This window comes from Ambystoma mexicanum, chromosome 7p (assembly GCF_040938575.1).
Source record: "Ambystoma mexicanum isolate Mex_15411 chromosome 7p, UKY_AmexF1_1, whole genome shotgun sequence".
Classification (NCBI taxonomy): Eukaryota; Metazoa; Chordata; class Amphibia; order Caudata; family Ambystomatidae; genus Ambystoma; species Ambystoma mexicanum.
In genome coordinates, this window is record NC_090939.1 from 824,216,176 (window position 1) to 824,288,264 (window position 72,089).

Sequence of the window (72,089 nt, forward strand, 5' to 3'; positions counted from 1 at the left end):
TGCAATTCCCAGCACCTCAGAATGTAATCTTCTCAAGCTCCAGTCCATCCAGAACAATGCCATCCATGCTGCATCAGGTCTCTATACACAGAACAGGAACACACTGGCTTCCTATCAAAGATAAGATTAACTTCAAAATCTTGTCCATCGTGCACCACTGCCTCTCCAACACGGCACCTACGTACCTCTCGCAAATGATTTCCAAGACAAGGTCCTCCAGACCCACAAGAGTGCCCTACTGCAATCTACTGTCTACCCCGCGCTTCAAGCAAAGTAGAGCTGGAGGCTCCAGCTTCCCAGTCACAGCAGCCCCCCTCTGGAATAACCTTCTCACCCATCTGTGGTCTGAGCCGTGCTACTGGCCCTTCTGGAAACAGCTGAAACCCACTCTGTTTAACTGACTTTGATTTGACCCTTTACCATTCAACTTCTCTCACCCCATCCATTGGGTGCTCTTCATGAACTTTGTCAGTAAAACTCCTCCTTCCCTCTCCCTTCAGCATTGTCTTTGCTCCCTCACCCCCACCCCCCGCTCCCAAGTTTAGCGCCGGGATACCTGTTTTGGTTGTGTGCGCTGTATAAATGTAAAAACAAATACATTAGATGACACTGTGGAGAAAAATTGAAGCTTTCCAAAGGAGGGCGAGGGAGTAGGCATCCATTAGGGATCCCAGAACCTCTGAGTGACATTGGGCTCCATAACTGCTTGGAGAGACAGTTACTGAACCTGTAAATGGGTGCCAAAATGGAGCAAATAGATAGGACATTGTGCCCAAAACAAACCCTCACCTTTGCTTGGTAATAGCATCTCAGAATCTTACATCTTTATTTTGTTGAACAGTAGGGCTATGAGTGCACCAGGATTGAGGACCACAAGCGTCAATTTGTATTGATTTTCATTTTATTGATTTTATTGTGATCGTATTTTGCACGTAGGACAACATTGCACAGATACAGAGTATGTCAGTGGGGGGGGGGAGATTCTTCACATACTCATTTTCAAGATGAGGTGGTCACACAAAGACAAATGTGGTGGGCGGGCTGGACGGCGGCTGGGGGCTGGAGTGGGCTGGTGGTGCCCACCTAACGCCTGATCATACTGGTTTCCCAGTAGGGCAGCAGGCCAGCTTCGCGGGCTCAGGCCCGGTGGGGAAGAGCGCAGTGGTGCGAAAGGCCCCCATAAAGCGTAGGCAAAAGAGCAAGGGGGCACAGTTCTTTGCCTCACCCTGGGGATTTCATGCTGCTGTGCTCATGCCATATGGACCCACACTGACTCGACTGCTGGCATCGGTGTGCTTTTTGTGACTTCCCAAAGTTCGTTGCCTGCCGCCTTGCTGCTGCTGTCCCTGGAGCCTGCAATCCGAAGAAGAGAAATAAGTATGCCTGTTTTGGTTCGCCGGCTTCCGGGGAGGTACACTGCGAGGTAAGATGCATGGGGTTGGAGGGGAGGTCACGGCGGCCGAGGGGAGTGTGGGTCTAGGCTGGGGAAGTACTTCAGGTACTGGGTGTGGAGAGAGTGGGAGGTTGTTGGGCAGGAACATTGCTGTAACGTTTCATAGAGCCATAATGTTTCATTGCGTGCCTTGTGTGGGTGTTGACGCAGTGTTGTTTTTCCATTGACGCAAAGTGTGTTGAAAGGGGGGGAACAGTCGTGGAGTAGCCTTGATAAAGGAGGCTGTTCACTTTGTTCTGGGTGATTCACTTGCAAACAAGTGCATTTCCTAGTCAACAGAGTGTGCCAGACTTATCGCAGCATTTGTTAACGTTAGAAGGAACCTGAGAGCTGTAATTTGAATGGGCTAATTTTAGTGCACAGAGTGTGTCGAGGTTATCGCAGCACTGGTGAACATTAGAAGGAAGTTGAGATTTGTAATCTGAATGGCATAGTTTTACTGTGGTGATAACTATGGTGCATTTGTATTAAGGACGAAAGTTATATATAAAAACAGGACTCCAAGGACTCGGGGAAGCTTGCAGCTATAATTGCTAGGGTACAAGGGAAAGGATTTAGATTCCACTAGCCGTTCCCGGCATCACATACCCTGCTCTATCTGATTTTAAAGGTCAATATAGGTCGGTAATTCATAGGGTCATGTCTAACCCCCTTCTTAAATATCAGAATTACCACTGATCTTTTCAAGGAAGGGGGCGTAGGTCCCTAGGACTTATTAATGGTCATTGAACAGGTTAAGCATACAGGTAACTGTCTTCTTTTGAATTTGAAAGGCATATTTGTATCAGATGGAATGTGAGGTATGCACGGTATAAGAACAGTATCTAAGTTCCACCGATTACACAGGCCTCTCTGATGTGTCTTTGTAGATGCGCAATTGTCAACCTTGTTCTATTGCAGCGTCCCCGTGATGGCATAAGATTGCAGAGTAGCATAATTACAGGACCTACTTTCAGTTTTAGCTCATGAGGAAGCAGTCTTCCTACAGCTTTTCACTCTTTAGAGACTGCAACGTTGAGCCGGTAATTAACTGTTCATTGACACTGGAACCACTGTGCTCCATGTGAAGAGGAGTGGCGGTGGAAAGAAGTAACTTGAGATTATTCCGATTGTTTGCGTAGAAGAGGACCGCATAGAACTGTGCTTTCTGTTTGTTAAAATGATAGCTGGTGCACTTTGCCATTTGGACAGCAGAGGGCAACCTAACACTAGCATCAGCTGAGTACGGAAACATACCTAAGCGTTTTTATATATATATATATATATATATATATATATATATATATATATATATATATATATATACATATACATATATATATACACATATATATATATATATATTCACAAGAAAAACTTTATAAACGGGACGTTATGCTTCAAAGTAAAACCGAAAAACCCCTGAAATGCGCCAGTTATGGTAGGCTAAGCAACCATAACTCGCCCCACCACTGTGCACTGCTAACACTAACACCCAGGCCATCAAAGATGACATCACAAATGTCATTGATGACATCACTGTCCTAAGGACACTGTACCTGGCCATACAGTCAGCCAAACATCTACGCACATGCGCACCACACCACTTGTGTCAAACTTTTGATTAGTTTCAGGACCCAAACACTGTCCGTAGAACACCCGCGGGCATGCACGACCGTTCCTGTGCATGTGGTGTCCTGCGGGCACCCATTTCCTTCGCAGATGGATTCATGATGTCATCATGTGACCGCACCCACACTGAGCGTATGTCCTAATTTGCACAATGCCAAATTTTTTTACAATGCAAAATCACCATTTCACATGTCGCATACAATGGCCCTAGCTTTCAACATATTGTTTGGAACTTTTTCAACACCTTTGAGTGTTTGATATGGTCACGAGGCGCACCCTTCCACCCCTACAAAAGGCCACACCCCCAAGCTCATCTTCATTGTACTTCTGACGATTGTAGATTGAGTTTTGCTGCCTTTAGTGCTGTAGCAGAGATTATCTCACGATCCCTAATGGCATCCATGGCTGCTGTTGCTACATCAGCCTCAGCACCACCTCCAAACCCTCCACCGCCACCACCTCCCCAAGGGCCTGCAGAGGGAAATACGCAGAGGATGTAGAGAGCGAGGAAGAAGAGGATGAAGAGAATGAGGTGGAGAAACTCTCTACTACCAGCACTCGCTGGGAGTCGTGGGTGTGGAGGTTGTTAACCGTTTTTTGGTAACGTACCAAAAGCACGTGCAAACCTGGTCACCTGTAAACAGTGCAACTTGGTGCTGAGTCGTGGGAGACCTGGTGCGTACAGCTTTGGTACGACAACCATGAAGCGACACCTAACATCGTTCCACGGTGTGGACATTTGCAAGGTGGTACCATGTAAAGAACGTAGTAGGTTGATTTCCTCCGCAGCATCCTCTCTGTCCGATCCTCTCACCACAAGAGATACTCCTGTGGGAGAGCGCATCCCTCCAGTTGTCTCACAGGCCATTCACGATGCTGTTGACCCTTACCTTTCGAGGGTCACAATATTGTGTATGTACTGCGATGCAGTACTCTGTAGGGAGGAGAGTCTTCGAAGTGCTTTCGAGACTACGGTCACGGAGCACCAGAAGAACTGCTATCTACCTAAATAATGCCCACCCTACATCTTTCTCTCTCCACCTGCACTTTCTTATTCCCGTGGTTGGTTTCCCTTCCTTACCCTCCTTTCCCCTCCTCTCCTAGTGTGTTGTGTGTAAAAAATCAAAACAATATAAAACAACAAAAACCACAAAAAAATGGCTCTTTTCAGAGCCGCCATCCACAGTTCAAAAATAGAAGTGTCAAACAGTGCAGGGCCCTTCAGATTTTTAAAAAGTATGTCGACAGTCCTAGGACAGATACAAATTTGGGGTGCAGCCCTAGCAAAACCAATTCACTTTTCTCTGGGAGTAAGTGGTGGCTCTGAAAAGAGCCTTTGGTGATGTTTTGTGTGTTTGGAAAACTTGGATTCGTCAAAATGTAATGCAAAATAGGTGACTATGAATCCAAAAAAGCTCGCAATGCATTTTGTACATTTCTAAGAAAAATCTGATTGGCAGCATATGAAAGATGGACTCCATCTCTGCAAAAAATGAATGTGCTATGAAACAAAATATTGTCATTGTGGAAAGAGGACATGCCAACATCTCTTAGAAAAGCACAAACAGCCTTATTGACATTGCGCCTCGATTTCTCCATTTGTGGACCAAATAAAGCAGAACGCAGCCACATTTGTCTTTGTGCAATACGAGAAAAAATTACTTGGCAATTTGTAAACATGTCCATGACCTTCTCAAGTCCTTCCTTCATTGCAAATTGCAATGAAAATCCAGAGACATGGCCTAAACTGTTTCCTCCACAATGAATGATAATTATATCAGGATGACGCTCTGTCTGTAAAGTAGCACAGAGAGGTACCAAGTCCAGCCACTTCATTCCACACACTCCATGCCAGTGCACTTCCAGATGAGGGAATCCAAGATCTGCAGATATACCGCAACATTCTGCATGCACCTTCAACCAATGTATCCATGAGTCTCCCAAAATCCAGATAATCTGTTTTCGAGCACACACAGCCATATCTGTCTGTTCTACTCCCAGCAAAAAGACGTTCTCACTAAATCTCTCCATTCAGAACACACCCACTGAACTTTACTGACCAATCCCTAGCTTCGCTCATTCTCATTTGCATGCCTCTCCCCCCAGAATCCCTGTATGCAATACGTGCCGCTTGCAGACTACCGCCATTTCCGCATATATGTAGAGGATCTGAGCGTGACAACTGTACATTTAAATAGTATTCCCCTTTTCCCCTTTAAGGTGGGCTCTGAAAAGAGCCTTTTTCTTTGTTTTTTTGCAGATGCCTGACAGACACCTGTTATTTTGTATTTTTTTCTTTTTTTTTCTTCTTAGTTTACTTCTACAATCATCACATAACCTTCTCCAAAGCAAGCCTTACATTCCAAATGAACATGGCATTTCCCAAAAAAGATAAAGAAATACCATTGGCATCAAAATAAGCCGCATTACTGGAAACAATGTTCTCGTGGCTGCAGAAAAACGTACAAGCTCTTAACATGAAAGCACGCATGCCGCGATTGATGGCACACCTACCAATACTTTGATCAGGACAAAAAACAGAACTGTTGTCCCATTTTGCTCTAGGGAGTAAGCCAGAAAAAAATACTTTTGCAGTTGGAAAGATGTTAATGACTGCTTGAACCAACTGTTCCAAATCTCCCAACAACATAGGTGAACTCACGTAGCCCAAATGGGAAGCACCATAGTGCAAAACTACCACATGGGGACTGGTCATCCTACGCATATCTCTGCAAACTTGGGGAATTGCCGCTACATTGCAATCAGTCGCAGCGCTCCACACCACCTCCACTCCTCTGACATCAAAATTGTTTGCCACATGCCTACATTACATGAATAGTGCTGTAAACCAAATATCTCTGAGCACCAACACCCTGACTGTCTCCACCTCTGCCATCTTCACTACACACACTCTCTTTCTACACAAATCAACAATGTCAACATCTAATTGGCTGATGCCTACAGTACCCTTTCCATGCAGGATTTGCTGTAAAATCCTGTATGTGGCACATCCTACCCGCAGACAAGCGCGGTGTCCGTGCGGCACGTAACTCTTAGCCAGTCCTTCTACCCTTTCCACATCACTCACAAATCCATTCCCTCATTGGACACAGCTAAGCAGTCACACAACCATCCACCAATCACATCCAAGACCTCTACATCTAAATCCGTCATGAGAGTTCCGCACTTCAAATGTACTGTTGATCACTCTGGATACAATTCTCATATCATTGCAAAGCACCTACTACAAAAACTACTGTGCAAGTGTCGCAGATTTCTACTTACAGCTCCATGCATACCCACATGCATGATTACAAAGTACAGGTATGCATATTTTATTCAAACTACATGTGTAACTCTTATTATTCCATTTAAACAAATTAATGCCACTAAATCTGCATAGCCAATACAAACATACCAACGCTCCGATTCTTACTATCTCCTGCATAAACTATACATACGTAGCAACCCTCCCGCTTTACGTGCGAAACTCTATTTTCCATGAAAAAATGTCACAATTTTTTACTGTCTTCTGCCTAAATTAATGCTACTTCCAATGCAATCGTATGAGAAAAATAAACGTTCCTGATTGCTGTGGTAACATCTCCTTCTCAGGTGCTCCCGATTTTTTCGCATTCCTACTTATAATATGAAAGTATTCAAATTTTTCCCCATCTTCTATAACGACCTATCACTTCCAAACCTCTCTGCTATGTACAACGCAGCTGAAAAAAACAAGGGAATTTCATGATCTGAAAATTGTACTAATTTGCGAAGCGGGTTCAACTAACATACTGCAAGTAACATATAAAGGCTGCACATAGTGAAATGAAATGCACGCATACACTGTGTTGAGATATCAAACGAGAATACTCCCACGAAAGCTGAAAAATGAACGTGTACATTAACATCACGGCTTTAAACACACAAAATTACTAACTTCTTCCTTTTACAATTGCAGTGAAGACCACTCTCCTGAAAATCAACAGCATCTACACTGCAAACAACATATCCGAAGAAATCTGGTCATTCCACAAAAAAAGTAAGTACAGTACTACCTTTATATTCTTACTGTTCCTCAAAGAGACTGTGTGTGTTATTTATGTAATTTGCAAACCAAAAAAAACATTGATTTCTGAACCATTCTGCCCACAAATCCCCATTTATTAAAAAAAGATTAACAGGCAGAATGGCACACAAATCCCTGTGTTTTTGGAACACAAATAACATACACAAGCCTTAGAATGTTAGTACCACAAAACAAATAGCTGTTTTAATTTTATACCATTACATTTACTATTAATGCTTCTCACCACTAGCTCACTTTCTACTCTCATCTGAAGCACAGTGTAGTAATATACAAACAGAAAAATAGCCTTCCCAACTCATTGTAACTACCCAATGCACATTCACACACCACCACAAACATCTTTCCCATCAAACTCATACACCCATGCACACAGCACACATGCATTGTAAAACAGACCAACCCATACCTTTTTTTTTACAACAGACCCCAAAGAATGCCTGCCAAAAATCAAGTCCGTAGAAAGGAACGCAGAAATAGAGCAAATGAAAATAAAAGTTTCCAAAGTAAGCATCCATCTCTATCAGAGTTTGCACAAACATTGAAAGAAAACAGCTAATACAGTCATTTAGCGAAACAAAGGAAGCTTCAACAACAGAAACTTTGCCTCCTCTATCAAAATGTGGCATGAAACAGAAAATGCTTTACAAGAATTCGGCTACCACTACTGCTAACAATGCTCCTATAAATCCTGATATAGTAGCAAGAAGCCACAGTAAAAAAAAGTATTGTTCCGCCTTCAGAATCTAATAAGAAGAGGACCGAAATCATCCTCAACCCTTAAAAACTACCGTAGAAAATTAATCCTACAAGCTCTCATAGACAGTGCAATCCTTCTCAAAAGGAAGTTATTTATTTTAGTGTTAAATAGGATGAAACCACTAACAAAACTATGTACTAAACTACAAAAGAAACTTCTAAATAAACGGAATGTCAACAAAAATAACTTCTTAAATATTTGTGGAGGTGAATGGAGTCACACAACGACCACAGAACCATATTTTAATGAAGAAGCATACAAACAAAATCAAACAAACACAATTGCCATCCATAGCAGTGGACGAGGATATGAAAAAATCAATAATACCATCATGGAACAAGAAACACTGCTTACAAAAGTATCCCCAGAAAACTCAGAATTACCGCTCCATTCGACTGATCCAGACGTCCAGTATACAAATGGCCATGCACATCAATGTGTAACATTCCTAACAAATCTTTCAAATCTTTACGCCAGTTCCTCAATCAGTATGTGAAAGGTAAAGACAAAATGAAAATGAAAGTGCTGCAAAATATGGATACCTGTCCAGTGCGCAAATACACAGGACTACAAGGACATTCATTAGCCTACATTACAGGACCTATTTGCAAAAGCACCTTCCATGTTATCAACATGATATCAACACATCATTCAAATTTAAGAAATCTAGTGTATAAACTGTACTATGCTAAAAGTCCAGCTTTAGAACTAGCCAATTTAAATAGCACTCTTCTGCATGGTACACCCAAATACCTACAAGAAGAAATCGACTGTATCCAGAGAAAATATTTTGGAAGTGAAAGCCACTTACAAAATGCAATAGTTTTAGAACAGGCTAGCAACAATTCTGCACATCGCAACCTTCTATTACACACATACAAAAAAGAAATACTAAAATTTAAAAGTGCACCCGCTGAAGTACCAAACCATGTGTGTGTGTGTGTGTTGCTGCAGAACTTTTTACAAAAGTAACACAAAAAGTACAGATGTAACATACAAAATAGAAGACAATGAAGATTCCAAATGGTTTGAATTAGCTCTCTACCTTTTGACAGAAAACAAATAAGTGAACCCCTAATATGCTGCAGTTACTGCACTACAAAACTTGACAACACCGAACTCCTTCACATGCCATCACAAATAATTTGAAATTATTCCCACTACCAAAACCCCTGCAACAACTCAATTTGTATGAGAGCATATTATTCAAACAGTACACCCATTTCAAGAAATACTACGCCTTTAACCAAAAACAGCAAAATTGCCTCCCTCTGAATTGGTGAAAGGCATTTGTGGCAAAGTAGTCTATTTGCCATTAGATCTCACAGAAAATGTGCACACTCTAGGAGTGCAACGTCCAATAGAGCATTCTTTAATTGTCTTAGTAAATGGTGTACCAACAAAAGACAGAAAAAATTGGCAACAACTCGTGGACTTACATAAAGCTAGACAAGCCTTGCAATATCTGAAAGACAATAATGAATACTACAAAGAAATAAATATTGAAGAAAGCTTAAGGGAAACAACTGAAATAATTCAAGAGTCATCGGAAACTGGTCAATTTGAACTTCTCGATCCTGCTGCAGTATCCACTCTTTTGGACCATTATACAATTCATCCATTGCACTCTAATGAGGGCATAGATGATGCATTAGAAACTTAGCAAATGCGACAAACCAAAGGGTCACCAATGAGCATATGGGAAAAAAGTATAGAAGCACGTGCTTTTCCACTGCTATTTCCTAATGGCAAAGGAGATACGATGATAGACCCACTCAGATAACAGCATCAGAATACCTCTCATTTGAAAGTGAACTAGCAACCCTACGTTACGGAGTTGCACACATATTGAAATCTGGAACCCACTTTCAAAATATGTCAGTTACGCAATTGATACAAAAACTGCAAGAAAAAGATGAGGTTTTACAATCAAGCATAACAAATCTGTTTGCAAACATGCGTGGTACGAAAGAATGCTGGCTCTGATGGCATGGAGATGTACGTTTATGATCAGAAACCTTGGACCACCCACTTGGATTGTTACATTAAGTTGTGCAGAATATGCATGGGAAGATTTACATGATTTCCTACGCATATCAAACAACAACAAAATCAACATAGATTACTATCACCTGGAGAACATTGCTCTCTAGATCCTGTTAATGTTTCAAGATATTTCCACCCTTGTTTCATTGCTATGCTACACTTTATTTGTAATAAAACTGTTCCTCTCCTCGGGGAAGTGAAAACTTCTTTTGGAGAAAAGAATACCAAGCCAGAGGAGCACCATATATCCACATGCTTTTATGGATTAAAGGTGCACCTAACTTTGGTCAGGACAGTGATGCCACTGTTTTGCAGTTCATCCAAAAATATGTCACTTGTGAATTCCCTTCACAAAGGACACATAGTAACCTTCATGGACAGATTGTACAATTTCAAAGACACAAATGTGGCAAATATTGTCATCGCAAATACAAAAGCAAAGGGAAATACTACACCAAATGCCGCTTTGGATTCCCTAGACCAGTTACAAAAACAGGTGAAGTGAACAACTTCATGTCTTCAGTTCGACATAGTGTTAAGATAAATCACCTAAGAACACATATTACATAAAAAGAACAGAAGAATCAAAATATATCAATGATTAGAATGCCATCATTGCCCTCTTATGGAATGCAAACATAGATGTGCAGCACATTGCAGACAACTTCACTGCAGTTGCATGATATGTTACAGCCTACTTAACAAAAGCAGAAAAAAGAGAGCTTCAAGACCTCTGGAATGACCCATCATCAGACAAAACACTATCTCAGAAATTGTATAGCCTAGGCATAAAAATGCTCTCTCATAGAGAATGTGGCACCTATGAAGCTGCAGATCGTTTAACCGGTACTGCTTTGTATGGGAAATCTGAAAATATAGTATGGCTAAGTCTTGGTCCTGCTAAATCTAGAAAAAGAGTTCTGAAATCATATGAGGACATAGAAACAATTGCCAACAAGGATCCCAACAGCCAAGACATATTAAAAAACAATTTACTAGACACATACTACCCGAACAGGAGTACCACTTTGGAAACCATGTGTCTATACCACATAGCCCAAAACTTTGCATACAAAAATAACATAAAACCCGATGAAAGCAAAGGTAGATATAGAGTGACAGATTGTGAAGGCAGCTTAGTGAAACTTACCAAATGAAGCTTAATTAATCATGTCAAATTGTCATTAAAAACTCCTCAACAGAAAGAACTATATTACATGTCGCTGCTACAACTTTTTAAACCAAGGAGAAAAGAGGAAGAGATACTAGGTAACTATGACTGCTATGAAAATGCTTTCAAAGCAAATGAAAGCGATATCACTGGTGTGAACCTTACGCAGTACAAAACAATGTTGCACAATGAACAGCAACACGACGAAGAACTCCAGGCCCAACTAGAAAAGGACACTTCCGACAGTAGTCAACCTTCTGTAACAGGAAGTCAAGAACCACTAGGACAGCCACTAATAGAAAATTAAGCAGAATTAGCTATGACAGAAGTGGAAAACACCACGTGTCACTATGAAGAAGATATAGAAGACTTAACTGTACTACAATCAAAACTTAACAAAGATCAGCGCACCATTTTTGAAGAAGTAACAAAAGAAATTGCACATGGTGTAAAACACGAAAATAAAGAATGTACCTGCCAAAATTACAAACCTATACTGCTGTATGTCAGTGGTGAAGTTGGTTCAGGAAAAACATTCTTAATCAAAATCATCAGCAAGTTCCTTCAACAATTGACAAACAACAAACTGTCAGCTGTTGTAACTGCCCCCACAGGTTTAGCTGCCTACAACATAGGTGGTGTCACTTTACACCGATTACTACTCCTGCCAGTAGAACACCAAAACAAATTAGACTATTACAAACTTTCTGCAGAAGCTGCAATGGAACTACGCAGAGTATTAAAAGAAATGAAAATGCTACTAATAGATGAAGTGAGCAGAGCATGGTCTCCAACCTAATGTTGACTTTGATTCACCTCAGATTGCAAGAAGTACTTAAAACAAACTACGAAGAACTCTTTGCAGGGAAACACAATATCGTTTTCGGAGATCTTCTACAATGGACACCAGTGAAAGGTGAACCTATTTTTAAAACCTTATGACACAAACTCTGCCGTAAAACTGTTGGCAGCATAGGAAATGTCAACCTTTGGCAACATTTCCAATACAGAGAATTAACAGAAAACATGCGTCAATCTGCAGACCTCACTTACGACAATATTTTTAAAAGTATTAGAATTGGTGTACTATCTCAAGAAGCACAAGCAATATTGAAAAACCGGCACATTCATGCACTTTATGGCGATAACGCATGTGCTACTGATGTTATGTAACAATCAGCGCACAAAAATGTCAATTGTATGGCCTTATTGACAACTCTTGCAAGCTGTTTCAAATTCATTGAAACAATGTTAAAAAAAGAAATGCAACCAATAATTGAAATTTTCTCCACAGACAAACTGAACGTACATGGTATGACACTACCCATGTGTCAGCAAGCCACAACAAGACTAAATACCTTAGAAAATTCAATCTCCAACACAGCTGGGTTGGAAAAGATATTAAAATGATCCTTAAATTGTAGAGTAATGCTTGAACGTAACCTTGGCGTAGGGCAAGGACTAGTTAATGGGGCACTGGGTACAGTTGTTGGCTTTCAAACATACCCACGTGACAACAACATTCAGTTTGTCAATATTCTCTTTGACAAACTTTCAGAAGTAAAAAGGATAGGGCGCTCAACAGGTCGATTCCTTCTCTTCAAAGACATGTATGTGCGCAGAGAACAATTTTCTCTAATTCTTGCATCCTGATTTTCGAATTTAACCTTCGCAATCTAGTGTGTTCTCAGCTGCCTACCTGATATTTGCAAACCAGTATGTTTTCAGCTACCTACCTGATATTCGAATATAGGTGGTTCTCTGCCCCATTTAGCCATTGCAGACTAGTATGACATTAGCTAATTTGTGATTCTCACACTTAGTTGCCATACGCACCTTAGCCACTTTTGCCTACTTTGCATTTAGATGTATAAATGTAATATAGCTGTTGCTCAAAACTAGGTGCAACGCATCGCCTCCCAACCACACTGCTCTACCTTTAACCTAGGTGTCACTCACTGCATTCGTAGCAACATCGTAGCTAATTGGGGTTAACCAAGTCTATACCCCGGCCTCCCAACACTCCTGCCACAGCTATTTAGTATGTGTCCATTCACTACCAGCCTACTTGCATGCCTCTTGATCCTCTTAAACACTGCAACACAGCTCAAGATGGCTCCACACTTACCCAACACACCATCCCTAACTCGACCTAACAACCAGGAACCACACAGAGACATAAACATCCTTCAGCCACTGCCACCCACTAGCCTCCCTCGTGCTACCATAGAAAGGAACCTAGGACTCAGAGCCAGATTAGCCAAAATGTATGAGCCCCTTGCCCGCTCACTGCCCACCATACAGAATTCCAGAGCGCCGCCGCCTAAACCTAATTCCTCTACAAAAACCACCAACTCACCTCAAAGCCTCAACCCTAGACCATCTCACAACTCCCCCATTCACGCCACTCATGAATCAATACATGACAAGCGTCATACTAATACTCCTAAAAACACAGATAGCCCCAAAATTAAGGGAGCCTTGATCAACGCCAGGTCGCTAGTAGCTCATGCTACAGAAATAGCAGACTTAATCCTTAAAGGAGACCTTGACTTCCTCGCTATTACTGAGACATGGCTACACCCAGCAGCAGGCCCCATGCTTATGCTGGCGGTCCCAGATAACTACTCTATCCTGAGACAAGATCGCCCCAATTCCAGAGGAGGGGGTGTCGCCATTATCCATAAGTGCAGTCTTACCATGAGACTAGCAACTTCTTCCAATGTCCCCTCGTGCGAAACACTATCAGTCAAACTTCCACTTACCGATACCCAAACTCTTAATATTTATCTGATCTACCGCCCGCCAGGTCCCATCGGCACCTTTGATGAAGTTCTCAACTCTATTCTATCCAGCAATCTTAAAAGCTCTACTCAAGTTCTCACCCTGGGAGACTTTAATCTGGGCTACAATGACCCGGAAGACCATACCGCCAGTACTATAGTTAACACCCTCAATGAGCTAGGCTTTGCGCAAAGATGCACGGCACCCACTCATTCAAAAGGTAGAATACTTGACTGGGTTACCGATCACAACTGCCAAGCGAATATCACAAATATCTCACCCCTAGCTTGGACTGATCACCATCTGGTATCATTCACGCTTTCTACTGACAGACCTCCACCTCCGCCTACCATCATGGCCCCACCTACTCTCACTAGAAACAAGAAGAATATGACAGTAGAAAGACTCATCCCAAACCTACTCCCCACACTCAACATACTCCCTGACAACCTTGACCCCGACACCTTAGTCGAAGAATACAAGATTATGTCCACCTCGCTAGACCTTATCGCCCCCATTAAATTCAGACCAAGCAAACCAAAAACACACATCAACAAATGGTGTACACCATTCCTTAAAAACCTTAGGCAGCAGAAAAGTAACTGCGAGGCCACTTGGAAAAAATCCCCCTCAGTCGCAAACAAACTCAAAATTTCCAAACTAGCTGCACTCTACAAAAAAGAAATTTATATGGCTAAACGAACCTCCTTTGACGCTCGCATATCCCAAGCAAAATCCAAAATGAAAGAACTCTTCTCTATCCTCAAAGAAGTAGAAACTCCCATAGTACCCCCTGACACCTGTACTAAAGATAAAAACTGGTGTTCAGAAATTCAAAGTGCCCTAGCGAATAAGATCACAACCCTCCAAAGTAAAATCTCCAGCAAAAAAGCCTCCCTCAATGTTACTCTCCCTCCGAAAATTCCGGACAAGCTCACGCCTAAAGATATCACCCGCTTCAAGTTCTCCAAAGTCAACACACTTGAAGTTGAAAAAATCATCCTGTCCTTGAAACCATCCAATTGCCAGGGAGACCTGTGCCCAGCACAGCTCATCAAAGACGCTGGCCGTGACCTCTCCCCTTTCATAACGAAACTGATCAACGCCTCCTTCGCCACTGGCCCCATCCCCACCAATCTAAAACAATCTTGGGTACGTCCACTACTGAAGAAACCCACACTTGACCCAGCCATACCCACAAATTACCGACCCATAACGACCGTTCCCTTCCTACTAAAAATTTTGGACAAGGTCGCCTATGTACAAATACAGAAGCACCTGGAAGATCACCACCTCTTAGGATCCATACAATCAGGGTTGGGTCCTCAACACGGGACTGAAACCGCACTCATTGACTTAAAAGCCCAGATCGACACGCTCAGAGACAATGGACAAGCTGCCCTTCTCCTCCTCCTCGACTTATCTGCAGCTTTCGATTTGGTCGATCACTCTGTTCTATGTACACACCTCCACTCTTCAGCGTACTTTTCTACTGAAGCCATCACCTGGATCACATCATTCCTTAATGGCAGAACCATGAGGGTTTTCTCTCCCACTGCTGCAGCAGACCCTGTACCGATTACCTGTGGGGTACCACAGGGCTCCTGTGTCTCCCCCACATTGTATAACATATTTACCAAGCCCCTTTTCGATGATTTGGATCATCTCGGTATCACCTACACTAACTATGCAGATGATACCCAGATCCTCCTTCCGCTTTCTGGAGATTATGGAAAGGATTTGGCCTTGCTAAATAGGGTATACATCATCATCCAGGCATGGATGGCCACTCATGGACTATGCCTGAATGATGATAAAACAGAGTTCATCATCCTAGGTACCTCGTCCAGCCTAAGGAAACTGGGCCCTGCCTACAATTCTTTTATGATTGACGGGAACAACATCACAGTCGGACAGGAGGTCAAAACACTGGGATTCTACTTAGATTCCAACTTTTCCTTCAAAAGACAAGTGAGCTCCCTAGCATCCTCCACGGCATACACATGCAAATTAATCCGAGCAGCCAAACCATTTCTGTCAGACACTAGTTGCCTTACACTCGCTACAGCCCTCATACTGTCCCGCCTCGACTACTGCAACGCCCTTTACCTGGGATCGTCCAACGCCACCACCTGCAAGATACAAACCCTCCAGAACAACGCTCTCAGAGCATCCTTGGGCATCTCTAGAAGAGAACATATCACAGGAATCAGCCAACAGAAAAACTGGCTCTCCACTAAAGATAAAATTCTCTTAAAAACGGCATCACTCACCCACAAATCTCTTAACAATGCCGCCCCAAAATACCTTATCAATAGATTCCACAGACAGACCTCTCTAAGACCCGTTAGAACAGCATATAAAGACTGCCTATCCATCCCCAACTACAAACGCGCCACCATAGGAGGAAACAGCTTCCCGGTGAACGCAGCCAAACTATGGAACTCCTTGCCTCCAAACCTTAGAATGGACTTACCCTACCACAACTTCCGCTCCAAGGTAGTCTCATGGCTTCAATCGGAGGCCCACTAGGGTTACTAAATGCCGCGCTACCCGCACACACTGTAACCATGTGTGCTTACCTGTTTACATGTATATAATTCCTATCTGACTCACTGCTGCTTTGTATATAACATTGGTTTACCTCATTGTCTGCATGTATATTTTATTATGACTGCAACTAAGCTTAGAAAATTCTTGTAAATGCTGCGCCCTGACACCTTTGGGTACTCTCGCGCATTATAAATAATAAACATAACATAACATATGCAGTCACCATTCATAAATCCCAAGGTCTTACCATAGACAAAGCATTGATAGATATTGGAAACATAGTCTTTAAAGAAGGCATGAGCTACGTAGCACTATCACGCTTACGTACACTTGACGGTCTATTTCTAATCAACTTTGATGCAAGTAAAGTGAACGCTGATATGTTATGTATTCCATGCGGAATGACAGCGCTGGTTCATCTGCGGCGTTCACGCGAAGAAAAGCACACTCACAAGCTCCCCTCTGGAATCGATACAGGTTGCCATGGCGCTTGTTTGCATGCCGGCACGTCTTGTGTCAGCTGACACCTTGCAGGCGTAAGGAACGTGCACCTAAACCACGCCCCTCTGTACTTTAAAGCACCGCTACTCGTACAGCTCTCTGCTGCTAATTGTAGCATTACTCTCCTTGCGGTTACGTTCCGTATTCGCTTCTGACTTTCAGTCAGTGCTCTATTTTTGATCTTCTGGTTCCCGACGTTTGGCTATTCAATTTGGACTGCATTTGGATACTCCTTTGGTTTGGTTACGCCTGCTCCTTCACTGACCCGGACTTCTTCACGGATTGCCTGCCTTTTTCCTCAGTGACTTCCTGGTACTACGGCCCACTAAGGTAATTGGTTGTCCTCTGTTCTCATCAACGGCCTCTTTCTGGTTCCTGAGGCCATTTCACTTGCTGCTATCGTGAACTGTGCATTCTAGTAAAAAAAAACACTCTGCTGGATTTTTCCGTTATCCTTAACTTTGGAACTTGGTTTCTACATCAACTGGGACTTCAACATTCTACAGTGAACTACTCTCCAAGTGCATATTGATGCTTTCCGGTACATGCACCAACCCGTCACTAGTGTGTCCCTCGTGCCGCCCGGGTTACTCTCCTGTACTAACCCACCTTTTTATTATTTTGTCCTTTCGTTGTTTTGCCTCTATTTGGATTTCATTAAATACTGCCAGTTTCCCTTCAGGTCTGTGTTTGAATTATTTATCCATTTATTTCTGGGATGCTCTGGTGTATTACATTTATGTAGAGGGTAATAGTTTATTTCTTTTGTAGGTTAATTCTATAGCAGAGTCCACTCCTCAAATCCTATCTAGGTACTCCTTAGTACTATTTGTTTTCTTGCATTCCTTCATACCTTGGCTCCTCTAACCATCTTGTATTTCTTTGCAGCATTGGTTGGCGGTGTGTGTTCTCCCCGCTCTTTTAGGTGATTGGCAATTCTGCCTGTTCAGGTTGAACCAGCAGAAGGGCACATCGCAGAAAAGAGCCCCTCCTTGAGGAAGCCTGAATCTTAGAATTCAGGGGGTGTCGGGTTACCGGAGGCTGTCTTGTGAATCTCTGTGGAAACTACCGTCTCCAAGGTCACCTATCTACAGGCAGTGATCAATTACCGGAGCGATGAGTAACATCATATTCCTTGCATTTTAGAATATAATAGACTGCGTTCACTGTACACCCCCTATCTGAAATCTTATCCTGTACCAGAAAAAAGAAAACGTTGTAAAAGAAAACTAAATCAAACAGAAATGCAACAGGATCTGAATGCAAATCCTTCAAAGAAAACAAAAGAAGCTAATACTTCATCAATTACCACAAGCAAAGAAGAACCTATTAGTGTAAGTAAATCGGGTACTTCCTCAAAGAAGGAACAGACACTCCGAAAAAATCAATCGGACACAGAACTATCTGGTCCATTCAAATTTTCAAATGAAACTAGTGTAAGTTACTACGCAAATGTAGCAATGAATATTCTATTTCAATTGCCACCAATTGTTAACAAAATTTACTTACACAGTACAAACCAATTGTGTTTGCAAATGTTAGTCCTTCATAGAAAAGCAACAAACAATCCTGACAACACGTATAGTGTTCACAGAATAAGACAAGAATTAAACTACTGTGCTGGAATGGTGAGATTCACTATAAACTCACAAGAAGATCCACAAGAATTTCTAATGTGCTTACTACAAGTACTCGAAAACAAAAGCATACCTATAAATGAAATCTTCCAGATTTCATACATGTGGAAACATACATGCACTCTCTGTAACAATGTGACACAGCAACAAATCCCTAATGAGCGATTTGTGTATGTATCCATACCTTATTGTGAATCCATTCCATTTCAGCAACTTCTACAAAATGCAAACCATGGCAGATTATTGTTACGCTCACCTGGACCTCACAGGGGTGTCGATCGGACCCGGACAGCTGTGGTCTCCTTCAGCGTGATGCGTAGTGCAGAGATGACTGTCTGGACTGGCCCGCCTAGTCTTGTCTGCCCGACCCGAAGAAGAATTTTCCTGCAAGTGGAGACAGGGATCAACCACCTGTGGGTCTTAGTGATGGCCTCCCAACGGTTATCGCTCTCCCCCACTAATCTCCTCCGATATCCCCTTAGTAACCTCACCTTATGTTCGTAAAAGATGAGCTCTCCATCCTGCATGTCTTGCAGGAGCGCGTAGATACCAGTTACTTCACTGGTTTGAAGGCGTTGGGAGAGTTCCGGTAAATTTTGACTCTGAAGTCCCTGGCGGGATTGGTAAGTATCAAGTTCAAAGAGTTCAATGTGCCCAATGTTCACTCTTGTCCCCTTCCTTCCTTAAGTTGCAACTGAGTTTGTGAGAAGAAGGTCTCGTAGCTGCTGCTGGCATTCAGGTAAGAGTCTGTATTACCCAACGCTGTCCGGTAACTATTGCATGCGTTAACGTGTTGTTTTTCTACCCCTTTACAGATGCGGCATATGAAAATGTGGAGAGTTATGGAATAATACCGCCGGTGGTAAATCAGGTAAGTCTATGGTGGTAAGAGGTTGTATTTGTTGATTCCCTTGGCTCACCTTGTTTTTTCTTGTGTCCCCTAGGTGCCGGATTATGGCAAAGAAATGATGGAGACAGTGCCGGATCGAAAGATGCTGTGAGAACTGGTGAGTAGGGCGCCGTGCTGGAGCTGGCGAAGTGACGCGTGCAGGACTGATGTACTTTCCAGGTCCGGAGATGAAATGGTTCCGGAATTAGGTGAGGAATTTGAAATAAGTTTGTTTTCTAACCTTGTCCTTTTCTTCTTCTTTATTTTAGGAGCTCCGGATTCGAGGTGGGCATGGCAGAAGACTGGATGCTGGCTGCAGGCATGCGGGCGTGGCAGAAGACTGGATGCTGGCTGCAGGCACGGTGAGCGTCACGCTGCTGGATGCAGAATAACGCGAAGCATGTGCTGCTGTTCGGGTGTGGTTTAAATAGCCTCCAAAGTAGCTCCAGGTAAGAAGTTCCCTAGAGCACGCCCGAGTAAAAAATAGTCCCTGTAACAAAATAGTCCCATCCAGGCCTCATGTAGGCTTGGACTCTTTTGCATCATGGTCTGCATCAGGTAAGTAAAGTCTATGAGCCTGGCGCCTGTGGCGCCATTACTGATTTTTATGATGAGCCTGGTGCCTAAGGCGCCAGGACTGAACCCAGACAGCCCCTAGCTGGGGCTGCTGAGGTTTAAACAAATGTCTGGATGCCTGCTCCCGGAGCTGAGGGCCTTGGTCCTGATGCCCGGGGGTAGGCATCATGACAGCACTCCCCCCCCAAAGCCCCTCCTAAAGTTGTTCTTCCCCCTGGCCCCGGTTTGTCTGGGAAGTTCTGATGGAATCTTTTCACCAACTGAGGTGCATGAACGTGGTCGCTAGGCTCCCATGATCTTTCTTGTGGTCCGTAGCCCTTCCAATCGATCAAATAAAAAAGTTTTGATTTAATCATCTTGGAGTTCAGGATATTTTTTACCTCGAATTCAGGTTCTCCATCTATCAAGATGGGGTCAGATGGTTTGGTTAATCTTGTCCCTGGTTGAACTGGTTTTAGAAGTGAAACATGAAAGACAGGATGAATTTGCATATTAGAGGGTAATTCCAATTTGACGGCCACCCGTTTGATAATGGCCTTAATGGTGTAAGGTCCCAAATATCTAGGATTAAAAGTCTGAGTTCCCTTCAGAGGTATATGTTTTGTAGCCAGCCAAACTTGATCCCCAATCTGGGATTGTGGAGTTTCACTTCTATGTTCATCAGCATTTTTCTTGTATTTCTCTTTTGCTTGTTTCAAATGTTCTGTGGCTTCCTTAAAGGCTTGTGTAATAGTAGAGTGCAAATGACTAACTGCGGGCATTTCTAAGTGCTCAGGCGAATCGAGTTCTGAGGTTCGAGGGTGATGTCCATATATGGTATAAAAAGGGCTTTGCCCGGTTCCTGAATGTGCAGAGTTATTGTATGCGTACTCGGAAATCCATAAAATATCTTTCCAATTGCTTTCGGTCTGGTGTAGCATGCAGCGTAGGTACTGTTCAAGGGTTTGGTTGGACCTTTCCGTCTGACCATCGGTCTGGGGATGGTGACTTGTTGATAGCCTCACGTCGATTTGTGCCAGTTGACAACATTTCTTCCAAAAATGCGAGATAAATTGACTACCTCGGTCAGAAACCAATACGGAAGGGAATCTGTGTAATCGAACAATGTTTTTGAGGAACTCCTTGGCCAGAATCGAAGCAGAAGGTAACCCCTTTAAAGGAATAAAGTGGGCCATCTTGGAAAAAAGATCCACAATAACTAGGATGATGGTAAATCCATTACATGGAGGTAGATCCGTAATAAAGTCTAAAGACAAGGTGTGCCATGGTGTAGGTGGAATATCCAAAGGTTGTAAAAGGCCAGCAGTTTTTTTCTTCTGGCTTTTGTTTTGGGCGCAAATGCCACAAGACATCACAAATGACTTTACATCTTTTTGCCAAGTGGGCCACCAGAACTGTCTCTTAATTTCCGCTTCAGTTTTTGCGATACCTGTGTGCCCTTCCATCAGGGTGTCATGGTAATTGGAGATGACTAGTTCTTGTATTTCCTTGTGTGGTAGAAATAGTCGTCCTTGATAGTAAGGTAGGTTATTGACGGCTGAGTAGTCTGGGCCTTTCTTTACCCAGTCCTGCAGGGTTGCTGGATCGAAGAGTTGTCGGATTTTTGAATGAATATCTTCTAGTGTCTGTAGAGTAGTTATGCCAAGAATTCTTTGCTCGGGAATTATTGGCACCGGTTCCGGGTTTGCATATGCTTCTCCCATCCCTATTCGGGAGAAGGCATCTGCTTTGCCTTTTTTGCAGCCTGGTCGATAAGTGATCACGAAATCGAATTCGGCAAAGAACAATGCCCATCGAAGTTGTCGCGATGATTGGGCTTTGGCTGTTTTTAAAACTGCAGGTTCCGGTGATCGGTGATTACGGTAATAGTATGCCTGGCACCAAAAAGATAGTGCCACCAAGCCTTAAAGGGGGATTTGATGGCTAATAGCTCTTTATCGGTAACCACATAGTTTAACTCAGGTGCTGAGAACTTTCTGGACCAAAACGCTACTGGGTGAAGTTGACCGGTTTCAGGATCCTTCTGGGACAGGACAGCTCCCATGGCTAAACTGGATGCATCAGTTTCTACTATGTATGGAAGCTCAGGGCGTGGATGCTTTAAGACAGGTGCTGATGTGAATTTCGCTTTCAGCTCTTGGAAGGCCTTTTCAGCCTCTTCGGTCCACAAGAAGCGTTTGTTTTTTCGCAAAAGTGCTGTGATGGGGTGTATAACATGGGAGAAGTCCGGAATTAATCAGCGGTAGAAATTAGCAAATCCGAGCATGCTTTGTACCCCTTTGACTGAACTGGGTGATGGGCACTTGAGAATTGCGTCCACCTTTCGAGAGTCCATTCAGACTTCTTTTGGAGTCAGGATAAATCCAAGAAATTCAACTTCCGTAGCATGAAAAACACATTTTTCCAATTTTGCATATAACTTGTGCTGGCATAGTTTCTTAAGGACTGCATGCACGTGCTGAACATGGTCTGATTCTGAGGAGGTGTAGACTAGAATATCATCTATGTATACGACGACACAGACATCAATGAGTTCACGAAGGACATTGTTCATAAAATACTGGAAGGCTGCTGGTGCATTGCACAACCCGAAGGGCATCACCTGATAATCGAATAATCCGTACTTGGTGCGAAAGGCAGTCTTCCATTCGTCGCCTTTCTTGACACGTACCAGATGATATGCCCCTCGGAGATCTAACTTAGTGTAGATACAAGCATCCTTTACTTGGTCTAGTAATTCGGGGATCAGAGGCAATGGGTATCGTTTTTTTACCGTAATCTGATTTAATGCGCGGTAATCTATGCACGTTCTAAGGTCACCTTCCTTTTTTGGTACGAAGAATAAAGCTGAGGATGCAGGAGACTTGGAAGGACGAATAAAGCCATTAGCAAGATATTGGTCCAAGTATTGCCGTAGGTGACGATTTTCAGGTTCTGTGAGGGCGTAGATTCTACTGCATGGGGGTTGTGCACCGGGTAGGATGTCGATTTGACAATCGTATGATCTGTGAGGAGGTCATGTATTGGCCTGTTCTTTTTGAAAAACATCCTCAAATTCTTGGTATTCCTGAGGTAACTGCACAATTGGGTTAACGACTGTAGCCAGGCCTTTGTTCAAAGTTTTCTCCGGGTAACAGGTGTGTGCACAATCCGGGAAGGTTATTCTCTTCTCTCGCCAATCTATACAAGGATTATGTGTTTCCAACCATGGCATCCCCAGTATTATCTGGAACTGTGGGGCTTTGATTAGATCAAACACAATAGTCTCTTGATGCCCATCTTGACTCAACAGTGTCATCTCTGTAGTGGAATGAGTTACAGGCCCCGAGGCAATCTCAGTTCCATCAACTGTGGTAATGACATCCGAAGTGGTCTTTTTGCAAAGAGGTAGATTCATCCTTGACACCAATTCATGGTCCATATAGTTTCCTACGGCCCCACTATCTATGTATGCCCTTACTGTGTGCATACGTGATGGCTGCCTGGGATCAAGTAGGACCATTGGGATGATCAGATGCAAGGTCTGAGTTTCCTTCTTTAAGCTCGGCAAGCTGACCTCTACACTTGTCGGGCGTGGTCGTTTCCCGAATCAGGCTCTATGTGGCTTTTATCAGAAACCCCTACCACCTTTTTGGGTGGTTTTGTAGGGCAATCCCATAGAAAATGTCCTGAGGTTCCACAGTATAGACACAACTGCATCTGTCGTCTTCTTTCCCTTTCCTTTTGAGTTAAGGGTCCTTTAACCCCCCCGATCTGCATAGGTTCAGATGCATCTGTTCCTTTGGGGGCAACGTTGGGTTTAACCAATACCCGGTTCTCGAACTTAGCTCAATCAGTCTTTCGGTTCTGAAGTCGGTGGTCTAGCTGGACCACTAAGTCTATAAATTCTGTGCAATCCTGAGGTGGGTTCACAACTTGAGCCAAGACATCTTTGAGTTCTCCCCGAAGTCCACAATGAAACAATGTAATTTGTTTTTCCTCCGGCCAGCCGGTTTCCACCATCAACCTATTGAAGGTTGCAATATAGGTTAGCAGATCCTGGTTACCTTGTCGTAAGGATAAAAGTTTGTTGTCCAGGGCTTGACCCTGTGAGTGTCTGGCAAATAGATTTCCATGCTCCTTTGAAAACCCTGAAAATCCCGGAGAAGAGGATCATCCTGGTTGACTAATGGAATGGACCAATCCGCTGCACTGCCACTAAGATATGACAATACAAAGGCTACTTTGGCTTGGTCATTTTGAAAGGATCCCGGTCTGCATAACAAGTGCAAGCGGCATTGGTTCATAAACACAGCAACACTTTTGGGGTCCCGAGCAAAGCGTTCAGGTGGAGCTAACGGAATATTTCCTGGTAAAACCACTTGCACAGGATTGCTTGATGAAACAGGGGTTGGGTTTCCCCCATATACAGGTAGGGGCTTTTGCCCAGCTTGGTTTTGCAGTAGTTGCGTAGCCAGATCATCTGTGCGCTCCTTTGAGACAATCAGTTCTCTCCTGAGGGCATTAGTCTCTTGGCGAGCGGCATGTACTTCCGCCCCAAGTTCCCCTAATAATTGGGCCAGTTGGTCGGTTTCCGAGGTTTCCATAACACCCGGGTAGGTATTTGTAGAGAGGATTTGCGTTCTGTTACGCTCACCTGGACCCCACAGGGGTGTCGATCGGACCCGGACAGCTGTGGTCTCCTTCAACATGATGCGTAGTGCAGAGATGACTGTCTGGACTGGCCCGCCTAGTCTTGTCTGCTGGACCCGAAAAAGTATTTTCCTGCAAGTGGAGACAGGGATTAACCACCAGTGGGTTCTAGTGATGGCCTCCCAATGGTTATAGCTATTCCCCACTAATCTCCTCCGATATCCCTTTAGTAACCTCAGCTTATGTTCATAAAAGATGAGCTCTCCATCCTGCGTGTCTTGCAGGGGCGCGTAGATACCAGTTACTTCACTGGTTTGAAGGCGTTGGGAGAGTTCCGGTAAGTATTGACTCTGAAGTCCCTGGCGGGATTGGTAAATATCAAGTTCAAAGAGTTCAATGTGCCCGATGTTCACTCTTGTCCCCTTCCTTCCTTAAGTTGCAACTGAGTTTGTGAGAAGAAGGTCTCGTAGCTGCTGCTGGCGTTCAGGTAAGAGTCTGTGTTACCCAACGCTGTCCGGTAAATATTGCATGCGTTAACGTGTAGTTTTTCTCCCTCTTTACAGATGCGGCATATGAAAATGTGGAGAGTTATGGAATAATACCGCCGGTGGTAAATCAGGTAAGTCTATGGTGGTAAGAGGTTGTATTTGTTGATTCCCTTGGCTCACCTTGTTTTTTCTTGTGTCCCCTAAGTGCCGGATTACGGCGAAGAAATGATGGAGACAGTGCCGTATCGAAAGATGCTGTGAGAACTGGTCAGTATGGCGCCGTGCTGGAGCTGGCGAAGCGACGCGTGCAGGACTGATGTACTTTCCAGGTCCGGAGATGAAATGGTTCCGGAAATAGGTGAGGAATTTGAAATAAGTTTGTTTTCTAACCTTGTCCTTTTCTTCTTCTTTATTCTAGGAGCTCTGGATTCGAGGCAGGCGTGGCAGAAGACTGGATGCGGGCTGCAGGCACGCGGCGTGGCAGAAGACTGGATGCTGGCTGCAGGCACGGTGAGCGTCACGCTGCTGGATGCAGAATAACGCGAAGCATGTGCTGCTGTTCTGGTGTGGTTTAAATAGCCTCCAAAGTAGTTCCAGGTAAGAAGTTCCCTAGAGCCACGCCCGAGTAAAAAATAGTCCCTGTCACAAAATAGTCCCATCCAGGCCTCATGGAGGCTTGAACTCTTTTGCAGCATGGTCTGCATCAGGTAAGTAAAGTCTATGAGCCTGGCGCCTATTGCGCCAGGACTGATTTCTATGATGAGCCTGGCGCCTAAGGCGCCAGGACTGAACCCAGACAGCCCCTAGCCGGGGCTGCTGAGGTTTAAACAAATGTCTGGATGCCTGCTCCCGGAGCTGAGGGCCTTGGTCCTGATGCCCGGGGGTAGGCATCATGACAATTATGTACTATCTGAAATTCAGATAATCGCTCCACCTTACTGATACAAACACATAGTAACTAAATAATACTAATACTTCTACGTTACAATGCAGATGGTACCAAAAACAACTGCAAGCTGACTCGATTCACACACGGTCAAGTGTCACTTGGTAAGAAAACCTTCACAAGAAGAGGTATAATCTACCTCGCAGGAGCCACAACCAATGCAGGTCACTACACTGCATATATTAAAAAGAAATGTGGATGGTTTGAATGTAATGCTAGTAGCATTAATCTAAAGCAGAGATTACCAGCAAATCTTACAAACGCGTATTTAATCTTCTTAAAGCCAAAATTTAATAACTAATGTGTACTTCAACATTAACAAAAATTCAATTAAAAGACTATAAACCGTTAGAATACGCCAACAGGTATATAACTGCCCAAGATTGTATAACAACCACACAGATAATTGAATACCAATGATTTATAACCAAAAATACACAGTTAGAAAACGGCAACCTCTATCTAACTGTTTAAAAAATCTGCAACAAGCCAACATACAGTACATTAATCAGAAACAACAAGTGAACACTCAAAGGAAACAAAGAAATAGTTTGAAGCATAGCAAAGAAAGGGTTTTTTTAATCCAACAAGGATTTTTTTCCCCCAACCCAATGATTTGAAAAACAAACACAGAAACTGAGCAAAATGCGCAGTACACTGGTTTGCAAACTAAATATGAGGGTAAAAAAAGCTAAAATATCTATTATACAATGTAATAAGTATTTATAAAATACAAACACTAACATGCTCTTTTCTTTTATCACAGAAATTGAAAAAGAATATTTCCTCCAAGTACTAAAGTCATGTAAGAAATATATTGAATCTGAACAAATTAAACAGTAAGTATAATTTCACACAAGACTCTAGGTCCTGCCCACAACCACCACAACATATCACACCCATGGTGGCTTATAAATCATTAGCACACCCATAGAATGAAACATTTTAACTGCAGCATACACTCAATTTGCATCCAGGACTCTAGGCCCTGCCCACACCTACCAGATATATATTCGATTGTATGGGTGTGATGTATGAATGTGATATGCTGCGGTGGTTGTGGGCAGGGCCTAGAGTCTTCAGTGTATGGCCTACGGCCTGCAGCCATGCACCCAAAACTCTACGTCCTGCCCACAACCACCACACTATATAGAACGCATGGTGCCTTATAACTGCAGTGCTTATAACTTTTTTCTTGGGTATATGGCCTTCGGCCATGCACCCAAGACTCTAGGTCCTGCCCACAACCACCACAGCATATCACACCCATTGTGGCTTATAACTTCTCTACGTATAAATTTGGTCTTGGTGCATGGCCTCAAGACTCTAGGCCCTTCCCACAACCACCTGATCAATATGCGATACTAAGGGTGTATATATTGCTGTGATATGCTGCAGTGGTTGTGGCCAGGGCCTAGAGTCTTCAGAGTATGGCCTGCGGCCTACGGCCATGCATCCAAGACTCTAAGCCCTGGCCACAACCACTGCAGCATATCACACCCATGGCGGCTTATAAGTCAGTACCACACCCATAGAAACAACATTTTTAACTATGGGATGTACTCAATGTTAATATTCGCTAACACCACGCGTATCCTTAGAACAGTTTCAAGTTGCCTGCGCACAGCACGGACGGAAGTATTATCCTTATGAGACCCCTCATTTTCAGTAATTACATACATCCCGGACAAGCCGGGCATGGGGAATACATCATTAGCACCTGCCGCCTAAACAAATACAGTATTTCACCCATCTCTTACTCTCTGAACCTCCCCAAGCACTCTGACACACCAAAACACTTTTCGAAACAGTATTTCGCCTCTGGTCGCCGCCGCGCTGTTGGTGGATCCAAGATGTCGGGCGCATCCAAACAATCTGACGCACATCACGCCTCACTCCAGCCAATCGGCGGACACGTTGCGCGTCCGCGGTCATGACACGAGCCCCTTAGCCAATCTCTATCTTTTCCGCGGAGCGAACAGGGAAGTGTAACCGCGGAGCGGACATAGATATCACTAATTTTTTTAGACATACTTTTTGGTCGTTTTAAAGAAAACTGCTGGACGGATTGGCACCAAATTTACAAAAGCACGCTTTCGGGACCAAGGTCCTCCTCCTGCCACAAATTTGGTGAAAATCCGTCCAGCAGTTTGGCCTGTAGCCCTGCGCAAAGCTTTTCCCCCATTCACTCTATTGGAAAGAAAGACGTTTTGGGTCCCCCCATATAACTCCCCCCTCTTGACCAAACATCACCAAACTTTACACATACATTCAGAGTGGCCCATATACTTTTTTTGCAAAGTTTGGTGAGGATTCGTCCAGGGGGAGCAAAGTTATAAGCCGCCCAAAAAGTGCTCTTCCTATGGAAACAGCAACTTAACCATAACTACACAGCCACTAACGTGGCTGTGTAATATATATATGTATATATATATTTTCATTGAAAAAACTTAGTTAAAGGGAAGTTATGGTTAAGTTGCACTAGTAAAAACCTACAACATTCAGTGAAAAAACGTTGTTAAAGGGTTGTTATGGTTAAGTTGCACTAATTAAAACCTTTGAAATTCAATGAAAAAACGTTGTTAAAGGGATGTTATGGTTACAAGTAAAACCGAAAAACCTCAGAAATTCGCCAGTTATGGTAAGCTAAGCAACCATAACTCACTCCACCACTGCACACAGCTGAGACTAATACCCAGGACATCAAAGATGACATCACAAATGTCATTGATGGCATCACAGATGACATCACATATCTAGACCACTTGTTTTTGTTCACTGACATATCTATGCCAGGTGGTTTTGTTCACTGACAGTCAGAATATTAAAATTCAAAAGGTGCTATTTATCTAGACGTTAACATTGTCATATGTTCATAAAGTACTGTTTTAGCTCATGGTGCACATACATGGGGCAATAAACAGGCATCAAACACACAACTCATTTGTATACATGAAGATAAACTATAAAGTTATTAATATTTTCTGATGATGCTGTTTCTTTCTTCCTTAATTGCGTTACCCTGTATGTGCCTATGATTTATATGCATTGTGGGTCTTCATATGTATTGTTTGTACTAGCACAAGTGTGTAGTAAGTCTTGAATTGTTAGTTATTACATGTTTAACATTACTCAAAACTATGATAAGGTAGCATTCATTATTTTACTATCCAAAATTACAAGATTATACATATTGTACTTCTATGGTGCACGCTGCAGCCATTGCCTATGTTTATGTATGATTAGGTTCCTGTATTAACAACAACACTCCAACACAATGTTGATTAGATGAGTACATTCTTTAATAGATTAAGTAGTTCATGATAGATCTCCCAATCACCTTCTGACATCTTGTTACCAACATTACAAACACAATCCCTTATAGGGACCTTTCATAAAAATTAATTTCACATGTGATGTGATCAGCCCAAGTTATCGGCCCAAGCGAAGCGAGGGAGGATAATGAAGGCTCCGGACCATTATCCCCGTTCCACGCCCTGCAATGTGGGCTGAAGGCCATTAGCACCCCAGGTTCCCAAAGTGGGAACCTGAGGTGCTAAAAAAGCAAATGGATTTTCTTCCTACACCAGGACGCCTGTGGCGTCCCGCTGTAGGAAGAAAAATCCTTTTCCAAGATTGCCACCGTGGAAAGGGAAGACAGGACTCCGTACAGAGCCCCACTTCCCTTTCAATGGCAGCCTGCAGAAAGCAAAGAGAGAATCCTATGACCATATTACCGCAAGCACATTTTTTTTCCCCTTGCGAACCTATCCCACTTTCAAATAACTTTAACACATAGCCAGTCCCAGGTGGACATGGCCATTTTAACCCCATTTGTCGTCCCTCTTGGTCATTAGCCAGGTTGTCCGGGTCATGACCTTATGCTATGACCTGGACAATCTGGCCACTGCCCATGGCCACAGGCGATAAACCAGTCACCAAAATTATATCGCTATTTTTTGGACCTACATTATGACACTTGTCAAAAAATAAAACACTGTATTGGGACACATTCTGGTAATATTGATTAGTACATCCAGCAAGAAGTGATCCTTGATTTTCCATTGCTGTGGTTTTTACGCTCAGACAAAACGCTGGGGATGTGGGTTATCTACACACTGCATTACCCTTTCATGATCACCTGTGGGGGCAAATTTTGCTGGTTTTTGTAAAAAATAAAACACTGGCACATTTGCAAAACCATGCTTTAAGGTCTTTGCCAATGTTCCTTACATGAGTTTGCTGGAAATCTGCCCATGTTGAAATATTTTCAAAAGTGTCAAAATGTATGTGCATACCATAGTCATAGTCATAGTCATATAACTTAGCCCCCACTTGACGAAATCCAATCAGGGGTCTATACTCTTTCTGGAAACTTTTGTCCACATTCGTCAAACGGCAACAAAGTTATAAGCCATTTAAAAATGGTGAGACCCCCCTCTAATGTAGCCCCCTCTTGACAAACTCCAACAAAACATTTATATCTAGATCTAAATCTTTTTGCAAACTTTTGTGTAGATTATATGATATATGATATATGATATGGCATTTTTATTCCATCAAATGGCACCAAATTTATAAGCCTTTACAATATTTTGGGACCCCCCTCTAATTTTATTGCCTCTTGACAAAACAGCTCCACACCTTCCAATAAAGTTCCAAAATGTCATGCAGTCTCATTGAGTGGGGCCAAAGTTATAAGCCATCCACAAACTGCTTTTCAGCAACCCTTTAATGCAGAAATAGGCATTTATGTCCCCGAACATCAGAAGTGTTCGCAAACATCACATGACTGTACCCGAACATCCGTACTATTTGCGGACTTCGGGAATGAAAAACACCTGTTTTTTGGCTTCTTACGACCATATCCCATTCCATCCTCCTCACTCTTCACCTCCCCAGAGATTGTTTGATAAATTTGACAAATGCAATGTTGTGTTTTTTAATATGTTTCTACTGCGATGTTCACGGACTACAGGGACTGTCCGTGAATCCAACATGGCGGGCGTTTCCAAAAATCTGACGCACTTCACGCCTTTCACCATCCAATTAATGGGCACCTCCGATGTCCACGGACATCACATAGCCCTCTAGGCCAATCGGATGCCCGTCCGCGGACTGAACAGGGAAGTGAGTCCGAAGACCCAAACCAAACCAAATATCACTAATTTGTTTTACCATTTTTAAAAAAACTACTGGACGGATTTACACCAAATTTATAAAAGCATCCTTTTGGGACCAAGCCGCTGCTGCTGCCGCAAATTTGGTGAAAATTCATCCAGCGGTTTAGGCTGCCGATGTGAGAATAAAATGTTTCCCATTGCATCTGTGGAAAAAACAGACATTTTGGGAGCCCCTCTACAACTTTGCCTTCCCTTCATGAAACCTCACCAAACTTGCCAGGTTGAGCCACATTCTTTTTTCGCAAAGTTTGGTAAGGATTCGTCCAGGGGGACAAAGTTATAAGCCGCCCAAAAGATGCTCCTCCTATGGGTTGAGCAACTTAACCATAACTACAGGGCCGCAACCGCAGGCCCTGTAATAGATACTTGCCTCCCTGGCAGGAAACTCGCCGACGGGGGAGGCCAGCAGGACACCAGAGAATATGGGGGTTATGGGGAAGATCTCCCCACCGGCACGGCCATGGCAAGTAAATGTCACCCATAGGGCATTATTCCCCTGAGTGATAAATAGGCCCAATGGGGCTGTTAATACAGGGGTTGAAGGCAAGGGGAGCGACAGTGCACTGGAGGTGCCTGTAGTATTGGACCCCACAGGAGGGGGTGGGTCCGTCCTGGCCAGTAGGGGTTCACCATGAAGCAACGCCCCTCTGCCCACCGATTGGAGGGCAATGGGGCTGGGTGGCCTCACCCAGAATACCCCTTGGGGAATGAATAACTGGCAGGGTGTGGGTTACGTTTGGGAGGCTCCTATTTCTTGTATCCCGGGGGTCAGGGGTATTTGGGGGAAATTCTGGGGAATGGCAAGAGGGACCGCAGCAACAGGCATGCTTTTCCCCATTGGGCCGAGTCTGCCAGGGGCAGTTGGGCCACAGGTGGTGTGGCCTATGGGGATGCCCCAAATCCAGGGAGAAGTAGGTAGGAGTATAGGGGGCATCCTAAGACAGTTGTCAGAGAAAAGGAGGCACAGGTGGGTCAGGTGACCACGTCGGGAACCCTGGTAGGAGTGGGGGTCACAGCAAGTTTACCAGTATCAGCCCCCAGGGGCCCACCAGGAATCCACCTGGGGCAACCAGTGGCCCAGGTGGTGAAGGGCTGGCGCGGGCGCGAGTGGGACAGCATCAGTTGCAGTGGATATTTCACCAGGGGGCAGAAAGGCAGTGATGGCCTCTGCCGCAGTTCAGGCAGCTGTGTCAGGTATGCTTACATGGCATGTGCCACTGGACACAAAGGAAAAGTTTTGGAAGGACAAGTACATTGACATTTTTTCTCTGCTAGATTACAGGAGGGTAGACGGGTGTGAGGTCTCGATGGGAGAATGAAAAGATAGAACGTTCTTTGTGGAAAAATCTTTGCCAACTTGGCTACAGGTTTTGCAATATTTTCTGCCATATTGCTTGAGAAATTTCCCAAGCTCTACCAGAAACTACTATCCTATAATCACTTGGTGTTGACCATGTACCATGACTGTGTTGTTGGGGCTTTGCTGCTGCATGACGAACTGTTCAGGAGTGCCAAGGCTGGGAATGTGCAGATGGATTGAGGTACCAGGGCAATGGATTTATGGGCTAGCTGCAAGGTGGTACGCCCTACGTCGAGCAAGGGGTTTGGAGCTGAGAGACCGGTGCAGTCCTTTCGGAACAGCACAGGTCTGGGGGACAAGAAGGGTGCTTGCTGAGCATTTAATAAAACCACATGAGTAAAACACTTCTTCAAGTATAAACACAGCTGTTCCTTTTGTGGGATGTTGGGGCACAGGGAAGCCGAGTGTGCAAAACGCAGCAAAAAGCATAAGTAGGGGTAGAAAACTCAGGTAGCCCCCAACGGGTCTGCACTTAGCCGTGCGGGTGGATGTGCTACGAGATTGGACGAATGGGAACCATTGAGAGGGGAATGCGAAGTTGTTGGTGGAGGGGTTGTCACAGGGTTTTAGGATTTCTGTCTGGTGGTTTACAACTCTGCCGGTCCCAGAAGATAGGGTGTCACCCAGTAGTCAAAACAAGATTATTGCTGAGCAGGACTTGATAAAGAATTGAAATTTGGCAGGGTGGCAGGACCTTTCCCGTCCCGCTCAGCAAACCCCCCACCCACTCTGTTGAATTTTGTGTGTTCAGCTTTAGGCATTGTTCCTAAGAAAGTGCCTGGGAAGTTCTGATTAATACACAATGTATCATTCCCAAGGGGGTCATCAGTGAACGATGCGATAGATGATAAATGTGTTCTGTGAGATACGCTTCTTTCGAGGGGGCGCTGGCATTATTGCAGCAGTTGGGGAGAGACCCCTTGCTGGAAAAATATTATATTAAATCTGTTTTTTGATTACTCCCGGTGCACCCAGAGGATTACCATTTGTTGAGTTTTCCATTATTTGGATGAATTCTTGTTGATGTGCAGGCAGGGCACGGACCAGTACAGGAAGGCGCAGCAGTCATTTCAGAGGGTGGCATAGTTGATGCGTGTACCCCTCGCTGCCGAAAAAACAGAGGGGCCAACTACATCTTTCTCTTTCCTGGGTATCGAGATTGATTCCCAGGGGGGGGGGGATGCCGCCTCTCGCAGGACAAGGTTCTGAATTTTAGTGAGGCAGTAGCCACCTGTCTACGGGCCAAGAAGATTAGGACCGCTTCAGAGTTTGGCGGGACAGCTTAACTTCACCATGCAGATAATCCTGATGGGAAGGCCTTTCTCAAGAGTAATCGCAGGTGCCATGTCAAGAACGACCAAGCCACACCATCACACAAGGTTATCCAGGGAGATAAAACCAGATCTGGTGATTTGGGACACCTAACTGGCTGATTTTAATGGGGTGCAGGTCTGGCGCACTGAAGTGAAAGACAGTGTGCAATTCGGGCTCTACACTGATGCCGCGGGAAGCGTGGGTTTTGGAGCCATTGTGGGGAATAAGTGGTGTGGCCAGCGCTGGCCCTACAGCTAGGTGCTCAGTTGACTGACCAAAAACATAACCTTCGTGGAGCTGTCCCCAATAATAGTGGCATTGACCATCTGCGGAGAGGAATGAAGGGGCGAAGATGTGCTGTTTCTGTCAGATAGCATGTCCATGGTGTGTTCCATTAAGAGTCAGAAAGCACCGTGTCCTATGCTATTGAGACTGTTAAAGAGATTGGTATTGTCTGTCTGATAAAAAATGTGCGTTTTCAGGCTAAACACGTGCCGGGCAGTCATAATAATGCAGCCGATGCTTTGTCCCATTTCAAACTACAGGAGTTCCAGTGTTGCTTATCAACGGCAGACCTGGCGATTACACCTTTGTCAAGAAACAAAAGGTAGAAGGGAGCATTGTGGTGGGGGGCATTGTAAGACCCACTAAGAAATCAGGCAAAATGTGGCAAAAGGCTAAATCTGCAAGTAGCAGATGTCACTTTTGCCCTTTGTGCAGGTGTGTGCTGTTCAAAACGGGCAGAATATGCAGCAGCCAACCAACTAGGCTGAGAAGCAGCCAAGGGAAACACAAACTCAGCCCAACCACGCCGTCGTGTGAGGAAACTGGCACACAGACTGCATTCCCCTCCAGCCCTCACGAGAGACACGTGCCAAACAAAGCCTTCCCGAGCCCCACCCTCTCCAACCTTGTTCTCGCTTGAGACTCTTGCCCAGCAGACGCCCTCCAGCAACTTTCCCGACCCAAGGCACCCAAATCTCGGGGCCGCGCCCTGCCTGAGCCATTTCCAGGCCCTGCAGCCGGCAAGATAAGTACCACATGGTCACCGCTTCACATGGACTAACAAAGCTGATACCAATCACATGGGGATTAAAACGCCAGCACGTGTTAGGGAGGTTGGGAACAGAATGATGGGATATCCGCATTAAGCCGTACCCAGACTAACTTCTTACCCAACCCATCGGGTTTCTCTGCATTACTGAAGTGTGCAAGTGTATACTAGTTTATACCTATCGTCTGTAGTAACCAACCTAATTGTGTGTTTTTTCATAGACTGCTGGCGCTGACACGCCGCCCTTGCTCACGCATCCCTCAGTTCACCAGAAAACAGCATGCACAGCACAGCGCAGAAACAACAAACTAAGTGCATTTCTTTTATATGTCTAAAGGGTTCTGTATATACTTGTTGCTCAGCACAAGTTATATTTCTGCCAATGTTGTTTCTGCCAATTTAGCCGGGAATACCTGCAGTTCTACAGTCAGGTGTCATTCATAGTCCCCAGTGAAGCAACTGGGATGCCGCTAAGCACAGCCAGTGAACCAGCTGGGAACTACAGGGTGAATGCATTACCAGTGAAGGAGCAGGTGTGAGCTGTGTGTGTGTGTGTGTGTGCTCTATAGTGAGTGTGCCTAAGTGCATGAATGCAGAAAAGTGGGCAGCAAGGCAACAAGAGCCAAGGAGCATACCTTCCAGATTCCCCCCTTCCTATCCATAACCTCTCCTCATTGCTCTACCCGGTTTCCCTACTTCCCTACTTACCTCTTCCCTCTTTCCATCCAATCCATGGACCCTAACCCTCTTTCACCACGGGGGTTGTGGCTACCGTGCGTTGTACTAGTGCAGATACCCCCCTGAGGGGAGGCAGGAGTGCATGCTACCTGTGTGTGAAAACTAGGATTTGACAACCTTCCCCAGAGATACATTGGGGGCTTTGTGTCCAGATTTAGGGGGTAATTCATGGATTATTTGTGCCGAAAAAAACGGGATTTGTGCGCCATTCTGCCCGAAAATCCCTGTTTAACAAATGGGGATTTGCGGGCAGAATGGCACACAAATCCCGTTTTTTTCGACGCAAATAATCCATGAATTACCCCCTTAGTCTCTCTGATTGAGGGTTCCATATCACAGAAGACAAGAAGGACACATGAAAACTCTTTCAGGGAGTTTTGTGGGGCAGAGGGCATGGTGGACCTGGGAGGGGTTGGGGGAAGGATCAGGGGGCAGTTTAGGCCAGTGACGAAGGGTCTGCCTCCTGGTATCACCCCCCCAGAGAAGGGCATGGTGTGAAGGGGTTAGGGCCTCGCCACCGTGCGCTACTCTTGGTGTGGGCATCGTGGTCCGCCGGGACCACATGTCAGTGCTTAAGATAGTTATCACATTTTGGGATGTGTTTAATGAAAATGTGGCCAGAGTGGCCTCCAAAGCAATGGTGTGTTCACTCCTACCCTGGCACTGCTCCCCTGCAGAGTGCACAATGGCAAAGGACGCACCCTTGCATGGAGTCCAGGTTGGGTGGGCCAGAGGGTGGCTGGGTGCCGGATTGGGCTGGTGGTACCCAGAGGATAGACAATAGAATAGGAGAACTAGAACAAAAGTTGACAGGACCAGTCAAAGAGGTTACTGTGTGTGCTAAAGAAATACGGCCACTAAAAAGTCAAAATTTTATATAGTGTGAAATTTACGACAATGTATCATTCCTGGCTATCATTTCACACAATTGTAGATTTAATACTTGTTTTAATAATTTAATTTCGTGTTTTGATTAAAAATGTTGGGTTTTTAGTGGCCGTATTTCTTTAGCACACACAGTAACCTCTTTGACTGGTCCTGTCAACTTTTGTTCTATTTCTCCTATTCTATTGTCTATCCTACCCCGGATCAGATAGAACTAGACACTAGTGACACTTGGTGTCATCAAGTGTATACCCCGATATTCCTACCTGCTTATTTTGAAATTTGGTACCCAGAGGATGCCTGATCATACTGGTTAACCAGTAGGGGACCAGGCTGGCTTTGCGAGTATGGGCCCGGTGTGGGGGAGGGGGGGCACAGTGGCACGAAAAGGCCACCATAAAGGGGAGACAAAAGTGCAAGGGGGCACAGGTCTCTTCCTCATCGTTGGGATTTTCCACCGCTGTGCTCCTGCCATCCGGACCCACACCAACTCGACCGCTGGCATCATTGTGCTTTTTCCAACCTACCCACCCTAAATTTCGGAGTTTGGGAGGGCTGGTTTGCATGTGGGGTACAACCATGTGGACACAGATATCCCCTTCCAGGGGACTCCGGAGCTGGAATAGTGTGAAAGGGAGGACAGAGGACGCCCCCTATCATAATTGTTGAACAGGGGATGAGGAGGCAGGATCTGGGGGCATTTTGGGTCAGTGACAAAGGGTCTGCCTCCTGCTATCGACGGCCCAAAGAGACAGGCATGGTGGGGAGTGGATAGGGCCTCACCACCATGCGCCGCCCTGGCAGTGGGGGTCGTGGTCCCCCTGGCCCACCTGTCAGTGTTAAGATAGTTATTGATTTTAAGTCTCATTTTTGGTGTTATTATATGTGAGTTGTTCAATAGAAATGTGGCCGGAGTGGTATCCAAAGAGCTTGTGTCGAGTGTGTTCACTCCTGCCCTGGTGCTGTCCCCCTGCAGAGCCCACAGCTAGTGTACACAGTTGGCACATAAAGGACGACGCAAGGCAGGACCCTCTGCACCCTCTCATGTTCAGACTGGGGCACCTGGAAAATTGCGCTTTTCTGCCAAATCACTGTTAAATATGTGGAATTCCTACCTTCTTAATGTGCATAGAACCGCAACAATTATTGTCAATTGAAAAAATGTTATGCATTCCCCCTCAATCGAGGCTGATTAGCAGTTTGGAAAAGTTTCTTCATTCTTCTATCCAAACGTCTGAACAGGTCACATTGATTAATGCATACTCATGGAGAAACACTGCACGGATTTAGTGGACCTCTTTACATGATATAAGATTGAGGTTACATTTATCATGGAAACCTGGTTCAGAGAGGAGACAGTACCTAGAACTTTGGACTTGGTTTCAATGGAGTCTGGCTAAATGACGGCATTGGTCAATTGCTGCGTATTAAAGAGCTTGTGCTATTTAAGAGACTGAGAGGCAGAAGTTGGTTTACCCAAAAACCTATTTCTACTGAAAAGAGAGAAAGGAAAGCTAAAAAGAGCTCGAGTCACAAATGGAATGCGTGAATTGGCATTTTTGTTGCTTGTGAAACAATTGACATATGCTGTAAAAGCAGTTCTTTGAGACGACCCCTGTGCACACAAACAAGACCTGCAAATTACTCTAAATACTAGTTCAACACTTATTCATCAATATTTCAAAGTGTTGATGTACTTGAGGGCGTTTCCCATGTGAACCCATTTTGAATGATTGATGAGGGTGGTGTACTCATAGGAGATAAACTTCGTGATTAAATTATTGAGGCTGGAAATAATTTAGATGTCAACATATTGTGATGTATTCATAATCTACCTTCGGCTCTCAAATACTGCAGGGCCCTACATTAACTGTTCCATCATTTGATCATTGAGGGCTCCATGTCCTGAGGAAGGCTCAGATGTATACGCTGAAACACATTGCTTTGGGCCAACAAGGAACTTTGTAGTAAATAGGTTTTTTTCCTGGATGGCAGGTACTTAGGTTTCTTTCCTTTGCGTCGACCCTGGATGAAAAACCTTCCTTTTGGTATAGGTTTGTCTGTCATGGGTTTTTTGGCACTCCTCCGCCCTCCATTCACATTTCATGGCTTTCAGAAACTTTCTGTGTTACTAGAAATACTAGTGCTATCAATTAATGCTTGTTTTTTTATATGAATTTTAAATGTAGATGTCAAGTTTCAATTATTCTTATGCAAAATTGTTGAAGGGAAAGTGTAAGAAAATAAACACTTACAATTATGAGAACTCACTCAGTATAAAATCAATCCATAATGGCATGTTATGTTAAAGGTACTTGTATGGTGCACTGTCACCAACGGAATTGGTCCCCAGGCGCTCTGGTGGATCTGTAAACAGGAAGGGCGGGTAGGGTTAGTCGGGAGGAGGGGAGAAGGAGAGGGGGAGAAGTGGTGTGCTGTGGCAGCTTCAGCTCGGTATACACCGAGTGCTGGGCTTTGGTGCTAGTATCGGATCGGGCGAGGCCTCGAGTGCTGTGGGTGATGTTTACGTGTTGTTGATGCGGTGTGGTAAAGTGCGCGTGGATTACTGGGAGAGAGATGGTTGTGTGGCTTTGTGTGAGTTAAGTATGGAGAGGATTGAGGGTTGGGTTAGTGGGGTCTGTATCCTGATTCAGGTACTTATGGTCCCGTTAAAGTTGTACATCTGTGGGTTGGGTTGTTGCTGATTCCTCGTGGGCCGAATCGCTTTGTAGGTGCTGCGCTGATCCAGCTGTATCATAGTGAGTATTGTTTCGATTGGTAGGTGCGTCGGAAATTTCGGGTGTGAGACTGTGTAGGTGATATCTATTCTCAGGTTATGTAGTGTGACACTGGTCGGTCAAGGCTTTGAACGGTTCAGGGTCGGAGTGGTGTGGATGTGGCGTCCTAGGGCATCCGTCTTGGTGAGCTTGTGTATTCAGTTGTTCGTTTCCTTCTGTCCTGACTGTTTTTCCGTTGGTTCTTTGGTTTCCGTGGGGTGAACATCCTTGGGGCTATTGTTTAGTTGTAGTTTTTTGTGTGGTGGGGCATTGTGCTTCCTGCTGTGTATTGCTGGACAGTGTGTAGTGATAAAACATTCTGTTTCTCAACCAGTGGATTGGGGCTCGTGGTGCCGTGCTCCCTTTCCCTCTCTATGTTTTGTCCTTAGTGCTGTTGGGGATGGTTATGATTTAAGGTCATGGTCCTCTTGATGATTCGTCCTAGTGTTTCTGTCTTTGTCTTGCTATGTTTGCAGTCTTTGGTCGTATTGCAGCTGTCTCCTGTTCGGTCGTTTAGTATGTCGTGGGGTATTTACCTTGGATTTTTCCCATTGATTGATCGGTGTGTATTAGGGTCTCTCTACGTTCATTGATGTTTTAGTTGTGTGTGTGCCCCTGTGGCCAGTCTTTCTAGTTATGACGTGAAGAGCCAGGTTTTGAGTAGTTTCCTGAATAATAGGTGGTTTCTTGTGATACGTATGCATTTTGGAAGGTCATTCCAGGTTTTCGGGGCTTGGTGAGAGGAGGAGGATCCTCCAAGTTTTCTTTTGTTGTAGGGTTTCGGTTCCAGGCGGATGTCCATGCTTGATCTGAGCGTTCTTGTTGGATGATGTAGGCGCCGTTTGTCTTCTAGGAACTCAGTGCCTTCATTGTGTACTGCTCAGTGCGTGATGCACATTGTTTTGAATTTTATTCGTTGTTTTATTGGTAGCCAGTGTAGTGTTTTCAGCGCTGGTGCAGTGTGTTCTCTTCGGGGGTAGTTTCAGGAGTAGTCTGGCTGCAGCGTTTTGAATGCGTTGTAGTTTTTTTAAGTCGTTCAGGCATGCCTAGGTATAGGCTATTGGCGTAGTCTACTTTGGACATGACGAGGGTGATGATGGTGGTAGTTTTGTTGGCTAACGGTAAGATCCTCTTTGCCGCTCGCAGGAGGAAGAAGCATTTCTTGAGGAGAGCGTTTACTTGTGGCTCTAGCGTGAGATTATTTTCCATCAGGGCCCCCAGGTTTTTTACAATGGGTGAGGGTGCTGGGGTTGCCCCGAGTTCCCTTGGCCAAGGGATTAATTGGTTTTCTCCCCTATTTTTTGTGACTATCATTATTTCAGTTTTGCCTGGGTTGATTTTCAGGGTGTTGGAGTTCATCCAGAAGAATACATTGCGGAGGCAGTTTTCTAGCATTGAATTTATTTCCGGGTTGTCTTGTATTTTGAAAATTATTTGTGTCTCGTCAGAGTAGTTGTAGCAGGTGAGGCCGTGGATTTTGATGATTCTGATAAGTAGATACAGGTAGATGTTGAATAGTAGCATGGAGAAGAATGATCCTTGTGGTACTCCACAGGTGGAATCTATCGGGCTGGATTTGAAGGGTTTCATCCCTACGGTTTCCGTTCTGTTTGTTAGGAAAGATTTGATCCATATTAGGGCAGTGTCTGTTATTCCACGTCCTTCTAATCTCGTTATGAGGGTGTCATGGTTGACTGTGTCAAATGCTGCCGATAGGTCTAGGAGTATCAAGGCAGTGCTGTTGTCCGAGTCTGCGTTGATTTTTAGATCGTTCCCTATTGAGAGTAGAGCTGATTCCGTTCCTCTCAGTGGTCTGAAGCCAACTTGTTACTGGTCTAGTAGGCCGTGCTCTTCTATAAACTCTTGGGTTGTTTTGTATATGTACGTTTCGAGCAGCTTGGCTGTATACGGGATGTTGGAGATGGGTCTGTAGTTGGACCGGTTTTCTTCATTTCCCGCTGTATCTTTCAGTAGTGGCCCAGTTGTGATGGAATGGTTGAGGATGTTCCTTTGAAATTCCATGGGCGTTCCTTGTTTAAGAATCGATTTGCATATGTCTGGTGGGCAGGGGTCTTCTGGGGACCCTGAGTTATTGCTTTCATTCACCAGTTTGACAAATGTCTCCAATGATATTTCTGGAAAGCTTCGTAGTTTGTTTCGGTGTTCCTCCTGGTTGTAGGTAGGGGTCATGGTCTGATTAGACGGTCTGCTTTGTATGGTTTGTTGGAGGTTGGTGATTTTGTTTTTGAAGTGGTCTGCGAGGTCATTGCAAAGTTTCGAGGATGGAGTTGGTGTGTTGTTACATCCCGGGGGGTTTTTGATTTCGTTTATGATTTTGAAGAGTTCTTTTTGGGTGTTTGGTGCTTCGAAGATTCGGTTGCCGTAATGTTTCCTCTTTGCTTTTTGTATTTCCTTTTTGTATGCCCGGTTGTGTTGTAGGAATTTCAGTTTGTTCGCCGCATCGTTTTGTTTTCTCCAATCATGTTCTAGCCTTTGGTTTTTCCTTTTGATGGTGCTAAGTAGTGGGGTGAACCATTTTGCCATTGCTTGTTTATGAGAAGAATTGAAGGGTTTTTCTTTGGTGATGTTGTCTATAGTAGTTGTAATCCAGGAATGCAGCAGGGTTACTTTTTTGTCTAGGTCATCTTCTTCCATGAATGTTGGGTGTGGTTTGCTTAGCTCCAGGAGTTCACTCAGGCTGGAGTTTTTGATGGTTCTCCAATTTCTATTCATGGTGTTCGTTGTTTTGTCCGGTTGACTGTTTGTTGGGGTGTTCATTTTGATTATGAAGGGGATGATGAGGTGGTCACTCCAGTGTATTTGTATTGGGGGTGCCGTGATAAGGAGTAGTTTGTTCGCAAAGATTGCATCAAGTGTATGCCCTGCCAAGTGGGTTGCTCCTTTGACTAGTTGTTGTAGGTTCAATACTGCTAGTTGGCTGGTTAGCGATTTTTGTATGGTCGTGGTTTCTCCTCCGAACCAGATGTTGAAGTCTCCGAGGACTATCAGGTGATTGTGTTTGATGGCTAGGATGGTGATTGCTTCTGTAAAGGCATCTACGAAGGTTGCATCGTAGGCTGGTGGTCTATATATTAGTATGAATTTCAAGTTTGTTTTGGGACTTACTGCTAGATGTATGATTAGGGATTCACATTTATCAATGTTTAGTGGGTCTTCTACTTTGATATCCAGGTGTTCCTTGTGAATCATTGCCAGTCCTCCCCCTCTTTTGGTTTTTCTATTTGCTTGGACGCATTTGAAGTATTCAGGCAGGCAGTTGTTGAGGGTGATCTTGTAGTTGTCGTCCAGCCAAGTTTCTGTTTCAAACAGAATGTCGATCCCTCCGTCGCAGAGCAGCTCATATATCTCGGTGGCATGTTTGGACATTGACCTTGCATTGATGAGGTTGTAGTGGATATTTTTGGTGTGGTTTTGCTTGTTAGTTGTTCCTTGTTTTGGTTGTGATTGTTTGATTGTGGTGCATCGTTATTGGCATTGATTGGGGGTGGATTAGGATCAGCGAAAGCTGCATCTTCATTGTGGGAGGGCGTATGAGGATCAGCGAAGGGTGCATCTTCATTGAAGCCATCTGCTAGATTGAAAGCTTGGCTGTTGATTGGTGTTGCTTCTCCGTTTGTGCCGGTTAGGTGGAGGTCCGTGAAGTCTTCTTCTTCGTTGAATTGGTCAGTTGGGTTGGTGTTTGGGTTGCTGGTTATAAGATCTTCGCCGGTATGGCACGGGTGTTGAGGGTGTCCTTCTGTTCTTGTGATGTATGGAGTGATGGGGTCAGACTCAATCCACATTCTTCTTGGGTGCTCCCATCTTTTTCCTGGTTGTGTTAATGAGAAAATAATTAGTTCTCTGTATCTCTTTGCGATACCTGATAACTTGGACAGATTAATTCTAAAACAAATGTTTGTTTGAATCATTTTGCTATGATTAAATCCACCATGCACATTGGAGATCATCCTCTGGCCCTTTGGTCAATCTAACATCTTTGTCTTACACTAAATATGACAAAAAACAGATTCTGATAGCAAAAAGCACTTTTATCCTGACAGATTATTGTCATCGGTATGTTCTCACAAATACCTGTTGCGCATTTTGCAAGATTTCAGAGACCCCTCAGATATACAAAATGCTAATGTGATGACATTGCTGTGTTTCCATGGGGGATATGAGCAAATTTACATGGTTATCAATATCACACCCTTATCTAATATAACTCCCCCTCTGAGATATCTATGCCTCCCCTGGTTTGCATGAATGAGTTTGCGCCCCTGACTTTCCCTAGGTTTACCAGTCTCATTGAAAGTAGAAAATTGTCAGGTTCCTTTCTGATCCATGACCCTAATTACCATTAAAAGTCCTGACCTGCTCAATCACTCTCTCTTTCACACACGTAATAATGCTTTTCTAATATTGGGCCACCAACCCTTTCTCAGCAAAGTTTGAATCTGTTTCAACTCTTCTTTTTCAAAAATCGGGTGCCTGACCCTTTCTCAGCAAAGTTCCCATTTACAATAATTCCTCTTGTGAAATATTGGGTCGCAACCCTGTCTTAATATTGCTTCCATCCATATAAGTTTCTTTAATGGTATCACTTTGACTCTCTTGCGCTGTTAGTGAGACACAGCATTCACTTTAAGTGCTCCGGTAAGCCATTTGCTTTCCCTGGGCTTAGCGGGTGGCTTTGGTGTTCCTCAAGTGTTTCCGTCTCCTTCCTTTTTGGTCCTTTGACTCAGTGTGCATCCCGTCAGTCGGTTAGCCCTTGCTTTGCCTTCTTCTGCTCCGTGTGGTTTTAGCTGCTTAAAGCTATCAAGTGGTGAGCTTCCCTCGGTTCGGTCTCCTTGCACGTCTTTCGTGTCCGCCTCTGCACTAATTTTACAGTCTGTTGGCCTTCAGCGTTTTGACTGGCGTCAAAACAAGTTACCAACAGTTTCAGTCACTCCCTCTCTCTCTCTTTCTGGTCAGCTATGTCGGCTTTAAACTTCCCAGCATTGCTTAACATTTTCCAAAGACTAGAATGCAGCGTTGTCTTCCCGCTTTTGGTCATCTTTATTGCCTCATCCCGCTTCCACATCCCAGTACTAAAAGGAGGTGGGGGTTAAATAAGGTGTTTGGTTGAGAAAACCTGGGCATTCATTAACTACATCGCAATAAGCCATTTAAGTAAGTTGCAGGGGCACATATGTGTAATTATGAATTGTGACTGCAAGGGTATTTTGATCCAGTGATTGCCTGCCTCAATGGAGTTTCTTTCCCCACGTTGTCCTCCCGCAGATTGCCATTCCCAGGTCAGAGTCGGGTAGCTTCTGCTTTTCCCTGCCCATGTAAGAGAATCAGTGATGATATTGCTAGATTTGTCACAGAAAAATTATTGAGAGTGTGGCGGTTCATCGGTTCCAGGCTTTCACTGAAAACAACAATATTCTTGACCAGCATCAAGCTTTCTTTAGACAACTTCATTGAAATAAGGCTTACGTTAATCCTATTTTAGATGACTTGACAATGTGTGCAACACAAAGTGACACAGATTTGCTCTTTTAAACCCATTGCTATGAAACCTTAATCCATATATGCAAGTCAGTAAGAAGCAGTGGCACAGTGTTGAAATAGTTGGACTTGTACTTGTGTGATCGCTCCCAGTCAGTTCTTCTCCCTCGGTTCTGCCCAAGAGCCCACCCAATGAAACGCAGTGTTCTTTAATGCTCTGCTATGCCCCCATTCTCTTTTATATATATGACAGCCATTTAGTGAAACTTATTACGCTCTTTGGTATTACCACATACACTTATGCAGAAGTTACCCAATTGATTTTTAACATGGGTTTTGACTATTTGAATGGTTTCTGTTTTTCCACTGTTCCTCCAGTGATTGCTTTTTGGCCACCCACACATGGATATATCCGATAGCCTAAAAATGAATCCTGCCAATATTTTGGTCATAGGGCCACAGACAGGCATTTGATCCTTCAACCTTTGGCCAAAGCAATGGGAGGAGTCCCCCCGGCCTAGGAAGCTGGTCAATAATCCGGACACTTTGTTGGATTCTGATTTCACCTAGTTGTTTAACAGGGATTCTTCACCCCACTTCTTAGGAGAATAGTTCTGTTTTAAAACTTTCTTTTTCATGGTTATGATGTAATCGCTATTGTTCTGTCCGTCCCGCACTAGAGTAATAGTGTGTATCTGGGTTTGCCCAAGTACCAAATAAGCATATCCTAGCGCCTTCAGAACACACTGGCCCCACTACGTTTGTGGTTACACAGGTTTGATCACGTTTCGTCTGCACTGAGACAAATGTTCCAGCTTCCTGTTGAATGCTGTTATAAGTTTTAGGTGCTTTGTAGAGTGCAAAAGGAAATGAAGGGCACTGGTCCCCAATTTCTTAGGGACAGATTTAACTAGTACTGCCCCTCACACATTAAGATCTACAACCTCACCTTACTATTTCCAAGTTGAGACTGAAGCAAACTGGGGGAGATGTAGTTTTTGTTCTGTGCAGCTGCTCTGTGGAACTCTCCTCCAGACTCCATTAGACTTATCTGAAACCGCTTGCATTTTGGATGGGCAGTTAGATCTATTCCTTGCCTCCAGAAAGGCCAGTCTAAATTTAAAGACCAGTTGTGTAAGTTAGCTAGAACCTTGAGGATGCTTCAGTTGTGACTGTCCCCTCTACAAAACCTCTAACAGAACAAAAACATAAGCAACCCCTTACTTATTTACCAAATCAGCAGCAAACCAATAACTCTACCCTCAGAAAACTGGGGATTGTTCTTTGAGTAACTATCCATTGCAATCAAGGCAATCGCATGGTGCATTGCCCTCTTGTGTTCCTTACCTGAGAAACCCTGTGCTGACAGTGAGGGTAAGATCCCCGGTGAAGGTCAGAAGTAGTTAATGCTACAATGAGTAAAACAATTTGCAATGCGGAGTGCCGCTCATCTCCAGTTAACTAAAGTAAGGGTTAAATATGCTGAGAAAATAAAGGGACACGTCAAATCACACTGAGCAGCTCGTGTCTATAAATAGAATCAAGATTCCGTCATTTGGTATTCAGTGCTGGAGAGAATGATTCCCTTGGGGTTACTCGCCACGCCCAATAGATGCAGGCGCAGGCCCTGAGCACATTATGAGTATTTTCATATGCCAGTGGTAAAAGTCGGTGGTTGGGAATGCAAACACCTTCAGCTGGCCAAAAGCCGGGACCCTGATCCTGTTCACTGTACAGGCAGTGCCACATGTTTTTTTTTACAAAAAAAGGGTTGTGCAAGCAGCATTTCCAAGATCCCATCCCAGTCCTAATGCAGATTGTCAAACAATATTTGACATTATGTAATGCCACATCACATTTCCGCGATTTCCCGATTGCATCGTGCAGTCTAACATGCTCAGTGTGCAGCACACATTATTTTGGCTGTTCAACTTTGTTGTAAGCTACTGTACTCACTATATTTCTGTTCAAGCATTCCCAAATTGATTGCACCTTTTAAGAGTCTTCTTCTTATAAGGTATATTTGTTCCCTGATCCATTCCATCTTAGCCTTTTTGGCATTCCAGTCTTGCCCGGGTTTGTTACTAGCTTGGCCAAAACGCGGGCAGGCTCTTGTAATGGCAGCCCCACATGTCCAGCAGTGTAAGCTATTAACACGGTCCTTACACCCCCAGCCTGAGGTGCTAGACATATTTGTATTTTTTATAACGCCCTATACCGATGAGGTTTTAAGCGCAGACCCGGGATTCGAACATATATTGCTCTGTGTCGTCTTGCTTCCAATACGAGCGCATTGCCACTGAGCTATACTAAGCATGCAAAACGTGCTTTGTGTTATGTACATGTTTAGAAAATGGTTTACTTACATTTCTTCCACAAACTGCGAGGTCTGAAATGGCTGGATCTGTATTTATCAAAAATGGGTTCTCCCACTTTATCCTCCCAAAGAACACTGAATATGAACAAGGTAGTCGCTATACAGATGAGGTGATAACTAAGATGTCTCTGCATGTTCACAGCATAAAGGAGCCTGATATTGATTATTGGCTTTCATTGGGGATCGGGATGGAACATTACAAGCAATAAATTGTCAATATCTTGAAAACAAAGCTAGTGCATACAGCCATAAAAACCAGCCATACTACACATGAAACACACACCAACATACCATTCTCCTGTATATAACAAACACCACGACACGGGACATTCCCTTATGGACACAACAAGCATGATTAAACTACCACCGAAACCGCACATGAAACACACAGACACCCAACATAACATTAGTACATAACAAGGAACCGAGGCATTGAGTTTTACTCTTAAGAATACAACATGCCAGTGCACACATCCAACTCACATGCAAGCCAATGTGACGTTCATGCTTTGTTAGTACTCCTGTGACACATGTCGGGGATAGGATGTTGTGGGAAGAGAAGGGGCCGGAGGTGGGAAGGGGCTGTCACTTCCTGTTGAGAGTCTGTGAATAAAGAAGTTGGTCTGCGTACTCCTCTCGTGTCTGGTGACTGAGTGAGACCGTGTGGGTTTGAAGGAAGGCAAGTGTAAAGACATCACAGTAGCAATGAGGGGTTATCGGGACCCTATTGGTGCCGACTTCTCCTCCAGTGTCACGAGTAGAGTGGAAGGCTACACAGCACCCGAGACACGGAACTGCCGGCCCGACTCTCTTCATGGGGCGAATAGCCTGCAGGCGACAGAGGATCACGCAGTGCTCCTCCCCACTTCTTCTCACAGGGCGTGGAGCACGGCTCCACCCGCACGGGCTCCTATGGAGATGCCGAATGAGGAAAGGCAGCCACAACATGCTAAAGGATGGCGAGGATGAACGAAACAAGTGCCGGTCCGATAACAGTGACGCATTCACATGCAAGTAAGGCAAATTGACAGCAAGAAGGCCCACAGGATAATGCTGCATTCAGTGACTCTCATACATGCAACAGAGATGCACGACAAACAGGCCAAGGCTGGCAACAAGCATGCAGCCCGCGCAATGCACGTGGGGCACTGAGAAAGAGGAGCACGCACCCGCTCACACTCCAACACCTGCGCAGCTGGCCAGACCTCCCCGCCCACGCTCTCATCAAATCCTTGTATGGCCGCCAGACCAGGGGGGCATCACTGCCTGTACAGCTCATCTGTCCACTCAGAGAGCTAGGCGAAGGGGGACTGAGCGCAACCCAGCCACAACATGTCGGACAGCGAAGATCTTACAGTACCCCTCACAGCAGCAGTAACCCTACCCACAAGAATGCAAGACAGCCTCATTACACAGTTGCCCACACACTTCGACCTCACAGAATCCAGCAGCCTAAGGCCACGCTGGAAGAGTTGGATCTGAGACTTCGAAGTGTGCATTAAAGCAATTGGACCTGTGGATGAGGAAAAGAAACACAGCCTCCTCACACTGTCCATAGGCCCCAACGTCCTGGACATCGTAGATGAGATCCCTGATAATGCAAAGGACACATATGCAAATCTAAAAGCGACACTAACAGACTATTTCACTCCACACACAAATGTGGACTACGAGAGGCACGTGTTCCCCATGACCAAGCAAACGAAAGGGGAGTCCATGGATGCTTTCGTCATGCGGCTCCGTGTGAAAATGAAGCATTGTGACTTTAATAATTATTCGAACAACAAAGCATTGAGATCCCAAATCACAGTGGGTTGCGAGTATGCAGACTTTAGAAAAAGGCTACTACAGAAACAACACACGTTGGAGGAAATACTATGGCTTGCACGCCCGGATGCCGCTCTGGCCTCTCAAGTAGAAGGCCTGGGCGAGATCAAAATAACCCACGGCAAAAGTGAAAGCATCAACAAATTGGAGACGGCACCCAGGGGTAACAGCGAACCGTTCTGTTACAGATGCGGGTACGAGTTCCCACATGAGGGCCCATGCCCTGCGATTGGCCAGCAGTGTTCAGCCTGTGGGGGTGACAATAATTTCAAAGCGGTAATCCACATGTACCGAAGCCAGATGCAAGGCGAGGGAAAACAATGCTCCGGAAGAGACAGGCCAGCACAGAGCCCTCCCCGTGCTCGAACCGTCACCATGCAGACTCAAGGAAGAAAGACCAGACAGAAGATTGCATGACCGGACATCCAATGAATGGCGAGATGGCAAGCCACCATCAACCAGATCGAAAAGACGGGCCAGGAGATATGTATGGTACCTGGTTGCGTACTCTCAATCAGACAGCAGATCAAACGCGTCCTCTGGAGAAGAAGCTCGGAGGAGCACAAAGCATCGTGAGGAGCCAAGGAAAAAGAGATACCTGTACGCCCTAGGCTACCTCACCACAAAAGAACACAGCCCTAACCTAATCCTCCAAGTCAACCAGACACCCACTGAGTTCTTAGTTGACACGGGCGCTACTGTCAACAACATCAGCGAAGAGGTATACAACGGCATACCACAAGCCCCAAGCCTCAAGCCAGCGAAATTCCATATTTACTCCTACGCACTGTTGCCCTGCAAAGGGTACTTTCTGGCATTATGCGCATACAAAGGACACTCAAAGGAAATTCCCATGCATGTCCTTCAAGCTGCCACGGAGGGTGGGTGCATCCTAAACTACAAGGCAGCCATTGACATGGGCCTGATACATGTACTGTACAGACTGACGGTCCATAAATACCTGGACCCCACCCACAGCAAAAATTGAACAGCTCTTCCCTACTCTGTTCGAAGGCCTCGGAAAACGTAAGGTGCGCCAAATAGATCTACACATTGACCAAAGTGTACCCTCAGTGGTGCAGCACTATCGCGAAATCCCGATAAACATACAGAAACAGGTTGAAGAGGAACTTCTTAAACTCCTTGAAGCGGACATCATTGAACCAGCAGAGGGACCCACAGCGTGGGTTTCCCCCATTGTCCCAGTCCCAAACAAGGACTCAAATAACATACGCATATGCGTGTACATGCGCAGGCCAAATTAAGCCATTCTAAGGGAACGACCAAGCACCACGTATCACCGACATGGTGCATCTGTTAAATGGAGCAACCACATTCTCCAAATTGGATCTCAACAAGGGATATCACCAACTGGAACTCAGTAAAAACTCAAGATATATCACTACGTTCGCTACCCATCTACGGTTATATAGGTATAAAAAAGACTCTGTTTCTGAGTCTCATTGGCAGCAGAGATTTTCCAATCCGAAATTCACAATGTAATAAATCATATATCTAACTGCCTGAATTACTCCGATGACATACTAGTTTTCGGCCAAGACCAGGAGCAGCATGACAACACACTTGCGCGCGTTTGTATGGCCTTCGAGGAAGCCCACCTTACGCTGAACAAGGACAAATGTGAGTTCAGAAAGCACACCCTTCGTTTTTTTGGACATGTGTTCTCTTCACAGGGCATGACACCCGATCCTGAAAAAGTTGCGGCACTAAATGAGACTGAACCACCCAAGAATGTGTCGGACCTGCGTTCATTCCTCGGACTTGCCAGTTATTGCACCCGCTACATACAGGATTTCGCATCCGTCAGTGAGCCACTCCGAGCTCTCTCAAAGCAGAACACAGAGTTCACATGGACAGAAGAGTGCCAGCGGGCATTCCACCTAATCAAGCAATGAATATCCGACGCCAGAAACATGGTGTACTTCAACTCCAAGAGGAATATAGAGTTCATAGTGGATGCCAGCCTTGTTGGTCTTTGCGCCATCCTGACGCAGATTGACGCCCAAGACTGCACTGCCATGCCAGCAGGAGCCTCTCGAAGATGGAACAGGCGGAAAAGGAAGGACTGGCTGTGGTATGGGCTTGCGAGTACTTCCACCTCTTCTTGTATGGCAAACCATTCATGGTAGTGACTGACCATCAGGCACTGACATTCCTTTATGGAAATCCACAGGCCAAGATGCCACCAAGGATAGCCAGATAGGCGCTACGTCTTCAAAACTACAACTTCAACATTGTACACAGGCCCAGGAAAGAGCACAACCCGGTGGACTTCCTGTCGTGGCATCCCTGCAAAGAACCTTGGAGCTCTCGCTCCATAGCAGATCAGTACATCCACTACATTGTGCAAGGCTCCACTCCAAAAAGTTTGAATCTGCTCCAGATTGCACAGGAAACAGAGAATGGCAAGGGCCTGCAGATGGTCCTTCGTTGCATAGAAACTGGACACTGGAAACAAGCTAAACAGGCGGGGGAGAGCTCCTGCGAGGAAACGAGGCAAGGCATCACCTGCCTGATGGCTCTCAAGGATGAACTGAGCAGCACAGCTGAAGGACTTCTACTAAAAGGCACCAAATTGGTAATTCCCAGAGCATTACACCTCAAGGTAATGGACCTAGCTCACGAAGGACACAGGGGCATAGTATCAACCAAACGCATGCTCAGATAAACTGTATGGTTTCCCCGGCTAGACATCCAGGTAGAGGAACTCCTAAAAAACTGCCCCACCTGCACAGTACTTAACCCACACACACGCTCGGAACCCCTGTCCATGACAGACTTGCCGGAAAAGGCATGGGACGAGGGGCAGTAGATTTTTTTGGACCACTAGAAGCAGGGGAACACATCCTTGTAGCAGTGGATGAATACCCCCGGTTCCCTAATCTGCAAATTGTGCCTTCCACCTCTGCATATCACGCCATCCCTGCTCTTGACTGGATGTTCACCGCCTACGGCATACCATGCATCCTCAAATTGGACAATGGTCTGCCATTCACTGGACAGGACTTCAAAGCATTTTCAGAGTACATGGGTTTTAGCCATCGCTGCATCACACCATTATGGCCGCAGGTGACGGCACAGTAGAACGCTTCATGAGCAATGTGAAGAAGAGCGTACAAATAGCCAAACTCACAGGGGAATCCACAGAGAAATTACTTTACCAGCTATTACAGGGTTATCGAAATACCCCACACAGTACCACGGGGAAGACACCGTCCGAAGTGATGTTCGGCAGAAACATAAGGACCCGACTGCCCCACATAACCAGCCGTGATGAACACTATTAAGGAGACACTGAAATGAGAGAAAAGGATGCCAAGCGCAAGGAACAAATGAAGCATCAGGCAGATGGAGACAAGCAAGCTCTATCGAGCACCCTTGAACCTGAAGATGCAGTCGTGGTACGTCAATCACAAGGAAGGAAGGCGATGGCTGCTTTTGACAAAGAGCCTCTAACAATGACACAACAGTGACACAAGTAAAAGTAAAAATGTCGACGTCCCAGCACCTCTGGTTTGCGAGATAGAAGGTTGCGTCATACAACAATAGTTGGGTTCCCGTGCATCACTGTGCAACAGTGACCGTTGCTGAAGGTGGTTTTCCAGCGCTCCTTTCAGTGCTCTGGGGCCTGCTGAATTGGTGTTTTCTTCGTTCTTCATCTGGATCAAGAGTAGCAGCTCCTATCCCATTCCAGACCTGTGTCCGCACTCGCAGCATCTGTGCATCTGGAAACCAAACCAAGGGCGGGGAATCGTACCTCTGATGACCACCCCTGCAGAATACTTCCCCAAACATTTTCCTGCTCTCTAAGAAGTACTTTGTGAACTTTACGCATGACAGTGCGCTTTTACGCATGCATTGAACACTGAGCACACGGCTCCATTCATCTTAAGGCTGGACTTATAAAGTTAGGGTTTCCATCTTTAAGGACAGTTGGTGCTATTCAAGTTATTCACCCTTTTCCTTTACAGGTATTGGTGGAGGTATTAACTTTCTCGCCCTGGCTCTAATGACTGTATACATATTTCATAGTGGGGTGATTGTGTGGTGTTTTACTATTGCATTTCATGATTCATTTGTGTTGTTATTGGGCCTATAATAAATAGTATTTTTTCATAGACCACTGTCTAATTTTAATTCCTGGTGTTTCACTGTGTGTGCTGTGAGGGGTCAGAAATGTGAGGTGGACAACTTTGTGATGGTTTTTCATAAGATGCCATTTTATTAAATTAAAAAGGTTTGATAAACGCCTCACTGCCCCTACCCTAAGGAGGATTCACTGCCCATCAAAATAAACTAGAGGAAACACTCAAACAAAAGGAATTTATACATAGAACAAACATATGAAGGAAATATATGGCAATTCAAATTTAACAAAATCACAGTTATGCCCAACATAAACATAATAACTGTTTTGAGAAATAAAGTTGGTACCCTTTAGTGCGCTCCTTGGGAAGAATTACTCAATCACTTGGTTATGTTAATTCCAATTTGTTTATTCAGTATAGGTTCTGGATACTCCATACACTTAAAGTTTCAATAAACAAACTTTGTCTCCCAAATTGTCTCCCAACACGTGTTTCCCCATGACTTTAGCCACGGTTCCTCAGGGGAGATTCTAAAGTGAAAAAAGAACCCAAGTTCATACATTGTATATAAACAGAGACTTAAGTGCATTAAACCTCTAGTTTCATAACCACTTCTATCTGAGAAGAGGACATACACTCACCCTTGTCATGTTTCTCATAATTCTGATTCAGTATTGATTGGTATTCAATTTTCTCTCTCATCGGCTCTCTATTTGTCTTCCTTTTGTTCTTTTTCCCTTTTTTTCCCTTTTTTTTCCTTTTTTTCTCTTTTTCTTTTTTTCCCTATAAGAAAAATGCACAAAGCTCATATGCTTTGGTTCACATTCTAATACTGGCTATTAATGTGTTATATTTCTGAACAGCAAAGCAGTCTTTGCTGTCCTATACAGTGTTCTGTGTCCTTCCTAGCCTATATAGAATGGCATTTTAGTATTGGTCCATTATTACTAGTATAAATTCTGCATTTGCATTGGTATTCAGTTTGATTGAATTTATGCGCCCTCTATGAGGTAGCCCTTTACATTTCTAGAGAAAATTATTTTAAATTGCTATAGAGTTTACCTTGTGTGTAGATTCTTGTGGATTCAAAGATGTTCCTTTCTCTCGGTACGATTGCCTCTGTGCATCCGTGGTTCCCGGATGCATCTTACCTCAATTCTGCTTCTGTTTATATATCGCGGAGCACGTCGCGTGATGACGTCATCGCGTAATGTGCCGCGATGATGTCATACGCGTCAAAAAACGTGCGGCAGCCATCTTGGATTTGTTTTTTGTGTGAAAAAAAATTTTTTTTTGTGTTTCTATGTTGTAGCCTTCATTTTTGTACAAATAATTTTCAGGTTGCATTGCTATTTTGCAAAAGAATGGATTTATTTTCAAAGAACCCCTAAGCTAACACTAATGTCTTCTTTAATTAAATTGTGTCTCTAAATGTTGTTGTATCTATGCGTATGTGATGGCATCAACACGTTGGATCCAGCTTTCCATTTACTATATTTCAGTGTATGTGATATAGAGTATATAGGCTCTATGTATAAATGAACAACAAGTTGCTTATACATGCTTTCAGTGGTAGACAGAGAGGTACTTAGGATGATGCACATATACAATCAATAATGTTTTTATAACCAGTTTGCCATCTCTGGATCTGTGTTTAGACCAGTTTGGCATGTATAACTGTTTTGCCTTGTAACCTGGGCAATGTTCCCTTCCCCAGATTCAAAGCAGAAATTCCTGTTAACAGTTAAAAATAGGAAAGTTCCATTTTACAACAAAGTTCTGGTGGTAATATTCTTCTTACTCCAAAAAGTCTTTCACTTGGTCTTTCCAACAGTTCAAAAGAAATAATAACGCCTTGTCATTTCACTTTTAGGAAGGAGTTCAACACAACTTCTTCTTAGGAAACCAAAAAAACTTCTGCAGTTCATCTAGGGCAACATCAATGTTTTGTCTCAGTGATTTCACAGTGATAGCAATGTTCTGTCAGGATGATTTCACAGTGAATCACATGATATGGTACTGGTCTGGCCACTTCTTCTTCTTCACAATCTTTAACCACAACACAGTACTTTAATACCTTCTTCCTGGTCCACTCACCTGCCAGGTCTACTGCTACAAGGTCCCTTGCACTAGTATACTCGCATGCCAGGACTAGAAAGCTTCTAATACTATTGTGGTATTGTTCATTTCAAAACAACATAGCCAAGTCGTTTGCCTTTCAACATCATCAGTATCAACAACTTCAGAATGGGCTACTTCTTCTGGGCATAAATGGAACACATTGGTGCTGTTTGTTCCACCCTTGCCACATGCGATGCAGAATATGCATCTCTCCTCCTGAATACTTCCTATTAGGAGGGCAGCTCGTCAGCCACTCTTGTTTTCCCCCTCTGGCATCAACCTAATGCTGATAATGAAAACATAATTGTGGGTTTCCTTTTATTTTCCAATATGCGGCCGTGGGCAGAACTGATCTCCAGGGATTTAGGCACAGGGATTTTACCCATTTACTTGTCACAACACAAGAATATACTATGAAAAATTTGAAGATATTCTATATTGTTTACTAATTAGATTTTTGATTTTGTTACATAGTACAAGTCCGGTTTCGAAGAAGGCCAAAGGCCAAAAAACATGTGCTAGCAAAGGACAAAGCTCATGAATAAACAACTTATAACTGGCATAATTTGTGTGGTGGAATTGAGTAATGTAATGCTGATAAAGGCTTTTTATCACACTTGCTCTTCTTCGGATTAGACAATGCTTGTTTGGATCTTAATCAACTATTGCCTCTTCTCTTTGCAAATGGGGGTTAAAACTGGTTTGTTTCTCAATTGCCCTCTTTTGGCTTTGGTAATATTGTTTCTTATTAACTTGCTTCAGTTTCGCCCTCTCTTGGTTTGGCAATGTTGGTTATTGTTCATTTCCCTTAATATTGCTCTCTCTTGGCTTTGGCAATGGTAGTGTTTATTACTTCTTTTAATATTGCCTTCTTTTGACTTAGGCAATTACTTTGATCTTTCTAATTATAACTGTAACCTTCTTGTGTGTTTCCAAGATTCTTATTCTGACACTTTAAGGTTTCTGTATCATTTTAGCATGCACAATTGTTCTTAGTCTGCCCCTTTTGCTTCTTTGCATTAGTTCAGTATTCAATATTTGTAATAGCGGGCAGAAGACGATTGTGGAGTGTTCCGGGGTCACTTAACACTAGTGAACTCACCGGGTGCTGCATACGTGCCCTCTTGCTCCGCTGTCACTCTACTTTCTGCTTCCTCCGCTGCACGGTACACTTTTTCCTTCTGCTTCCCGCAGCCGGTGCGGGTCAGGAGAGGAGCGTTCCTTGCTCCCTGAGTGCTCTGGTGCTCCCCTGCCCCCAGAGCAAATGTTTCTTTGGGGAAAGCTTTACGAATTCACGCTTCCCGCCGCGCAACCTCTGCATTCACGGCCACGAGGGGAAAATCTTGCTGAACAATGCTTCTCACTACGCAGCCTCTGCATACAGGGTCACCAAGGTTATAGACCCACACGAAACCTGCATCCGCTTCACAATTAGCTGCGGCTCCGGCATCGCTGCTTCCCTGCAATTTCTGCTGCCACTGCAACATGGAGTTTCGACCATTACTCCCCCTTCTGCTTCTCCTAATTACCTGCACCTGATGGGGCCCTTTATACTCACCAGTCCCTCCCAGGTTGGTTCCATGTGTTAATATCCGCGCAAAAATATCGCGATACAAAAATATCGTCATATTTTTGCAGCGATATTGTGCCATGGACCCTGCGGGGGACACCCCCGTGACCCCTGCATTATTTTTAAATGTGCGCGGGACACCCCTGCAACGCCCGCTCCCATAAATTATCCCCCCCTAAATTATCGCCTATGGTGAGACAAACGACCATATGTACGGCGATATTTTTGGTGGGGATAATATGTAGGGATACCCCCAGGTTTGGGTCATTATAATCACTAGACTGCACCTTGCAGTCTAGAGCCTCCAAATCCCTCTTCCTCGTCCCAGAACTTTGGGCATTGTGGGACTTGAAGTCCCCAATGTTTCAATTGCCTTTATCTTCTACAATTTCAACTTTGGAATATGCCATTAAGATTGTGGGATCTCAGGGAAAGTTGCTAAAGGGGGTTCCCATTCCTCCTGGCCTGATCCCCCCCATGCGATCATCCCACAGCATACCACCCCCAGGGTCAGGATCAGAAGTGCATGCCTTTCCCATGCTAGATGGAAATGTGCCCAGGCCAGGTTTACTGGGGATTCAGCTCTGATTCATCACAGTGCTCATTGGTGACCCCTGATCACCCTGACTCCACCTGAGATTTAGCCTTCACGCTTCTCCAAGTTACCATTAATTGGTCTGGCTATCTTCCCAGAAATGTTCCCCTGTTCATCTAACAAGGGTGGCCTCCTAAACATCTGTCCACCAGGACGGAGTTTAGAAATCCATTCTAACAGTCAGTGCTTGATATATGAGAGGCAGGTGATGGGAAAATTGAAAATTTATACTCTTGTGCTCCATTTTGTGATGTTAGATATGTTTCAATGTATTTCAGATACTTCACCTGAAACTTTGGTCAGACTCCAGATCAAATGTATGTCATTAGCTTTTTTGCCATTAAAAGACCACTCCCACTTGAAATTCTCAGTGTAAGGGATATTTTTGCATCCACCCTAAAGGTAAAATAAAGTTCCACCCAAAAGCAAAGACGCAACCCTCTAATGGTAGCTGTAGCAGATCCGTGAGGCTTTTCCAAGAGGTGGAGGAAAGGTGACAGGAAACTACAGTTATTCCCAATTAGCACTGTGCTGAATCCTGCGGAGTCCTAACAGAATCCCAGCCTAAAGTCTCCTCCCAGGTGGCCACAACTGCTACCTTACTTAACCCTGTGGGTGGTATTAGCCGGGTGGATCACTTGGGAGTAGAAGGCCCCCAAGGGAATAGGGTGACTCTGTTAGGAGGGACGCAGTATTTATCTTCTTCGGAGGGTGAGGTTTCCCTAATACCGGAATACCTAATGGCTTGTTGTCCTAGTAAGGTTTCTCTTCCCAACATTACCCAAAATGTCAGTGGTCAAAACCCTGATTGGTCAACATGGGAATGGGATATATAAGGATCAGAGAATCAATACCATTACTTCTGATAGTTATGATTCCCCCTTAGGTTTGAGCTATAAAACCAAGACCCAACCATTAATTCCTTTAAAACCCTCTTCTAAAGGTATATTCTGTAAAGCTTTTAAACAGAGTGAATTATATACGGTTCAAATAATTCAGAACATTAGGGACTTCAAGTCCCATAATGCTCTAGGTACTGAGATGAGGAAGAGGCGTTCAGAGGTGCAGAACTTTACTGTGTAGTCTAATGGTTCTAATGACCCACACCTGAGCGGGACTTTAAAGATTTAAAGCCCCTTCAGATACAGACCATTAGACAGCAGCAATGGGAGCAGCAGAAGCAGAAGGAAGAAGACGCTGGAGCCGCTGCTGTGTTTCCAGCGGGTCGCGGTGGCGAGAGAGTGGTAGGAATTAAGAATCTGAAGTGCAGAGAATGCACGGCGGGAAGCGGTGCTGATACTGGCTGTCCCAAAGGAGCGAGGAACTCTCCTAATTCTGTGCCCTACTCCGGTGGCTGGCGTGCACCGCAGTATGGAAGGAGCGAAGCAGGCTCCCTGCGCACAAGGCGTGAGCAACGGCAGTGTAGCCAGAACTGTCAGACACCCAAGTCCCGACGAGAGAAGAAGAGAAATTGAAGCAGCAGCAGGTTGAACGGAAGCACAGGGAAAGACCGGTGAATTGGCCTTTGCTAGGTAACCTCAGGGCGCTCCGCAATAGACCGCTGACTGGAAATAATCCTTTTGAATAACAAACCAATGAATTAAAGCATTTTTGGGGTAACACTAAAATTGAGAGAGTCCAAGTGGAGAAATATTGTAACCATCATTGCCAAAGTAAAGGAGGGGCAATATTTGAACAAGATTGTAACCATAACTGCCAAAGTAAAGAAGGGGCACTATTTGAACAAGATGAGTGTAATCTACAAAAAGGGAGACTATATGAAAGGGAAGATGACAACCAGCATTGCCTAAGCCAAAGAAAGGCAATTATAAATAAAAGAGGATACCGTTTCCTTAGTAGTCTACAAAGAAGGAGTTTACCTGAAAGGAAAGATAACCAGCATTGCCTAAGCCAAAGAAGGACAATTATAAATAAAAGAGGATTCCGTTTCCTTAGTAGTCTACAAAGAAGGAGATTACCTGAAAGGTAAAATGACAGCCAGAATTGCCTAAGCCAAAGAAGGACAATTATAAACAAAAGGGGAAACAGCTTTACCAAAGAGAGAAACCCAAACAGGACACCCAAAACCAATCCTGATCCTACTATGTAAGTCCCATACCTGGTGGAAAACAATACATATACATTTTGAGAGGTGGGAGGAGAAGGAAATTCTATAAAATAGAAACTTTCACTAATATCATCATAATCAGGACCCAAGATGCATCATAGAAATTAGTCACAGGATTCCTCCTACCCTCTAGAAAAAAGAAATGTGCAAAAATATATATGCTCACTACACAGTTGTATAAATCCCAGAGGTAGGAAACGGGGGGCACAATATCTAACAAAGTCAGGAGGGCTACTAAAGTTAATGATACACTTAGCCTCCTACTACGCACATCCATAAATCCATATCAGACGACAAGGAATGAAAACACACATTGCAAGAAATGTTACACTGTAACGCAAGAGGCAGCAATGCAATACAGGCATTTAAAAATGTGCAATCAATTAGGGGTAGAAACTAAAAATGCAAGCCTTGGCGTAAAACTCAAGAGACTCAATGGGAATCCAGGACAAATGTCACTGTTCAGGAAAGTACCCTTGAATGTCACTTTGTAGGGGTTCTAGATGTTGGCGAATTTGCCCAATATGAAAAAATGGGACAAGGCCTGTATGCAGACATGCAGTATTGGAGAAAACCCAGGTGAGCCCCAGTTCTACCCCGCTGTTTCAAAGAAGGCAGAAACCTACCACACGGGACAACAGACAAGACCCTCAAAAAGAGTATCAGCGCCAGGTCGAAGACCCACCAATCCCATTGAGAAAGGAAGCACAGCAGGATTTGTGCCGATGTACGTCAATTGTAAAACCCAGGGCCTAGTGGTAGGTACTCAAAGTGGCAGTGCCATTCACAAGAACCCAACTCAGGAACCTGCTGAGTAAAATATCTTCTTCTGCAGGGTGAATACAGGGTCTGGTTACCCAGGAACTTGAAACCTGGACCAAAGAACACCCAGAAGAACCAATGGAAGAAGGATCAGCCTTCCCAGGAGTGGGTTCCACCAGCCAGGACAAAAAACAACAGCAAAGCTAGTGTCAGGAAGGTTGGTGGAACATGGCCAATCAGATTCCAGCAGATCGATGGAAAGATGGGGCAGCCAGCAGGACATGTCCCATGATGAAGACAATGGTCAAGGGGACCCACGGTAGCCCAAAGGAACAACACATGGGAGTTAATGGTGTCCCACAACCTTTCTGGATGGTGCAGCTTGCTACCCCAAGGGGCACGTCCAAAGTGGTAAAAAGGGAAGCCAGTGGTGAAAAGGCTCGGACACAGTACAAACACAGGGGAGGATGAGAGAATTCTAGGAAGGAGCAGCAGCATCTTTTCAGCACCAAAAACCTCTAAAAGGCAATGGCCCTCATTACGACCCTTGCGGAAATTGACTGACCGGACCGCAACAGCGTAAATAGCGTTTCCGCCATTGCACGAAGGAGCAAAGTGCGGCTAATTACGACCCATCGGGCACGAGCATTACGCCATGGCGGAATCCGAAAGGCTGCGATGGCGGAAATGACCCCAAAACGGCCCTTACCGCCGCCGTACGCTGCACCAGGTGCAATACCGCCACCCATCTTAGCGGTCACCGTAATGAGCGGGCACCGTAATGAGCGGCCACCGCAAATTACGGGCACCGTAAATATACGGAAACGGAAGTAAAAGCATGTGGCCGGAACGGGAAACAGCACGCCGCACAACTATAAAATCCGAATCCCAACACAACCATAAAAAATCCGACCCTGACACACATCCCAACCCGTTCGCAACCCCAGTTAAAAAAATAAATATGGGAAAGGTAGCCAAGAAAGCGTGTGATCGCAAGCGGCAGGTCCACTTCTCCCGAGAGGAACTGACCGTGCTGACCGAGACCCTGCAGGAAAATGCCGCCGTCGTCTTCTCCAGTCAAATGACCAGGACGGCCCTTGCCAACAAGAAGGCCATATGGGCCCTTGTGGCACAGCGCGTAAGTGCGGTGGGGACAACACCCCGCACGCCACAGCAATGTCGCAAGCGGTGGGACGACCTGCGGATCCGCGTACGCAGCATACTTTCTGCGAACAGGAACATCGCCACAGCTACCGGGGGGGGATCAGAGTCGCCCATCAAGTTGACCCCCTGGGAGGAGATCTGCGCCTCCACCATAGGAATGGAGAGCATAGAGGGAGTCGGAGGGATGGAGAAAGGAGTGCCGACATCCGGAGAATCAGGTAGGTTGGCCAAGAGAAACAATGCGAAATCCACAAACCACGAACATGTGCAGTACCATGTGACCCCATAGTGCAATACATACTTTGCCCTGACAGCGCCCTCTAAAAGTCAGAATGAATAAACAAATTTATCAAGATGCCATAAACAACCCCTACATGTGCAGCATGCACCCCCTAACTGCAGGCAGCCAAATGAATGCATCCTCAACCCACACGAAAATGAGACCACCTCCAAGGCCCAGTCCCAAATCACCCTCATGTACCACCCCAATGCATTTGATACGTTGCCATTCCAAATCCCACAGACCCATAACTAACGCTCGCCCCTCTTTACTCCACCACAGGGTCCGATACCAACGACGAGCTGCAGGACACCCCTACCAGCACGCCTGCAAAGAGGGCCAGGACCAACGTCCCAAGAGCCTCCACCTCAGGTGCAAGGATCAAGACACGGCAGCAGCAGGAATCAAGTGCCAGCACACTGGAGGGGACTGCAACAGGCACCCCAGCAGCCAGCAAGTCCACAACCCCAGCACCACAGGTCCCCCCAAAGAACGTATCTGATGGCACTGCCTCTGGTGGTAGCAGCACCATAGGTGACACAGCTGTCATGCCAGCATGCTCCGACACGGAAAACAGTGCTGGCGACATAGGTACCATCCATGACCTTTCCCAATCCCCCTGCATGTTCCATCCCCTACACCATGACGAAACCACGCAGGGGCACCCAGAAGACGACGACTGGCCAACCCCCACAAGTCCTGTGCCAAGGCAACATGTGTTGAGCAGCCCCCCTGTCACACCACCGCAAGTGTCCATGGCCCAGCAGAGGCAACAGTCCCTCGACCTGCTGATCGAGCAACAGCAGGAAGTGTCCACGCTACTCAAGGACCATGCGAATGAATGCGGGGGTTCCAGGGCAGCCATGGAAACATCCACCGAGACACTCAGGGCACAAATAGAGAAAAGTAGTGAGAGCCTCAGGGGAGAAATGGAGAGAAGCACCGAGAGCCTGAGAGCACAAATGGAGAGAAGCACCGAGAGCCTGAGAGCACAAATGGAGAGAAGCACCGAGAGCCTGAGAGCACAAATGGAGAAAAGCACCGAGAGCCTGAGGGGGGAACTAAATGCGACGTCCAAAGACGTTTGTGCTGAACTTGCTGCTGTGCGCCGTGTGCTCTCGGAGCTCTCACAAACCCTCAGAGACATGCATGGACGCGAGCAGGCAGAGACGTCATCCGTGGCAAGTTCCGTCCAGGGCAGCCCCCAACGCAGATCTGGCAGAAACCTGCGCTCCACGGGCAGGGGTGCCCCTGATACCCGTAGAGGGGGCTTGCAATAGCGTCTACCCACGGGCAGCATGCATATTTGGACACTGGTGTTGGGGGGGGAGGAAGTAGGGTGGAGGGGGTGTGTTGGGCTTCACTGGGTGGCGGGTCCATAGGGTGTATGAATCAAATCACATTAACAATACAGCACTTCATTATCATCCAATGACATGTGTGGACATTGATATTTGCGTACGAGGCCTTCATAGGCGTACAGTCCACTATGTGCCTGTACTACACACACACAGTGCCACAGGTCCCCTTTCCGTGTAATAGGCACCATGCGTGGTTGCTAGAAGCATGCATCTATGATGCTCTGTCGGATTGCACGTGCATCCTGTGCCTCATGGACTCCTTGGGGTGCCTCCACATCCCCACCCTCATCATCATCATCTTCAGGTGCATGCAGTACAGCGTCAGGGGGCATGGGCACATTCCTACGTATGCACATGTTGTGCAGCATGACACATGCCATGACCATCTTAGAAACCCTCTCATGGCTGTACATGAGTGCCCCGCCAGACCTGCTGAGGCTGCGGAAACGAGCCTTCAGTAGGCCGAATGCCTGTTCAATGACCACACGGCTACGTGAGTGGGCATGGTTGTAGTCCTCCTCATGCTGGTTCTGTGGGTTCCGGATTGGTGTAAGGAGCCATCTCTTCAGTGGATACCCGGCATCACCTGTATGGGACGAATAAAGGGTGTCAGTGGAATGATAGTGCTAAGTAGCCCCCCCCCCCTCCTGCAAGGTCATTGACGCATCAAATGGGCCACGATGTCATGCATGGAATGAGACTCACCGAGTAGCCAGGATCTGTGCCCTGCGTGTCGCTCCATGTAGCGTGGTATTCTTGAGTTCCTCAGGACCATAGAATCATGGGTAGATCCTGGAAATCTGGCACAACAATGCGTAAAGATCTTGTTGGAGTCACACACCATTTGCACATTGATTGAATGAAATTGTTTCCGGTTGCGGTACTGGACCTCCATGGCATGTGGGACAACCAATTCAACATGGGTGCAGTCGATGGCACCAATGCAACCCGGGATGCCGCCAAGTGCATGGAATCCCACCTTTGCGTTGGTAATTTCCTGGTACGTGCGTGGTAGTGTGATGTGGTCGTCGGCGTGCTTCAGGAGGGCATCGTGCACTTGGGAGAGTGTCCGTGAGAACAGTGGCTGTGAAATGCCATGCAACTGTCCCACTGTGTGCTGGTAGGTGCCTGTGGCCAGGAAGTGGAGTACAGACACCACCTTCAGTAGGGGTGGGATGGCGGTTGGGCTATCTATCATGCTCACGAGGTCAGCATGTGTCATGTCCACAATGGCGATTATGGTGTCCCGGTCCAAACGGTAGAGGGTGTGGATCTGCTCAGCAGTGAGGTTGAACGGATCAGCTCGGAGGCGTGGGATTGCGGGCCGCCTGCGTGTTGGTAGTGGCAGTGCTTGTGGGCCTTGCTGACCCTGCCTTGCCCTCCTCCTCCTCCTTCTCCTCCGTCTCCCCTGTGCGCCCGGTTGTTGTACCTGTTGTTGTTCGTCGTCTTCTTGTAGTTGTAGCACTTGCAGTGCTATCTGGTGCCCCAGGCCCAACATCGCTAGTCCTGCCGGTAGCATTTTGGAGTGGGAGTGGTTGTGGGCGGGGTTTGGGTCTGCTATATATGTGCTGTCGGCCTGTATGGCCTCCACCTGTGCTGATTGAATGAATCTGTGGCAGATGCAATCCCTTCTGGCCGAGCACGTCCCGCACGTAAGGCTGCATTTGGCCGCATGGCATCTTGGGATTGGAATCATGTATCGAATCCCGATGGCAGTGTGATGTACTTTGACTGATTTTCATGCTATGCTCCCATTGTTACACATGCTATGATTGCAGCCGCTTACATACCTGTGAAGAGTCAGTGGTATGTAGGGCTCGATCGATGGCCGACCCTCATGCAGCACAGTATCGTACTTCACCGACGGGCGTGGCGTCCCATTTGTGATTGCAGCCAGTTAGCATTATGACACACAGCCGCACTACATTGATGTAATTGTGAATGCAAGCGTTCACAGAAGCCTTTTCGACGTAATGTTGCAAGTGAGGAATTCGAAGGCCAGCATTTTTGGTTGCGAAGTAGCGGTGAGGAGACGCCCACAGGTCTGGCTGGAAATGTAACGTTCTATTGTTGAATGTCCTTGGGACAGGGCCCATAACGAGCAAGCAATGAATGACATGAATTGAATGGGATGCGCAATAGCGTAGTGGACGATAAGGCAGGACGTTCCCAAGTCCATCTAGCTTCACGACACTACAGATCCGGCCAGGAGCACAGTGGTTTTTGCAGACTGCATTACGCACAGACGCGATGGAAGTTTCACATATTATGTGAGTGAATGTTCATGCGTTTTCATTGCGGGATGAGGGAATGATGAATGGATGCATGGACAGATGATTCCATTTAGGGTCTGCCATGTACATGTGTTTTTTGATTCAATCCCCTTCCCCTGCGCTATGTGATGCAAGGCTGCCATAGTGGGACTTACGTCTATCTGCCCTTGTCGGATCCTCCCTGTCTCGACGCGCCTTCATACACTTGTGTCTAGGCACGTTACTAATCCCATGTCATGGGTTCTATCTTGACGGACGCATGCACAGTAACCGACGTTGCCAATGGTGTATTAACCTCGATTGGTTTCGTTATGTATCGATACTGATTTAGGGGTGTGTATATTCCTTTGGAGTGGGCTAGCATGCATATGGGTGTGGATTTGGTGTGTTGAATGAGGATAGTGATGCATCATGTGTCCTGTAGTGCAATCGGTTAATTTGTGTTTCATTTTGGTGACAGGTATCTCCTGCCCTATTGCAGATGCCATCTGTACGCCACTCCTCCAGATGGATTCTACTCTCGACACCTCCAGCTTCGGGTGAATCAGTGGAGCACCATTACGATCTTATGGGACGATCGCCAATGGGCCACATGCCCTTACGCTGTTCTGGTGGCTAGGTGCAACATTTCGGCCTTTCAGCTGGACTAGTGCCTGCCTCATGGGACGGACCTGCGGTTCTTGCCGCTTCCATGTTGCCTTTTGGAACGTTGATGTTGGCCCTGTGTGCCATGATGGTACAGGGCGTCACACAAGTGGAAGCTGGTCAATTATTGCAGATGCAGCCCTCGGTGATGATGGATGTTTTGGTGTTATTTTACAAATTGCTGTGAGGCCTTTGTCATTTGGATGTGCATTTAAATTGTATTCCGATATTTGGCGTGTTGCGTTATTCTTTGCAGGTGATGTGGCGATTTTCGATTTTTGGCGGTATGTATTGCGAGATGATCTGCATTGTGTTCCGCCTTCTGAGTTGAGTTGTGTGGTACAGTACTGGCCGCTTTTGCCTACGTAGCACAGTGTGGTCACGGATAGGGGCTGCCATTGTGACTGTTTACATGATGTGCTGTTCAGGGGCGGGGGATTGGCTTTTGGCCGACTGGTGCCTGTCAGCCAGGTCGATTGATGGTATGATGGGATGTTCAGAATGTGGCTGGTCACAGGTGCCTGTGTTTGCGTGCGTTTGTTGGAGGGGGACTGGGGTCATGTCCATTGGAATAGCTTCTGTATTCATGCCATCTGTGCCCTGCAGCTCCCATCGGCCCCTCTTGGGATGTGCCTGGCTGCTCAGTCACCCTGCCAACTTGTGTGGTACATGCTTCTGCTGATGGTTGGTTTGTTTACTGGCAAGAGTACAGGGCTGGTGCAATCCCCCTCAGGATGCTGTTTTGGATGTTGCCTTGCGCTGGTGGCAAGCGATGGGGGACTACTGTTGTTTTGTGTCATGTGTTCTTGATTTCCATTTTGATGTCTTGTACCTTCACATGCCTGTGCTGCATCAGTACGGCTATGGTGACATGCCGTACATGGATGCCCACTCACGGGGCGCTTTGAACACCTGCATGCATTTCTACGTTGGCATGCATGGGTGAATTGTAGATTTCACTGGTTGCATGGTGTGAGTACATTGCGCCTGCCAGGAGTTGTGCAATGTGGCCAGGGAGTGGAGTACAGGCACTCAGTGGGCCATTTACGGTTGGTTCACGATGCCGTATTTCTCGCCATGGCGGAATGGTCCATTCCGCCATGCCTGATGGCGTTAGGTACATGTCCGCTAGGGTCGGAATTGGCGTACCGTTGCACCATGGTGGTGTTTGCGGTTTGGCATGGTGCGCGCGCGCGTGCTTAGTGCAGTTAGCGTTGGCGTTCACTACGGTGTCGCTAATGGCTTCGTACTTTGCGGTGACGGGTCATAGTCGCACCGAGAGCTTTTCGATGGCGGTATTGCATTTCCGCCATCGTTTTCCCCTTTCCGCAAGGGTCGTAATGAGGGCCAATGTGATATTTTGCCCCAAGAATCTCATGACAATGGCTAATTTTCAACTTTTCGTTAGAAAATAAAGATGTATTTTTAAATCAATTGGGGGATTCCCAAACAAGGGGTGTCTCCTGCAGCTTACCTTGACCTCCCTGTGGGCCTCTACCTCCCTAACCCAGTCTTCCCCATTCCTCCCGATATTTATAAAATCTCGGTAATTACTGCCATATGACCCCTACTGTTCGGATCTATAGCTTACCATAAAGGAGTAGCCTTATCTAACTCTCTCCATCTAGGGCTCCCCAAAGAACATAACGGGCTGCTGGTCGTTCTGTCTCTTCTTTTTCAATGTTTATAGGCACAGATTCTGCTCACTCGCTTTGCTCCTTTCTCTCTCTCACACCCCTCAATCTCCTTCTTGCTCTATCACTCCCTCTCTCCTCACTCGTTCCACCTATTTTACTGATTTCTCCTATCTCCACCCTCCAACCGGTCTCTCCTGTCCCTACCATCCAACTCCCTCCTGGTCTTCCCACTCTCCAACATCCCTGTCTCCTATCACCTCATGCACACACCCACCCACACACACAATTGCTCCGGTCCAGGTTTTCCCAGTTGATCGCAGGTGCATTCTGGTACTGGTATGTTTGTTCGTACACCACTTTAACTTGTTCCGCTGGACCCAGGGTTTCTTTCCACTTCTTCAGACTTACAGGTATGTTTTCTAAAAAGGAAGAATGAGAGACCTGGCCAGGACAGAGGCTGATAGGTGTTGTGCACGGACACCGGTACCAATTTCCCTGCCTCTATACACACACTCTGGGGAGTAATGGGGTGCTTCTCAACCTGCTCACACCCCATCTGGTGCAGGACAGGTTCTGGCTGTAGCTTGACTGGCCACCTACCCCAGGCTGTGAGGAGTCCCTTTGCCCCCTAACAGGTTCATATCCATGACAATGTCACAATAAATATACCTGCAGAGTTCAAAAGAACTCTCAGAAAAATCAAGCAGAACTGAGGCAGGGTTAGGGTTTCACCTAGAAATACCCATGTACTCATGGGCTGGCTTAAACCAGCCCTTTATCAAGACACCAGGGCACCTAAACAAAGATTTTAGCAGCCAGTCAAACAGATTGGCACAAAAGTCATCAAAGTTGCAGGCTGAGAAATGGCCAGCCTAGGTCTAGAGACTGGTTTAAGCCAGACCAATTTATAAATAGGAGACAGAACTAAGAGAACAGGTACTGGTCACACTAAGTCAGACCTAAGAATTGGACCTAACGCATATAAAAAAAATTCCAAACACATTTTAATAATAATCAAGCAGCAGGTTAAAACATGATTAAATTCAGCGGTCCACACAAATCACAATACTTAACAAAAGAAACATAGGAATACGTAGTGGGCAGACAAATGCTAGCTAGAACAATTACAGGAAATTACACAAACTTAATACACTTCAAAATACTTCTTCATGTATCAGAATCCATTTGGATTATTATGCCATTATTTCACAACTCTGTTTTTAATCCAGAGGGATGTCTCGACATGTTTCTGTTCATAAACGCAAGTCACGAACATTCATCAGGAGAAAACGATTTCAACGAAAAAACCTAGTTCTTAGAGTCACAGACTTGATCTGAGTCAATTTCTTAGCACCTTAAGGTGTGGTCGTGGGGGCTCGCAACTTCAGAAACGATCAGTTGGATGTAGGAGGGAAAATTAGTCCTGCCGAGGCCATATCGAGACACGTCGTCAGGGTCAGAAAGGTTCAAAAAGGGGTATCCACAGTACTCCAGAGGTGAGTTGCTATACAGGACTGGTATCCTCCTTTCGGCAAAACGTCAAGGTTCCTCTGTATCGACCTTCGACGGCACAGAGAAGGGCTATACAGCCGCCTGAACTGTGGGCGGCATCGTCCTCGCGTTCCCAATTACAAAAATGTAAAGAAGTGGCAATCGGAGTCGGAAGCTGGGTGCTGGGGAGCGATCTTGGGAAAAAATGCTTTGTCAAGCGAGGGAGCGCCTTATAGCCCTTCTCTGTGCCGTCGAAGGTCGATACAGAGGAACCTTGACGTTTTGCCGAGTACTGTGGATACCCCTTTTTGAACCTTTCTGACCCTGAGGACCTGTCTCCATATGGCCTCGGCAGGACTGATTTTCCCTCCTACATCCAACTGATCGTTTTTGAAGTTGCGAGCCCCCACAAGCACACCTTAAGGTGCTATGAAATTGACTCAGATCAAGTCTGTGACTCTCTAAGAACTAGGTTTTTTCCTTGAAATCGTTTTCTCCTGATGAATGTTCGTGACTTGCGTTTATGAATAGAAACATGTCGAGACATCCCTCTGGATTAAAAACAGAGTTGTGAAATAATGACATAATAATCCAAATGGATTCTGATACATGAATGAGTATTTTGAACTGTATTACGTTTGTGTAATTTCCTGTAATTGTTCTAGCTAGCATTTGTCTGCCTACTACGTATTCCTATGTTTCTTTTGTTAAGTATTGTGATTTGTGTGGACCGCTGAATTTAATCATGTTTTAACCTGCTGCTTGATTATTATTAAAATGTGTTTGGAATTTTTTTTATATGCGTTAGGTCCAATTCTTAGGTCTGACTTAGCGTGACCAGTACCTGTTCCCTTAGTTCTGTCTCCTATTTATAAATTGTTACTGATCCACCCGGATCTAGACTGAACAGACTCTGCCAACTGTGTGTTGGACAGTTGTCTACCGGGTTTCCTCCTATATAAATTGGTTTAAGCCAGACCAAACCACTGCAGAAGGTGCAGGGCTGGGCTCAGGGTGAGCCAATGTGTACACAATGGCCATTTATGGATTTCCACCGGGTTATAACAAAGGGATAGGCTAAAAACACAATGGCAGCGAGCAGGACTTAGAAACATACATTAGTACCCTAATGGCTACCCAGGAGGGACATTGGGCTACTAATAAAGTAAATCAGCTTGAACCCATGGGGAAGCCAAACCCAAAGAGCAGCTGGCACCAGGCTACTTTCTAGAACCAAATTAGAATTATATAATAGGGCCAAAATGGGAAACTTAAAATGCACTCCTGGTCAAGGAACCATATGGGTTATCAGAAGACAAGAAACTAAAAAAGTGTTGCATTGGCAGGGGGAGATCAGATGAAGCCCTCTGACCACAAAAACAAGCCAGAGAGCCTAAAAAGCAAAGAGGAAAAAGCAAAAAGGTTAGTGGTCCCATAAATTGAGACAGCAGAACCCCAAAAATAGAATTCTGCCATAACACTCAGGGGCCGATTCATGGAACAAACGTGCGCCGAAAATCTACGCGCAAGCAGGCGCAAGCAGGCGCAAGCGGAAAAAAAGAGGCGCACGCGCACGCGTGCGATCATGGAAGTCCCTGCGCGTGTCTTCCTCGGGATGTGCGCCAAACCCGTGAATGGCGCACACGTCACTGCAACATCGTGAAAGGCGTGCGCGACGCGCACAGTGAAAGCGCACAACCGCAGCGCACACACCAGAAAGTGGGCGGGACATGGGGCGTAACGCGCGGAATGGGGAACAACACGCGAAAATAAGGGCGTAACTGGGGATGTACTGCAGGGAAGCAGACGGAACGCCCACACGCACTCGAACCACACGTATTCATGGAATCGAATAGGGCAAAGCCACGCACAGCCAAAGACACGCACAAGCTGAAACACGGCCGCCACACGAAGGCAGGCGGTAGAGTCCCAGCGCATCAAAAAAGTGGCGCGCGGGAAGTTAAATACGCGATTGAGCGGGTACGTGGATTTCAGGGGTGCGCGAGAAATTCTACACGCGATTGGCCTGGGTACGTGTATTACAGGGGTGCGCGAGAAAATCTACACGCGATTGGCCTGGGTACGTGGATTTCAGGGGTGCGCGAGAAAATCTACACACGATTGGCCTGGGTACGTGTATTACAGGGGTGCGCGAGAAAATCTACACGCGATTGGCCTGGGTACGTGTATTTCAGGGGTGCGCGAGAAAATCTACACGCGATTGGCCTGGGTACGTGTATTACAGGGGTGCGCGAGAAAATCTACACATGATTGGCCTGGGTACGTGGATTTCAGGGGTGCGCGAGAAATGCTACACGCGATTGGCCTGGGTACGTGGATTTCAGGGGTGCGCGAGAAAATCTACACGCGATTGGCCTGGGTACGTGTATTACAGGGGTGCGCGAGAAATCCTACACGCGATTGGGCCTGTGCGAGTGGGGCAGTGTATTACGTGGGTGTGCGGGAAGTTGAAGAGGTGAATTGCCAGTGTGGGTCCTCCCAGGTCTCCCCTCCACCCCCTCCACGACCTCTGCAGGCAAGCCACACCACAGGGGACTACCCTGCACCCCTGGTCATGTCCCGCAGGCAGCCCATCCACCATGGGCATGCCCCCCAGCCAAGCCACATGTCCCCTTGCACCCCCACCCCCCAGCACTGTGGGGCACCTGCCAGCAGGCCCCCAACCATGTCTCCCACCACCCCCACCCCTCCAGTCACCAGGGGGCAGCCTCCACCAGGCCCCCACTCATGTCCCCCTGTGCCCCCACCCCCCAGCACTGTGGGGCACCTGCCAGCAGGCCCCCAACC